The following is a 53,086-nucleotide window of genomic DNA, read 5'->3' as shown; positions in this document are numbered from 1 at the left end:
AGAGGCAGAGGAAATATATGCATGATTCAAAGGCCCCACTAGTAGAGGTTAAAGAAGTTCAGTTACTTAATCTGTCATGATGTGCACTGCTGAGTTCAAAATCTGAGGACAGATTGCAAGAGCATTACAGAATTACAGTTACTGTTGTTCCTGGTGATACTCTGTCACTAGGATAATTAGTGTCAACAATGGTAACTGTGTAGGACAATATCTTTTATGCCATCCCACTGGAATTTGAATGGCGATTTCCAGGATTAGACAAGGAAGTGTGATGAGCACCTCAGAAAAGACCTGAGTGATCAGTAGCCACTGTGTGAGTCAGTGTGGACCTATCCAGCCCTCTCTATTCCACTTCTGTATTTGTTCTGCCCACAAGTCTCTGCAGAAGGAATTCCGGGTAAGGTAATGCTGGGGCTTGAGGTATCTAGGAAATCTTTATTAGAAGTTAGGGTATCCTCTGGTATTGTCAGCTTATTTCCCCATTTCTTTAGTCAAAGGGTGATATTTGGACAGTTTGTGAACAAAGTTGCCAGAAATGGCAGAAAAAAAAGTCACTTGAGGGCCACAAATCAAAATGCGAAATTATTAGGAAAGTTGCCTAAGAGAGGAAGGGGCGTGAATCAGGTGATGGAAAAATTTACACTGTGGAGACTTACAGAGAAAGATGGAAACCAAGAAGGAAGGAGATGGGGAAGAGTATGGATATCTAAGTAAAAGAGAAATATGTGGATGTTTTGACTGGGTTGGAGTGACTGGAGGGAGCATGGGGAAGGTTGGGCTCTTAATTCACAAGAGGCGAGTTTGAAATGGCAATGTGAGGGGGATGACCAGATAGATAATCCCAGACTGCATTAATTTGGAGAGAGAAAATGTGACCTCTTTCTTAGTGGTCAAATTATATTTTAAAGAATACATTGAATTCTGAGTTATTTGCTTTAAAAAGTAAGTAGATAATCTGGAATGTATAAAGATCTAAGGAAATGTTCAGGAGGAAAAACATAAAGAGGGATGGCTGGGGATCAATTTGGACTATTATTCTGCTGAGTTGAGCTTTCCCATGGAGACCAAACTATCATTCTGGTCAGTATTCACATAAAAATTAGATAAAGGGCTGATTGGGAAATCTGGATGATAAAATTTCATAATCCTAGTTTTATCAGCCCGATTTGAAGGCTCTCAGTTCTACCCAGAACATATCTTTTTTTGTGTTCAGGTACATAAATATGGTGGCTTTGTTATGTGTTCACTTGGCACCTATACACAACTCTTTAAACTATACTTAACTTCCCAATAAAGACAATACCAAGTTACCCTTCCACCTAACATGATACAACTATCCCATGTATAATGAAAAAACATGTTATCCTTTTCCCAAGAGGAGAATATAAAACACATCAAGCATTTCCCCATAAGAGGATACAAAATCCTCTTTTGGTCTTTAGCTAAAATTCATTATACTCCTATCTGATTATACTCCTGCTTTTATGTCCTATAGCTTAAATGCTGAGATATTTAATATTTAACTATATTAATATAGTTAAATTCATACTGAGATATGAAATTAATTATATTAATATATCTTTTGTTAGAAAAAGGGATGGCCAAGGGGAAGAAGACAAAAATATTTGGGTAATATACATGTACAAAATGTTCATATTAAAATAAGGAAGAAATGCCTATGACTATTACACTTGTGGTTTCTACAGCTGGTCACATGGTCATGGCTGGTGTTTATAACCATTTCTTTCACTACCCATTCCATATTTCCTTTTTACACAGGGTCATTTTTCCTTGCCTGTGGAGTGACCCAAACCTTCATTCTTGAAGGATCTGGGCCATTAGCAGTCCTGTCTGAATTGGGTTGTTGTAGTTTTCCACTGACTGTTATCACAGGACATTTGAGTATAGAGAGACACCATAGAAAATATCCTACATCCCTGATGTGCTCCTTCTTATCCCCATGGTATAGTAGCAACTCAGTTTTTCCTTGCTAGTCAGGATCAATCACACCAAGCCAGTAGAGTAACCTCCTTTGCTTGTTGATTCAATGATATGAGGATCCCAAAGTGGCAGGGTGACAGTCTCAACTCTGAGTAAATGGAATCATTGTTGTGTCACCTGGTGGAAGAATTCTTCCCCTTGGAACTAAGACCTCTAAACCAGCAAAGTCTAAAAGTGCAAGGACAGGAAGCAAGCATTTTGCTGGGGGACAACAGTTACAGACATTATAGTGAGAGGACTCACTCCCATTTCTACCTCTTGATTCCTGGTCCAGTGAACCCTTGCAATAGGAGAAACAGCACTCTAAGCTGGATGCAGACTTAGAGCACATACCACATTCTGGAGGACATCGCTCCATTGTGTTGTTACTGAGTTTTCAAAAGGCTGTTGTTCTACCATTCTATCAAGCCAGTTGTTTGAGGATGGTGGAAACTGTGGTAAGTCCAGTAAATTCCATGAGCATGGCCCCAATCCCACACTTCATTTATTGTGAAATGAATTTCTTATTCAGAAGCCATGCTTCTTGGAATACCATCATGTTGAATAAAGTATTCTATAAGTCTGCAGGTGGTAGTTGTGCCGGTAGCACTATAGGCAAGAAAGGTGAAACCATATCCAGAGTAAGTGTCTATTCCAGTAAGAACACAGTATTGTCCCTTCCGCATTGGAAGCAGTCCAACATAATCAGTGTGCCACCAGGTAGCTGGCTGATTCCTTTGGTGAATGCTGCCTTATCAGAGACTCCGTGTTGGTCTCTGCTGTTGGCCGACTGGGCACCCAGCAGTGGTTGTAGCTAGACCAGCTTCGGTGAGTAGAGGTCCATGTTGCTGAGCCCATGCATAACCACCATCCCTGTTGCCATGGCTACTTTGCTTGTGAGTCCATTGACATGAACAGGAGTGACTGAAAGTGCTAACTGTGGTCCACAGAATGCATTGGTGCTTGGATAGGATGACTTATTTTGTGGACGATAGTAATGGGTATTTCTTCCATATTTTTATACAAATATTTTGCACATTTTTAGTTGTATGCAGGATAGTTATGTTAGGAAGAAGAATGACTTTGTTGTGTTCATTGGCTTTAAGGAAATGTGTATGAATGTCCAGCCAACAGAGGGTGGGCTCTGGTGGTTTTGTAATATGTCCTCTTTGCTAGGGTGAATTATACTTCCCAGAATTCCCATTTTTGTGCTTTTCTGGTGAAGATGGGCCATAGGAGAGATTCTAAGGGAGATTTAGAGGGCATAAAGGAAGTAGCCATTTTGTAGTTTACATATGTGGTTGCTGATCTGCTGACTTAACCTCATTGGTGTGAAAGCAGCTGTTGGGCCCGCGATTGCTCTATGTTTCCCTGGATCCTCCTAACTTATCCTCTCTGATTTCTGGGCCAGGTGTGCATGTTTAGCCTCATTAGGAAGAGCCCCTGCTTCTTCCAAATAACCACATCCCCCAATTCCAGAGGCAACAAGAACTGACATGGGTTTCAGTCTGCCCTTGTGCGGTTGTAGCTCAGGCTTGTATATTCCAGTCTGCCCTTGATCTACCACCCTTTACATCCATTTTCCCTTCCTTACCACTTGCCCTACAGACCTCAAGTTCCACGATCAGACACAAAGGTGACAACCTTATATACACAGCTTAACCAGCTTTCACAACTGTGTAAGGCCAAATTTTTGTACAATCCACTAAATGTATATGTTTATATTTATACTTATAAAAAAGTACACATGCTCATAAGTATCTATATAAAGTATATAAAATTTAGTGCACATAAAGTATATATACACATATAAAAGCATATGTGTGTAAAGATATCCACATATATAATGTGTATAAAAATACACGTATATGAGGTATATAAAATATATAAAATATACATCATATATGTGTATAAAAATATATGTGTATATACACATGTATGTGTATATATATATATTTCTTCCTTATGTGTATACACACACACACACACACACACACACACACACACACACACACACTTCTTCCTTAATGAGGAGAGACTCTGTTTTGAAGAATGGCACTTAACAGAATGTAGATATTCTGGATTTTCAGAGTTAATCACGTTTGTGAAGAGAGATTTGAGTTCTTTTTCTAAAAGTTTATTTCAATAATTAGAGCTGTTGAATAATCAGAAATAGAAAAAAATTCTCTTCTCAAATTCTTTGCTAGATTAAAAGGTGCTTACTGTCAGGTGTGCTGAACCCCGGTATTTCTGATATCACTCATCTCTTTCCTCTTTCCCCAGGATTGAGAAAGGGGACATGTGGCAGAGGAATCAGACCTCTCTGGCAGACTTCATCCTTGAAGGGCTCTTTGATGACTCTCTCACCCATCTTTTCCTTTTCTCTTTAACCATAGTGGTCTTCCTTATTGCGGTGAGTGGCAACATGCTCACTATTCTCCTCATCTGTGCTGATGCTCGGCTTCATACACCCATGTACTTCCTGCTCAGCCAGCTCTCCCTCATGGATCTGATGCATGTCTCCACAACCATCCCCAAGATGGCTACCAACTACCTATCTGGCAAGAAGACCATCTCCTTTGTGGGCTGTGCAACCCAGCACTTCCTGTATTTGTCTCTGGGTGGTGCTGAGTGTCTTCTCTTAGCTCTCATGTCTTATGACCGCTATGTTGCCATCTGTCATCCACTTCGCTATACTGTTCTCATGAACAGAAAGGTGGGACTGATGATGGTGGTCATGTCGTGGTTGGGAGCATCCATAAACTCTCTAATTCACACAGTGATCTTGATGCACTTACCTTTCTGTGGGTCTCGAAAAATCCACCACTTCTATTGCGAGTTTCCAGCTATTTTGAAGTTGGTGTGTGGAGACATCACTGTATATGAGACCATAGTGTACATCATCAGCATTGTACTTCTCCTCCTCCCCACCCTCTTCATTTCTACATCGTATGCCTTCATTCTCCACAGTGTCATTCAGATGCGTTCAGCTGGGAGTAAGAGAAATGCTTTTGCCACTTGTAGCTCTCACCTCATTGTGGTTTCCTTTTGGTTTGGTGCCTGCATCTTCTCATATATGAGGCCCAGGTCCCAGAGAACTCCACTGCAAGACAAAGTTGGTTCTGTGTTCTATAGCATCATTACTCCTACCCTGAATCCTTTGATTTATACTCTCCGGAATAAGGATGTAGCCAAGGCTCTGAGAGGAGTGATGGGGAGGGAGATTCTCACTCAGAGATGGCAATTGCAGTTATCCTGAGTATAAGAGTGGAATGGGGGGTGCTGGGCGGCTCAGTCAGTTAAGCCTCTGACTCTTGATTTCAGTTCAGGTCATGAACTCACGGTTCATGAGATTGAGCCCTGTGTTGGGGCAGAGAGCACAGACCCTGCTTGGGATTCTTTCTATCCTTTTCCCTTCTTGCTCTTTCTCACACTTTCTCTCAAAATAAATAAATAAGCTTTAAAATATAAATAAAATGTTAAAAAAAAAAAAAGAGTGGAATGGGATAAACTCCTTAGCCGATCTGTGTAAACCTCTAAGACTTTTCAAGGCTCCAGATACCTGATGACTATTGCCAAAATCAAGTGGTTAGCATATAATTCCAGTATTCTTGTGGTCTCAGGCACCTAAGCACTGTAGAGCACTATCTTGGCCCATTTGGGCTGCTATAACAAAAATACCATACACTAGGCAGCTTAGACAACAAGCATTTTATTTTCTCATTGTTCTGGAGGCTAAGAAATCCAAGATCAACTCTTGAAATTACTAGACGCTCCCTCATTTCCTTTTGATTTCTTTAAAAATGTAGCCTTGCCAAAATGTGCTTCCCTGACTACCATATCTAAAACAGCAGTCTGCATCCTCTGTCCCCTGCTTCAACTTTATAATACTATTTTGCATAATTTTGCACATTATATTATATTATACTTATTGTTTGTCTTACTAGAACATGAGAAACCGAGGGCAAGGACTTTACTTTGTTTACTATTGTCTCAGTAGAGCCAAGAAAAGAGCCTGACATGAAGTAAGTGTGCAACAGCTATTTGTTGCATAAATTAATAAATGAAAAGAATGTAGATTGTTTTAACTATCTCACATGACATTAATGATATTTAACTCAGAAAGGGGAAGAGATTATAAAAATGAATAATACAGTAGATGGCTTGGCAAGACTCATTTGTTTCAGACAGCCAGATGTTAATCCCATGCAAATGCAAAGAGATCTGACATCTCAGTGAATTTTTCTGAGATCTAATGATCTGAGGGATTCCAAAGTGAGGAAAATTTCTATATCTTACTTCCTTATTAGTTGAAAAAAGTCGTGAAGCCCTGGGACCATCTTCAAGAAGAATAACACTTTGAGAGCAAAGTTATGCCTTTTTTTCACAAGAAAGTATTTTCCTTTTCAGAAACAGCTTTTTGGCATTCTATAAGATGAGCCACCAGTTGGGTGCCTTCTTATCCATCTAGCCCTAAGACTGGATTTACCTTGTAACATTCCAGTATCAAGTGGAAATGATTTTTTTAAGTTTATTTATTTATTTTGAGAGAAAGAAAGAGCAGGGAAGAGGCAGAGAGAGAGAGAGAGAGAGAGAGAGAGAGAGAGAGAGAGGATCTCAAACAGTTTCTGTACTGTCAGTGCAGAGCCTGACATGGGGCTCAAACTCACGATCCATGAGATCATGACCTGAGCTGAAACCAAGAGTTGGATGCTTAACCGACTGAGCCACCCAGGCACCCCAAATGGAATTGATTTTTATAGAAACTGTGCCTGGGTTGTTTCTGAAGGCTCAAGTGTTTTGCACAAACAGTGAGTTCACAATCCCAATTAGATAGAGGTGGTTGTTCTGCTACCTCTCTTTCTACACATACAACTATGGCCTTGTCAGGGATGCTATAAGATTATTTGGGAATGAAACAATTTAGGCCAACTCTATGGAGGGTATTCATGCAATGCTAGCACCTGTCAAAAGTAAATAACATAGTTTTATATAGGCTCCCCTTGAGAAGAGATTTAACACTACATTATTATCATCACCTTATATATTCCAGATATTAACCCCTTTTCAGATATGTGGCTTATAAATATTTTCTCTCATTCCATAGGTTGCATTTTCACTCTGTTAATTGTGTCCTTTGATGAACAGAAGTTTTAAATTTTGAGGTATTCCAACTTACCTATTTTTACCTTTGTTGCATGTGCTTTGTGTGTCATATCCAAGAAATTATTGGCAAATATCATGAAGCTTTCCCCTTATGTTTATTGTCTTAAGTCTTACATTAGAATTTTGATACATTTTCAGTTAAATTTTGTATATGGTGTAAGGTAAAGGTTCAACTTCATTCTTTTGCATGTGAATATCCAGTTTTCCTGGCATCATTTATTGAAAAGACTGTCTTTTCACTATTGAAGGATCTTGGCATCCTTGTTGAAAATCATTTGGCCATGTATCTGAGGGTTGCTTCCTGTGCTCTGTATTCTGTCCCATTGGTCTATATGTCTATCTTTATGCCAGTATCACACTTTTGTGATAACTATAACTTTGTAGTAACTTTTGAAATCAGGAAGTGTGATTTCTCCAGTTTTATTCCTTTTCAGGATTGTTTTGGCTATTTGGAGTCCCTTGATTCCATATGAATTTTAGGATAGATTTTTTCTATTTCTGAAAAAAAATGTCATTAGGATTTTGATAGCGATGGCATTGACTCTGTAGATCACTTTGGGTAGTATGGATGTCTTAAAATATCAAGTCTTCAAATTCATGAACACAAGGTATCTTTTTATTTATTTGTCTTTTTAATTTCTTTCAGGAGTGGTTTATATTTTTCAGTGTACAAATCTTTCATTTTCTTGTTTAAGTCCATTCTGAAGTATTATTTTTGATTGCTATTGTAATCAGAATGAAGTTGGACCTTTAAGTTACACCATATAGAAAAATTAACTAAAAATGTATCAAAAACCTAATCTAAGAGTTAAAATTATAAAACTCGTAGAATAGACATAGGGGGAAAGCTTCATGGCATTGGATTTACCAATGATATTTTGGATATGACACAAGAAGCACAAACAACAAAAGTAAACATAGGTAAATGGGACTACACCAAAATTTAAAACTTCTATTCACCTAAGGACACAATCAACAGAGTGAAAAGTCAACCTATGAAATAAGAGAAAATATTTATAAACCATACATCTGAAGGGAGTTAATATTCAGAATGTATAAAGAATGACTACAACTCAACAACAACAACAACAACAACAACAACAACAACAACAAAATAACCAGATTAAAAAACGAGTAAAGGACTTGGATAGACATTTCTCCAAGCAAGTTATGCAAATAGACAATAAGCACATGAAAAGATCCTCAACATCACTAATCATTAGGGATATGATTAGGAAAAAAATCAACACAAATTGGATTAAAGACTTGGAAGTCAGACCTGAAACCATAAAACTATTAGAAGAAAACATAGGGGGTGGTCTCCTTGACATCAGTTTTGGTAATGGGTTTTTGGATTTGGTAACAAAGTAAAGGCAACAGAAGCAAAACAAACAAGTGGGACTATATTAAATCAGAAAACTTCTGCACAGCAAGGAAAATTATCAACAAAATGAAAAGGCAACCTACAGAGTGGGAGGAAATATTTGGAAATCATATATCTGATAAGAGGTTAACATCCAAAATTTGTAAGGAACTCATATAAGTCAATAGCAAGAAAACAAACAATCTGATTTAAAAATGGGCAGAGGAGGGTTGTGGGAGGGGGGATGGGCTAAATGGGTACGGGGCATTAGTGAATCTACTCCTGAAATCATTGTTGCACTATATGCTAACTAACTTGGATGTAAGTTAAAAAAATAAATAAAAATAAAAATGGGCAGAAGAACTAAACAGTTTCCAAAGAAGATATATGAATGACCAACAGGTACATGAAAAGGTGCTCAACATCCTTAAGCATCAGGTAAACACAAATCAAAACCACAATGAGATACTCTCTCATACTGTTACAATGGCTGTTACCAAAAAGACAAGAGATAAGTGCTGGTGAGGATGTGGAGAAAATGAGAAAAGGGAACACTTGTGCACTGTTGGTGGGAACGTAAAGTGGTATAGCTACAATTGAAAACAGTATGGAGGTTCCTAAAAAACTTAAAAATAGAACTACAATATAATCCAGCAATTCCACTTCTGGGTATATATCCAAAGGAAGTGAAATCACTATCACAAAAAGATATCTGTATCCCCATGTTCATTGCAGATTATTTATAATAGCCAAGACATAGAAAAAACCTAAAAGTCCATCTATGGATTAATGGATCAAGAAAATGTACACACACACACACACACACACACACACACAATGGAATAGTATTCAGCCATAAAAAGAAGGAAACCCTGCCATTTGCAGCAACATGGTTGGACCTGGCCGGCATTATGTCCATTAATTATGGAGATACATTGCACACAATATGAAAATACTTAACACCATTGAACTGAACATTTAAAAATGGTTAAGGTAGTAAATTCTGTTATGTGCATTTCCATATAATTTTTAAAAATTATGTAAAAAATTAGGTTAGGTTGAATACAGAGCACTTTCATCATTAATGAAATATTTATTTGGATTTTAAAAAGTATGATTCTAAAACCTACCACAATGTAAATTTTAATCTAAAAAAATCAGAAACATTCCCACTAAAGCCAAGAACAATACAAAGCCCATAACTGCTACTACTATTAAGCATTATATAATCTTGCCAATATAATAAGAAATAATAAAACGAGCAGAAACATTTTATTATATTAATTTTCATACCACAGACATCCAAGAGAATCAACTTACAATTAATTGGAACCAACAAGTAAGCTCAAGAAATGTACAAAAAACAATACATTACTTAGCTCAAAGAACAAGTCAAAAAATATAACAAAACATTAATAAATAAAATGAAAATGAAAATGGAGATAAAGCACATTCCTACGTGGGAAACTTTATTGCAAAGGGGTCAGTTCTTTACAAAGTAATCTTTAAATTAAAAATTATTATAATCTAAATTTCTTAGTATGCATTGTGAAATTTGGCAAGACAAATCAAAAAGTTAGGTCAAAGAGAAAATCTGCAAGAATAAGCACAAAATAACTAAAAAAGAGCAACAATGAAGAGCAGGTGCTATCAGCTGTCAGAACATGCTATGAAATCCAGAAATTAGTGTGGTATTCATTCAGGGAAAGAATCAATGAAAGAATAGTGAACCCAAAACACACAGATTTATATACAGAAATTTAGTTTGTAACAACCACAGTGTCTCAAATCAGGGGAAAATGATGTTAGAACATTTATGTATCCATGGCAAGGTGTGGGGAGAGGACTGTATAGTGTTGCTTAATTTTCGACCTTTCTAAATGTTTTATGAAATCCATGAAGTAGAGCCTTAGAAAATTTGTGTTCCCCTAGAGTTTGTTTTTACCCCTTAATTCTGGCAAGGTATTCCTATCTAGTTTTAGAAGAATATTATGGCATTTTGGGGCAAAGATGCATCCTAGTAACCCAGCAATGGGAGCCAAGATAGAAAAGATCTCCACGGCTGCCATCACCTTCCCTTTGGTGCTATTATACACAGGGCGGAATGTGATCCATACACTACAGAACACCAACATGCTGAATGTCAGGAAGTTGGCTTCATTGAAAATGTCAGGCAGCCTCCTGGCCAGGAAAATCAAGGTGAAGCTTGCAAGGGCCAAGGAACCCAAATAACCTAAGGAAAAGTAGAACATAATGATAGAGCCCTAGTGCACACCATAGGGAAGGTAGGCTTCGACGTGCACCTAGGTCAACGAAAGGGGGAGAGGTTCCCAACCAGACTACACAGAAAGTCACTTGAATCACCAAGCAGATGGGGGTGATAGAATCAGGTGCCCCAGATAGTAACTACTGCCTCACATTTCTCCCTGGTGTTGTGATCTTGAAAGCCAGAACTACAGTGATGGTTTACCAAAATGGTGGAAATAGCCACAGTGAATTTGACTCCAAATGTCATCTGTTGGAGGATGCAGCTGGCTGTGTTGGGATGGCCAATGAAGAGTAAGGAGCAGAGAAGCACAAGATGAGGGAGATGAATAGGATGTAGCTAAGAGCTCAGTTACTAGCTTTGACTATGAGAGTTTCTCTAGATTTCATAAAAATCCCAGGAACCACAGCTGTAAGGACAGACAAAGGGCTGCACAGGCAAGTATCATCTCCATAAGATCTTCATAGCACAAGAAAGTCACAATCTCTGAGAGGCAATGATCTCGACCACTATTTGGGTATTGATTGTTTGGACACTATATATTGCTTCATATCTGCCAATAAAAACAACGTGCCATAATCTTGGATTCAGTGAATCTCATGAGCTTCCCACATATTCGTATTTGGCCAAACTGTTACAATTATACACCAAATAAAGGAATGCTTCAGAAAGAAAAACTCCAGGTTAACGATGTCTATTTTTTCTTGGTATATCAAGGACCAAGCAGCCCTAAATCTCCTCTTTTGTTCATCTCCCATATGCAAGGAAACAAGTTTTTTTCTTACAAAGAAAAATCACACCCAACTATATCACTTAAATATAGGTAGAGTAGGACATATCCTGGATTCAGTCACTCAGAAACAAAGCATTTATTGATAACCTACAGTGACACAGTTAATATCCCAAGTTCTGTAGATATAGAGATGACAAGACAAAAATTCTCACTTATGAAGCTTCAAATTTACATTATTTCTGCTATCCAAGTAATTGAAAACCTACCTCCCATTATCACTTCCACTAATTTGAATAGTTTCTATTTTAACAAAACAACTCCCTGATGAGTCTCCCTATCTTGTCTTAACTATTTCTCATCTCTCATCCATTCAATCAACACCTACTGATGTTTCTTTCATATTACTTTCTTGCTTAAAAATCCCACAATCATTCCCATGTTCAGCTAGAGCAGCAACTCTCAAACATTAATGAGTATTAGAATCATCTGGAGGGCTTGTTAAAGCAGTTTGCTGGATCCTACCACAGGAGTTTCTGATTCAGAAACTCGGAATTTACAGTTCTATTAGTAAATCCCAAAATGATGCTGATGCTGTTGCTATAGGTTTGAGAACCACTGTTCTAGAGAGAGTCTAAACTCCTAACAATGCATAACAGGTTCATTGTTATTTGGGTTCTACCTGCTTCCCCTGTAACACCATTTTTGAGATGGTAAGGTGGAGAGGATAAAGAAACTAAATTGGACGTGCACCTGTAATATTCCAGGCAGTCTGCTTGATATATCATATATCTCACTTAATTCTCACACAGTATTGTGAGGTAGGTAGATAGTATCAAACCCATTTTGCAGAACAAAATAATTGAGGCTTGAAGAGCTCAAGTAACTCACCTAAGATCGTGGAGGTAGTGAAGGCAGGGCTAAGATCCAGGGGGTCTGACCAGGGTAAAGCAAAAGAGACGCCAGAGGGGCAAGATTTAAGGAAGTACTCACTTTCAGGTGCCACTTGTGCCCTTGCAGGACCTGGAGAGTGAGTGCCTACTTAAATTTTGTACCCCAGGCACCTCACCTTGCCCTAGTCCTGGCCCTACTCAGGACTGTCCTACTCCAAAGCCTGGGATTTTTCATTACACATCTTTTGCGAATTTTAATATTCACTACAGCCTTTTCTCTGACAAAGCTGTGATTCTTAGAATTATAGGACTTAGAGAAGTCTCTGTATTTTTTTTCTGAAGAGGAATTTCTCAAGATTTAATATCATAAATTTATCATTAAAAAGAAAACTGCAGGCCAACCTCACTTATAAAATGCTAATAAGTTAATTTTAAATATTAGAAAATATCATCAAGTATATTAAAGAAACAGCACACCACAGTCAACTGGGAGTTTTTCAATGTTTTCAAACGCAAGAACTTGAAAGAACATTTAACTTAGAGTCAGGAAGAAGTGAGTTCAAAGTAGTTCAAATATTGGCATCGGTTTTATTATTTATTTATTTATTTATTTAGAAAATGGAGGGTTTTTAAAAATGAAGTTTATTTTTTGTTAGTACTTTCTACACCTAACGTGGAGTTCGAACTCACGACTCCAAGATCAAGAGTCACATGCTCTTCAGACTGAGCCAGCCAGGTACCCTGGCATCAATTTTATATTGAATTATAATAAATAAAAACAACAAAATTCCTGAACCTTTCTTTCTCTTTAATTTTACGGTAGAGTTCAAATTGAGTGAAACTTACCAGTTTCCTGGAGGCTTGATAGAATTCCCATGTAAACCTGCCTGGAACTTCTGCATTTTGGGGGTGGGTAGCCCTTTGATATCTTTAGTTTTTATTAAGTTTTTAAAATTTTGATTCCAGTATAGTTAACATACAGTGTTATATTACTTTCAGGTTTACAATACAGTGATTCAACACTTCTGTACATTATTCAGTGCTCATCACAACAAATGCACTCCTTAATCCCCATCACCTATTTTTACCCATCCTCCCACTCCCTTCCCTCTGGTAACCATCAGTTTGCTCTCTATAGTTAAGAGTCTGTTTCTTTCAACATTATATCAAAATCTTCAAAGAAATCTATCTTTAAATCTCAAAATGCTCCATTATCCTCATACCTGGGTGTATAACACATACTTTCTCCTCTTCTTGGGACACCATTTCTTCCCTTCTATACCTGACTGACTAATTATAAACACCTGTCTCTAACTGAGCTTGAATTATTTCACCTGAGAAGCATGCCTTGCCCATTTAAGGATTATATACTACATATTTCCCCAAAACATCCTATTTATATTTCTATAATTACTTTTTACACTCTATTACACTTTTTCTTTACGTGCCTGCTTATATCACTAGGCTGGAAATGTTCAATGGCAGTGTGGCTTATTTAGAAGAGAACCAGATTTGGATTTAGAACAATATTCAAATTCAGGCTTGTCTATTTACTAGGAGTTTGATCTTACTAATTAATTTTGTTAATAAAAAATGATTCAAAACGTGGAAATAACCTAAAGGGATGGCTGAATGCCATCAATGACATATTGACATATGACATTCAATGACATATTGCAGCATTGTTTAACAAGACAACACATGGCTTATTTATTTATCTAACAGAATGTATCTGTTTGACTTTGCAAGTTACTATTGATTAGAACTCACTGTGAAGTTACCTGTTAGCCTGATTTCTGTCTGGGAGAAAGACAAACCCAAAGATTATGGTTTTATTGTCCTGTAGGACATTTTTCTATCTGACTTAGAAATCTTATTCTAACATTCTTTCATTGATGTTGTGTTGTCAAAAATGCTTTTACTGATTAATTATATAAACCTGTTTTACAAAAGCTCTTGGAAGTCATTTTCTCTCATTGATCCCACATTAATTAATTAGCTGAATAAAATCTTTGATGTGTTTACTCTATATTTTTGAGTCATGGGTTTAACTTTTAAAAACTTATACTCACAGTAAACTCTAAGTAATGGTAATGATGATAACACTAACCCCCGTAGGGTTTTTTTTTTTTAATGAAAAAAAAGAATGAGTATGAAAGCATTTGGAACTGTGCCTAGCACCTAATAAATAGGATACAAATGTTTGATATTATTAGTCATTTTGCCTATTGATTTGTTATTAGACATAATTCTCAACTATATGTTCTGTTCCATATATAAATGTGTATTTTTGTGTAGTATCTCATTTCTTTATTGTTAAAGTTTAAAAATACATTTTTTTTTATTTAAAAAAATGTTTATTATGATTTGAAGGTTTACTTTAAATTCCAGTTAGTTAACATACAGTGTAATCTTAGTTTCAGGTGTACAATATAGCGATTCAGAACTTCAGTACAACACCCGGTGCTCATCACCAAAGTGCACGAAGGAGAATTTCACAGAGTACGACATTTTTAGGTTGGTGGGGTTTTTTTCTCCCAACACTTAATATTTCAGTCACTCTCTTCTTGCTTTCATGGTTTATGAAAAGTTGGCTGTAACCCAAAACTACACGTAGATATATTGTATTCAAACTTCAGAAAATCAATGATAAAAGAAAAAATGTTGAAATTAGCCAAAGGCAGGCGGGTCGGGGCGGGGGGGGGGACCTTATCTATAGAGGGGCAAAGGTAAGAGTTAAAAATACATTTTAATATCTGGCAATAAAAGTCTCCCATCTGTTAAAATTATCTTTCAATATTTTCTCTAAATTATTCTGTATGTCAACCTTATATTATGTAAAGGTCTTCATTTTCAATGAAGTTTCTTTTTTTTAATGTTTATTTATTTATTTATTACAGAGAGAGAGAGAGAGAGAGAGAGAGAGAGCACATAAGCAGGGGAGGGCAGAGAGAGAGAGGAAGACGTGGAATGTGAATAGACTCCAGGCTCTGAGCTGTCAGCACAGAGCCCAACGTGGGGCTTGAACCCAAGAACTGTGAGATCATGACCTGAGCCAAAGTTGGATGCTTAACTGACTGAGCCACCCAGGAGCCCCTCAATGAAATTTCAATGTGAAATGTATTCAACTTACAAATTAACTTAGTTAGTTTTGGTATCTTTCCATTTCTGAGTTTTCTTATCAGTAAATAATGTAAGACCTTTGTTTATTCAAAAACTATTTTATATTCATAATTAAATCAGAATTTTTCTTTATATTAGACTTGCACACTTCTTGTGGGTTATTAATAAATATTTTAAATGTGTTGTTATGTTATTAGAATATTTTTAATGCTATATATTTAATATGGTTATTACTTATGCATTGAAAAACTATTTCATATACTTATTTGGAGATTGACCTTACCAAATTGTGGCAAAATGATCATTTTTGTCTTGTTCTTGTTTTTATTATTATTTTTTTATTTTATTAAAAATGTTTATTTTTGAGAGAGAGAGAAAGAGAGAGAGAGCATGAATGGGGGAGGGGCAGAGAGAGAGGGGGCAGAAGATTCAAAGTGGGCTCTACACTGATGTCAGTGAGCCTGATGTGGGGCTCAAACTCATGAACTGCAATATCATGACCCAAGCCAAAGTCAGATGCTCAATTGACTGAGCCACCAAGGTGCCCCCTCCTTGTTTTTAAATAAGAGTGTTAGAAGGGCACCTGGGTGGCTCAGTTGGTTGGGCATCTGACCAGCTCAGGTCACGATCTCAAGGTTTTTGGGTTCGAGCCCCACTTTGGGCTCTGTGCTGACAGCTCAGAGCCTGGAGGCTGCTTTGGATTCTGTGGCTTCCTCTCTCTCTGCCCCTTCCTATTCGTGCTCTGCCTCTCTCTCAAAAATAAATAAACATTAAAAAAAATTTAAACAAGAGTCCTAGAGGAGGATGGGCCAAGATGGCAGAGCAGCATGGAAGTTCTCTCTTCTCTCATCCCTGGAGTGCAGCTAGATCAGCATCAGACCATTTTGAACATGTAGAAAATTGATCTGAGGGTTAACACAACAGACTGCATAACTTGAGACACAAACTTGACAGGTACAGGGAGCAGAGAGTGAACTGGGGGAGAGAGAAGCTGCAGAGGGTAGGGAGCTGTATTTGTGTAGAGAGGACAGAGAAAGGGGGGAGAGTACAGGAAAAACACTCCCCCTGAAAGTAGCTGGAGAGAAAGAGAGAGTGGAAACACCCACAAGTGACTTTAATAAGAAAGGGAGAATGGAGAAAGGAGAGGGTTTCAATACCATTAGGACTCTATAAACAGGGGAGAGCAGCGTCGGAAATTTCACAGCTCATTACCTGGTAGTGCTCTGGTGGGAAGGGCAAATCTCCAGGAGCAGGCAGCAAGATCCAAGAGGTCCATGGGCCACACGGGGAGAAGCAGTTCCCCTGTTATCAGGGCGTGTGGTAGAGGCCATATGGCCTTCCCACAGGCAAAGGTCCCAGCGGACCCTATAGAACATGATTGCTTGTATTGGAACAAAGATGCCCCTATAGAACATGATTGCTGGTATTGGAACAAAGACGCCAGGGTGCGGTGAAACCTGGTGCTGGTTGTGTGTTGTGATTTACCTTAACCGCTACTGCTAGACGATCACATGAACTTATTCTGGAGCAAGCTGACACCCAGCCACAACTTCTGAACCTCTGCAGCAGCATGATCTCAGGAACATTCCTGGGGTAAGTTGGCACCCAGCCATTGGTCTATGAGACTGTGCCCCAGAGGGCCAAGAGCATGTTCCAGGCACAGGGCCCTCAGAAGTGAGGGGTTTGGAAACACAGCCCCATCTGAGATAAAATTCAGAAGGGAGGTGCTGCCTGGCAGGTTGATGGCTAGGATGCAAACAGTGAGGAAGCTAGGAGTGGGTGGAAGGCACGGAAAAAGGAGGGGTGCTTGATTGTCAGTAGGTGAGAGCACAGAGTTCTGGAGCCAGAGACTGGGAAGCTGAGTGATGCCATTTTCAGCTTTCCCATTCATGTGCACACGTGACCACGCAGGCCACACAGATCCACTCCAGTAAGGTAAGCAGCACCACCTATTGGAGAATGGATCCATTACACCAAGCGCTGTCCAACTTTACCAATGAAGCCTTACAGGACCACTACAAGGCTCTTCATCTGGTTAGTGTATGGATTATAAAGTACTTCATAGTTTGACTTCTAGGGGAAACTGGATGTAATTTCATCCAGATTTCATACTGTTCTCTGGTCCATCTATTTGTTTCTTTGTTTGTTTCTTTTCTTATTTTTGGATATAGAAAGAGAAGACATTTATTTTTTATTTTCTGATTTTATATACATTAAAATTTTTTAACTATATTTTTTACTTTTTTGTGAACTGATTTTTTATTCTATTTTACCTTCTTCAATTCATTTTATTCTATTTCACTGTATACATTAAATTTTTTTTAATGCTTTCTTACTTTTTTTTCCTTTTCTCTTCTTTCCTTTTTCCCCCTCTATTCAATCAAGCTTCTTTCAACAACCAGACCAAAACATACCTAGGATCTAGCTTACTTTATTTGATTTTTTGGTGTTGTTTTTAATCTTTTTAATTTTAATTTTTAATTTTATTAATGCATTTTCTTCCTCTAAAATGACAAAATGAAGGAATTCACCCCAAAAGAAAGAACAGGAATGACAGTCAGGAACTTAATCAACACAGATATAAGCAAAATGTCTGAACCAGAATTTAGGATCACAGTAATAGGAATAGTAACTGGGGTTTAAAAAAGCATAGAATCCCTTTCTGCAGAGAAACAAGAAGTAAAATCTAGTCAGAATGAAATTAAAAACGCTATAACAGAGATGCAATCTTAAATGGATACCACAGTGGCAAGGATAGATGAAGCAGAGAAGGGAATCAGTGATACAGAAGACAGAATTATGGAGAATAGTGAAGCAGAAAAAAAGAGGGAAACTAAGGCAAAAGAACAAAATATAAGAATCAGAGAACTCAGTGACTCACTACAAAGGAATAACATCCAAATCATAGGAGTCCCAGAGGAAGAAGAAGAGAGAAAAAGGGGTAGAAGTTTTATGTGAGCAAATCACAGTGGAAAACTTTCCTAACCTGGGGAAAGACACAGACATCAAAATCTAAGAAGCACAGAGAACTCCCATTATATTCAACAAAAACCATCAACAAGGCATATAATAGTCAAATTCAGAAAATACACAGACAAGGAAAGAATTATGAAAGCAGCAAGGGAAAAAAAAGTCCTTAACCTATAAGGGAAGACAAATCAGGTTCTTAGCAGACCTATTCACAGAAACTTGGCAGGCCAAAAAGAGAGGCAGGATATATTCAACATGCTGAATCAGAAAAATATGCAGCCAAGAATTCTTTATCCATCAAGACTGTCATTCAAAATAGGAAGAGAGATAAAGAATTTCCCAAAAAACAAAAACTAAAGGAGTTCGTGACCACTAAACCAGTCCTGCAAGAAATTTTAACGGGGCTCTCTGAGGGGAGAAAAGATGAAACAAAACAAAAAAAGACCAAAAGCAGCAAAGACTAGAAAGGACTAAAGAACACCAGAAACTCCAACTCTACAGGCAACACAATGGCAATAATTAATATCTTTCAGTACTTGCTCTAAATGTCAATGAACTAAACGCTCCAATCAAAAGACATAGGGTAACAGAATGGATAAGAAAACAAAATCTATCTACGTATGCTGTTTACAAGAACCCATTTTAGACCTAAAGACACCTTCAGATCAAAAGTAAGGGGATGGAGAACCATCTATCATGCTAATGGTCACCAAAAGAAAGCCAGAGAAGCTATACTTATATCAAACAATCTAGATTTAATTTTTTTGATGTTTATTTATTTTTGAGAGACAGAGAGAGACAGAGCATGAGTGGAGGATGGGTAGAGAGAGTGGGAGACACAGAATCCAAAGCAGGCTCCAGGCTCTGAGCTGTCAACAAAGAGCCCGATGAGGGGCTTGAGCCCATGAACTGTGAGATCATGACCTGAGCTGAAATTGGACAATGAAATGGCTGAGCCACGCAGGTACCCAAGACAATCTAGATTTTAAAATAAAAACTGTAGCAAGAGATGAATAAGGGCATTATATTATAATTAAGGGGTCTATCCACTAAGAAGATCTAATAATTGTAAACATTTATGGCCCCACATGGAAGACCCCCAAATATATAAATCAATTAATCACAAATGTAAAGAAACTCATTGATAATAATACTATAATAGTAGGGGACTTCAACAACTCACTTACAGCAATGGACATCTAAACAGAAAATCAACAAGGAAACAATGGCTTTGAATGACACACTGGACCCGATGGACCTAACAGATATATTCAGAACATTTTTATCCTAAAGCAGCAGAATACACATTCTTCTCAGGGCACATGGAACATTTTCCAGAATAGATCACATATTGGTACACAAATCAGCCCTCAACAAGTTCAAAATGATCGAGATCATACTGTACATATTTTCAGACCACAACACTATGAAACTCAAAATCAACCACAAGAAAAAAATATGGAAAGATAACAAATACTTGGATACTAAAGAACATCCTACTAAAGAATAAATGGGCTAACCAAGAAGTTAAAAAGGAAATTAAAAAGTACATGGAAGCCAATGAAAATGATAACACCACAGCCCCAAACCTCTGGGTCACAGTAAAGGCGGTCATAAGAGGGAAGTATATAGCAATCCAGGCCTTTCTAAAGAAGGAAGAAAGTTCTCAGATATGCAACCTACACCTTAAACCTTACACCTTACAACCTTACACCTAACCTTACACCTTAAAAAGCTGGAAAAAGACAGCAAATAAAACCCAAAACCAACAGAAGATGGGAAATAATAAAGATTAGAGCAGAAATCAATGTTATCAAAAGAAAACAAAACAAAACAAAACAAAACAAAAATCAGAACAGATCAATGAAACCAGAAGCTGGTTCTTTGAAAGAATTAACAAAATTGATAACCCCATAGCCAGTTTGATCAAAAAGAAAAAGGAAAAGACCCAAACAAAATCAGGAATGAAAGAGGAGAGATCACAACCAACACAGCAGAAATACAAACAATAATAAGACAATATTATGAACAGTTATGCACCAATAAAATGGGCATTCTGGAAGAAATGGACAAATTCCTAGAAACATATAAACTATCAAAACTGAAACAAGAAGAAATAGAAAAGTTTAACAGACCCATAACCGGTAAAGGAATTGAATTAGTAATAAAAAATCTCCAAAAAACAAGAGTCCAGGACCAGATGGCTTTGTAGGGGAATTCTACCAAATATTTAAAAAACAGTTAACACCTACTTTTGAAGCTGTTCCAAAAAACAGAAACGGAAGGAAAACTTCCAAACTCATTCTGTGAAGCCAGCATTACCTTGATTCCAAAACCAGACAAAGACCCCACTAAAAAGGAGAACTATATACCAATTTCCTTGATGAACATGGATGCAAAAATCCTCAACAAGATACTAGCCAATGGGATCCAACAATACATTAAAGGAATTATTCACCATGACCAAGTGGGATTTATACCTGGGATTCAGGGTTGGTTTAAGATCCAGAAAACAATCAGTGTGATACATCACATCAATAAAAGAAAGGACAAGAACCATATGATCCTCTCAATAGATGCAGAGAAAGCATTTGACAAAATACAGCTGCCTTTCTTGATAAAAACCCTCAAGAAGATAGGGATAGTAGGATCATACTTCAAGATCATAAAAGCCATATATGAAAAATCCAATGTTAATACTATCCTTAATGGGGAAAAACTGAAAGCTTTCCCTCTAAGATCAGGGACAGGGCAGGGATATTAACTCTTGCCACTGTTATTCAAGATAGTATTGGAAGTTTTATCCTCAAAAATCAGACAACACAAAGGAATCAAAGGCATCCACATAGTCCAGGAGGAAGTAAAAATTTCACTTTTCACATATGACATGATACTGTATATGGAAAACCCAAAAGATCCCACAAAAAAACTTCTAGAACTGATCCATGAATTCAGCAAAGTTGTAGGATATAAAATCAATGCACAGAAATTGGTTGCATTCCTATACACCAATAAATGAAGCAACAGAAAGATAAATCAAGGAATTTATCCCATTTACAATTGCATCAAAACCCATAAAATACCTAGGAATAAATCTAACCAAAGAGCTGAAAAATCTATACACTGAAAACTATAGAAAGCTTATGAAAGAAATTGAAGAAGACAAACACAAAAAAGAAACACATTCCATGCTCCTGGATAGGAAGAACAAATATTGTTAAAATGTCAACACTACCCAAAGCAATCTATCTATTCAATGCAATCTCTATCAGAATAACACCAGAATTCTTCACAGAGCTAGAACAAACAATCCTAAAATTTGTATGGAACCAGAAAAGACCCCAAATAGCCAAAGCAATCTTGAAAAAGAAAACCAAAGCAGGAGGCATCACAATCCCAGACTTCAAGCTATACTACAAAGCTGTAATCATGAAGACAGTAGGGTACTGGCAAAAGAACAGACACTCAGATCAATGGAACAGTGTAGAAAACCCAGAAATGGACCCACAAATGTATGGCCAACTCATTTTTGACAAAGCAGGAAAGAATATCCAATGGAATAAAGACAGTCTCTTCAGCAAATGGTGCTGGGAAAACTGGACAGTGACATGAATAAGAATGAACCTGGACCACTTTCTTACACTGTACACAAAAATAAACTCAAAATGGATGAAATACTTAAATGTAGGACAGGAAGCCATCAAAATCCTCCAGGAGAAAGCAGGCAAAAACCTATTCGTCCTCAGTCACAGCAACTTTTTACTCAACACGTCTCCGGAGGCAAGGGAAACAAAAGCAAAAATGAACTATTTGGGACCTCATCAAAATAAAAAGCTTCTGTGTGGTGAAGGAAACAATCAGCAAAACCAAAAAGCAACTGATGGAATGGGAGAAGATATTTGCAAATGACATATCAGATAAAGGGTTAGTATCCAAAATCTATAAAGAACTTATCAAACTCAACACCCAAAAAACAAATAATCCAGTGAAGAAATAGACAGAAGACATGAATAGACCCTTCTCCAAAGAAGACATCCAGATGGCCAACTGGCACATGAAAAAATGCTCAACATCACTCATCATCAGGGAAATACAATCAAAACCACAATGAAATACCACCTCACACCTGTCAGAGTGGCTAACATTGGCAAGTCAGGCATCAACAGATGTTGGCAAGGATGCAGAGAAAGAGGATCTCTTTTGCATTGTTGGTGGGAATGCAAACTGGTTCAGCCACTCTGGAAAACAGTGTGATGGTTCCTCAAAAAATTAAAAAGTAGAACTACCCTATGACTCAGCAATTATACTACTAGGTATTTATCCAAGGGATACAGGTGTGCTGTTTTGAAGGGGCACATGCACCCCAATGTTTATAGCAACGCTAGTGACAATAGCCAAAGTATGGAAAGAGCCCAAATGTCCATTGACAGATGGATCAGTAAAGAAGATGTTGTTTATATATACAATGGAATACTACTTGGCAATGGGAAAGAATGAAATCATGCCATTTATAGCAACATGGATGGAACTGGAAGGTATTAGGCTGAGTGAAACAAGTCAGAGAAAGACAGATGTCATATGTTTTCATTCATATGTGGATCTTGAGAAACTTAACAGAAGGCCATGGGGGAAGGGAAGGGGGACAAATAATTACAGAGAGGGAGGGAGGCAAACCATAAGAGACTCTTAAATACAGAGAACAAACAGGGTGGATAGGGGGTTGGGGGAGAGGGGAAAATGGGTGATGAGCATTGAGGAGGGCACTTGTTGGGATGAGCACTGGGTGTTGTATATAAGCGATGAATGACGGGAATCTACTCCCAAAATGGAGAGCACATTGTACACACTGTATGTTAGCCAACTTGACAATAAATTATATTTGAGAAAAAGAAGATGTGGTATATATACACAAAGGAGTATTACTTAGCAATCAAAAAGAATGAGATCTTGCTATTTGCATCTATGTGGATGCAACTAGAGGGTATCATGCTAAGTGAAATTAGAGAAAGACAAATATTATATGACTTCACTCATATGAGCAATTTAAGATACAAAACAGATGAAAATAAGGGAAGGGATGCAAAAATAATATAAAAACATGGAGGGGGAGAAAACATAAGAGACTGTTAAATATAGAGAACAGAGGGTTGTTGGAGGGGTTGAGGGAGGGGGGATAAGTTAAATTGGTAAGGGGCATTAAGGAACCTACTCTTGAAATCATTGTTGCACTATATGCTAACTAACTTGGATATAAATTTTAAAAAAATTAAACAAAAAACAACTACACAGCCATAAAGGACCAGAAAACAAAAATCAGAGAGATCATTACAAAAACATCTCCATAAATTACAACTGAAATCCTAAGTCTGTGTTGAGGGAAAAGGCAGAGCTGGGAGGAAGTCAGCATCCTTGGACCTCTGCCTAGGAAAATAAAGCTGATGGTAAGCTTTCCATTTCTTGAGGAAATACAGTGAACTCAATGTCTTGGGTCCATATCTAAGGCCAGGGAAAACATGGCGGCACAAAGTATATATAGACATTTCTAGGAGACACCTTCGGTGGCCTTGTTGTGAATTAGAGAGACATCGAGTCTCTCTCAGCCCCTTAGGATTTGGGGACCATCTGTATCCTGAGGCTGCACATCTGAGCCTCTGTGCTCATGTGAAAAATGCCAGGAAAAAAAATATGTTTGTATGTCACCCATTTCAGCCTTAGGCCCTATGATTTCATCAAAGGCCCTGGAGAACATCACAGGGACCATCCCCTTCTGAAGTAGCTGTGTCAATATGCCAAGCCCACACAAGATTGGAAGAGCTCTAATTTCAGTGTTGGGGATCATCTAAGTTAGTCCCAACATCATGCTCCCCAAAACTCAAGGTAGAAGGACCTTTCCAGGGCTTGTAATCCTCATACGTCCAGGGCCCACAGCAGTCATGACTGTGCCCTGTAAGGCCTCCAAAGGGTACCTAATGTTCCATATACTTTACAATCACCAGCAAGACCATGTACCCCTACTTGAGAAAATGGCAGTCAGGTGAATATTATTCAGCCTGACAAAGGAAGGGGATTCTGACACATGTTGCAAAATAGATAAACCTTGAGGATATTACGCTAAGAGAAATAAGCTAGTCACAAAAGGACCAATAGTATATGACTCTAGTTCTATGAGGTACTTAGAGTATTCAAATTTATAGAGACGAAAGCAGAATGGTGGTTGCAGATGTGGAACCTGAGGCACTACATACTAAGGTATGGAGGTGTTAAGTAACATGTTCAAGCCATACTTGTAAGCGTCTGTGGTGAAGGATGGCATCAGATGGGTATCACTGGGCCACACACTCATCTCCCAGTTTCTGACAGTATTGTCTGCTATGAGCTCACAGCTACTCCATTTCTCTGAAGAATTGCCCTTGGCCAAACTAAAGCTACTTACCTAGTAGTTTATGCATCCTGGTGTGGGAGCACAGTCTATGACCAACTGATGGGTTACAAATGGCTGACCCCTGCCTCAAAGTGGAATAAACTCTGTAATACAACTATGTAATTCTGGCTCCAGAATTCATTCTAGTTTTCTCCCTTTCCATCACTGTGAAACCTGACTTCCATTATCCTTATTATATTTATTATTCGATCAATCCCCCTTTATGTAACTAATCCCCACTCCATTCCTTAACCCTCACAGATACCCCCTTCATATTATGTGGGTTGTTCACACCATATTTAGGCTCTGGCTTCTGACTAGGCCACCCCTCTGTGTGGATACCCTTCTCACCTAGCTTGTACTCCCACACCCATGCCAGGATGTTCTCCACGTGGACACCATCACCACTCTGCCTCCTTTCTCTGTCCCTGGAGCCCATGTGGGGCTGCCAACCTGGCTGTGCCTCACCTACTGGCTTTAGGACTGAGTTATCCAGGGAGGAAAGGCAATGGAAGAGAAGAAAGGAGAAGGGAAAGAAGGGGCAGGGAGGGAAGAGGAGGAAAATGACAAATTCTGTACAGCTCCTGATACTAACTGAAATGGAAAAGCTTTTAGCTTTTTTTGCCCAATTTACTGACCAGTCATCTCTTATTCGATGTTCATGGTGTCAGGACAATGGTGAGCTGAGACTGGAACACAAAGAGAAAGCATGTTCCCTACCTATCTGAACGTCAGGGCAGATGAGATGAAAATATTAAATCAAAACTAGTAATACTAGTAATCAATACTAGTAATCAAAACTCGATAATTGCCCTATCGAGTGTTATAAAAAAATGTGGTCCCAAATCAGTAGAATTAAACTATGAATATATTTTCTGAACAATGGGCAAAGTCACTGTGGATTAACTCTCACCTATTTTATCACTGTTGGAGTTCTGAACAAGCCCCACCCACTCAGTGACTGTGATAGTCAGAAACATTCAGTCGCTGCCTCTCACTCATCATTTCTCATTTCTACAGAGTCTCCCTTAATATGAATGAAGCCAATCAGTTAATACTAAATAAATAAATAAATAAATAAATAAATAAATAAATAAAACAAGAGAAATAGCAAGTGAGCAGGGGAGGGTCAGAGAGAGAGAGGGAGAGAGAGAATCCCAAGGAGGATCTGCACTGTCAGCAGGGAGTCCAACATGGGGCTCAATCTCATGAACTATGAGATTGTGACCTGAGCTGAAATCAAGAGTCAGTCACCTAACCCACTGAAAAATCCAGGTACCCCAATTAGTTAATATTTTTCTAAAGGGATGTTGACTGACTCACTCAGTGTAATATTTAATACATAATATTCAAAATAAGACACGTGATATGTTATTACCATGGTCACTACAATAATTCTTATTTTCATTAAAGTTTGTTGATAAAATTGTTGAGAAATTTTTATTCTTGATAAGTGCTCAGGGGAGTAGATGGTACTACTGGGGATAGTCATGTGAATGATATAGGCTGAGTCTACATGTCTGGCATTTATTAGTCACCTTCTTTACTCTCCACATTATATAATGCTCCACAGAGATAATGCAAAAGCTACGGAATCCCTGGTCATCCATCACAGACAATACACGAAGCCCGTCTTCATTTCTGGGTTGTACTCACAAAGTAAATTGAAGTCTCTGGTGTTCTGGGACACAGCTTCTTGAAGAACAAAGGGGAAGTTCTTAGGGAAAGTCAGGCTCCACTCACGCTCCCATCTCTCAGCTCAAGCTTGAGAACAATGGGTTTTTCTCATTGAATTAACCCTTGACTGCTATATTTCAGGGGGATCTGCAAAAGTTAAATGTGCAAAGAGAACCAATAAAGGAAGCCCTGCTAACAACAGAAGCAAAATAGACAAGATACACAATGGACACGAATGTTTTACAAACATATGAATACTACTTTCAGCATCGTATGTCTGTGATTCTTTTTCTTTTTTTTTTTTTATTTATTTTTGGGACAGAGAGAGACAGAGCATGAACGGGGGAGGGGCAGAGAGAGAGGGAGACACAGAATCGGAAACAGGCTCCAGGCTCCGAGCCATCAGCCCAGAGCCTGACGCAGGGCTCGAACTCACGGACCGCGAGATCGTGACCTGGCTGAAGTCGGACGCTCAACCGACTGCGCCACCCAGGCGCCCCTGTGATTCTTTTTCTTAACTACCAGTTAACATCTTTAATAGAAGCAGGAACAGTCATGTTATCTCTTTTCCCTTGAGCAAATTTTAATAGCATGTGTCTTTCAGAGAAGTGGTCTATTTAATTTCACTCAAAAATATATAAAGTTTTGAGCGGAGGGAGGGAAGATGGCGGCGTAGGAGGACGCTGGGCTCACTGCGTACTGCTGATCACTTAGATTCCACCTACACCTGCCTAAATAACCCAGAAAACTGCCAGAGGATTAGCAGAATGGAGTCTCCGGAGCCAAGCGCAGATGAGAGGCCCACGGAAGAGGGTAGGAAGGGTGGCGAGGTGGTGCACGGTGCACGGACTGGCAGGAGGGAGGCAGGGCGGAGGGGCAGCCCGCTGGCCAAGCAGAGCCCCCGAGTCTGGCTTGCAAAAGCGGAGGGGCCGGGTGGAGTGTGTTCCAACAGCAAGCGCGACTTAGCATCTGGGAGGTCATAAGTTAACAGCTCTGCTCGGAAAGCGGGAAGGCTGGAGGACAAAGGGAGGGAGAGTTGCTGAGCCCCCGGATGACAGAGCTCAGTTTGGTGGGAAACAAAGGCGCTCAGCAGCGCCATCTCCTTCGCCCATCCCCCGCCAAAATCCCAAAGGGAACCAGTTCCTGCCAGGGAACTTGCTCGCTCCGCACAAACACCCAAAGCTGTGCTTCTGCGGGGCCAAACCTCCGGCAGTGGATCTGACTCCCTCCCGCTGCCACAGGGCCTCTCCTGAAGTGGATCACCTAAGGAGAAGCGAGCCAAGCCAGCCCCTCCTGCCCCCGTGCACCTTGCCTACCCACCCCAGCTAATACGCCAGATCCCCAGCACCACAAGCCTGGCAGTGTGCAAGTAGCCCAGATGGGCCACGCCACCCCACAGTGAATCCCGCCCCTAGGAGAGAGGAAGAGAAGGCACACACCAGTCTGACTGTGGCCCCAGCGGTGGGCTGGGGCAGACATCAGGTCTGACTGCGGCCCCGCCCACCAACTCCAGTTATACACCACAGCACAGGGGAAGTGCCCTGCAGGTCCTCACCACTCCAGGGACTATCCAAAATGACCAAACGGAAGAATTCCCCTCAGAAGACTCTCCAGGAAATAACAACAGCTAATGAACTGATCAAAAAGGATTTAAATAATATAACAGAAAGTGAATTTAGAATAATAGTCATAAAATTAATCACTGGGCTTGAACACAGTATAGAGGACAGCAGAGAATCTCTTGCTACAGAGATCACGGGACTAAGGAGCAGTCAGGAGGAGCTGAAAAACGCTTTAAACGAAATGCAAAACAAAATGGAAACAATGACGGCTCGGATTGAAGAGGCAGAGGAGAGAATAGGTGAACTAGAAGATAAAGTTATGGAAAAAGAGGAAGCTGAGAAAAAGATAAAAAAATCCAGGAGTATGAGGGGAAAATTAGAGAACTAAGTGATACACTAAAGAGAAATAATATACGCATAATTGGTATCCCAGAGGAGGAAGAGAGAGGGAAAGAGGCTGAAGGTGTACTTAAAGAAGTAATAGCTCAGAACTTCGCTGAACTGGGGAAGGAAAAAGGCATTGAAATCCAAGAGGCACAGAGAACTCCCTTCAGATGTAACTTGAATTGATCTTCTGCATAACATATCATAGTGAAACTGGCAAAATACAAGGATAAAGAGAAAATTCTGAAAGCAGCGAGGGATAAACGTGCCCTAACATATAAAGGGAGAACTATAACACTCCTGACTGATCTCTCTTTTGAAACTTGGCAGGCCAGAAAGGATTGGCACGAGATCTTCAGTGTGCTGAACAGAAAAAATATGCAGCCGAGAATTCTTTATCCAGCAAGTCTGTCATTTAGAATAGAAGGAGAGATAAAGGTCTTCCCAAACAAACAAAAACTGAAGGAATTTGTCACCACTAAACCAGCCCTACAAGAGATCCTAATGGGGATCCTGTGAGACAAAGTACCAGAGACATCACTACAAGCATGAAACCTACAGACATCACAATGACTCTAAACCTGTATCTTTCTATAATAACACTGAATGTAAATGGATTAAATGCTCCAACCAAAAGACATAGGGTATCAGAATGGATAAAAAAACAAGACCCATCTATTTGCTGTCTACAAGAGACTCATTTTAGATCTGAGGACACTTTTAGATTGAGAGTGAGGGGGATGGAGAACTATTTATCATGCTACTGGAAGCCAAAAGAAAGCTGGAGTAGCCATACTTATATCAGACAAACTAGACTTTAAATTAAAGGCTGTAACAAGAGGCGAAGAAGGGCATTATATAATAATTACAGGGTCTATCCATCAGGAAGAGCTAACAATTATAAATGTCTATGCGCCGAATGCCAGAGCCCCCAAATATATAAAACAATTACTCATAAACATAAGCAACCTTATTGATAAGAATGTGGTAATTGCAGGGGACTTTAACACTCCACTTACAGAAATGGATAGATCATCTAGACACACGGTCAACAAAGAAACAAGGGCCCTGAATGATACATTGGATCAGATGGACTTGACAGATATATTTAGAACTCTGCATCCCAAAGCAACAGAATATACTTTCTTCTCGAGTGCACATGGAACATTCTCCAAGATAGATCATATACTGGGTCACAAAACAGCCCTTCATAAGTATATAAGAATTGAAATTATACCATGCATACTTTCAGACCACAATGCTATGAAGCTTGAAATCAACCACAGGAAAAAGTCTGGAAAACCTCCAAAAGCATGGAGGTTAAAGAACACCCTACTAAAGAATGAGTGGGTCAACCAGGCAATTAGAGAAGACATTAAAAAATATATGGAAACAAACGAAAATGAAAATACAACAATCCAAACTCTTTGGGATGCAGTGAAGGCAGTCCTGAGAGGAAAATACATCGCAATCCAGGCCTATCTCAAGAAACAAGAAAAATCCCAAAAACAAAATCTAACAGCACACCTAAAGGAAATAGAAGCAGAACAGCAAAGGCAGCCTAAACCCAGCAGAAGAAGAGAAATAATAAAGATCAGAGCAGAAATAAACAATATAGAATCTAAAAAAACAGTAGAGCAGATCAACGAAACCAAGAGTTGGTTTTTTGAAAAAATAAACAAAATTGATAAACCTCTAGCCATGCTTCTCAAAAAGAAAAGGGAGATGACTCAAATAGATAAAATCATGAATGAAAATGGAATTATTACAACCAATCCCTCAGAGATACAAACAATTATCAGGGAATACTATGAAAAATTATATGCCAACAAATTCGACAACCTGGAAGAAATGGACAAATTCCTAAACACCCACACGCTTCCAAAACTCAATCAGGAGGAAATAGAAAGCTTGAACAGACCCATAACCAGCGAAGAAATTGAATCAGTTATCAAAAATCTCCCAAAAAATAAGAGTCCAGGACCAGATGGCTTCCCAGGGGAGTTCTACCAGACGTTTAAAGCAGAGATAATACCTATCCTTCTCAAGCTATTCCAAGAAATAGAAAGGGAAGGAAAACTCCCAGACTCATTCTATGAAGCCAGTATTACTTTGATTCCTAAACCAGACAGAGGCCCAGTAAAAAAAGAGAACTACAGGCCAATATCCCTGATGAATATGGAGGCAAAAATTCTCAATAAGATACTAGCAAATCGAATTCAACAGCATATAAAAAGAATTATTCACCATGATCAAGTGGGATTCATTCCTGGGATGCAGGGCTGGTTCAACATTCGCAAATCAATCAACGTGATACATCACATTAATAAAGGAAAAGATAAGAACCATATGATCCTGTCAATCAATGCAGAAAAGGCATTTGACAAAATTCAGCACCCTTTCTTAATAAAAACCCTTGAGAAAGTCGGGATAGAAGGAACATACTTACACATCATAAAAGCCATTTATGAAAAGCCCACAGCTAACATCATCCTCAATGGGGAAAAACTGAGAGCTTTTTCCCTGAGATCAGGAACACGACAGGGATGCCCACTCTCACCGCTGTTGTTTAATATAGTGCTGGAAGTTCTAGCATCAGCAATCAGACAACAAAAGGAAATCAAAGGCACCAAAATTGGCAAAGATGAAGTCAAGCTTTCGCTTTTTGCAGATGACATGATACTATACATGGAAAATCCAATAGACTCCACCAAAAGTCTGCTAGAACTGATACATGAATTCAGCAAAGTTGCAGGATACAAAATCAATGTACAGAAATCAGTTGCATTCTTATACACTAACAATGAAGCAACAGAAAGACAAATAAAGAAACTGATCCCATTCACAATTGCACCAAGAAGCATAAAATACCTAGGAATAAATCTAACCAAAGATGTAAAAGATCTGTATGCTGAAAACTATAGAAAGCTTATGCAGGTAATTGAAGAAGATATAAAGAAATGGAAAAACATTCCGTGCTCATGGATTGGAAGAATAAATATTGTCAAAATGTCAATACTACCCAAAGCTATCTACACATTCAATGCAATCCCAATCAAAATTGCACCAGCATTCTTCTCAAAACTAGAACAAGCAATTCTAAAATTCATATGGAACCACAAAAGTCCCTGAATAGCCAAAGTAATTTTGAAGAAGAAGACCAAAGCAGGAGGCATCACAATCCCAGACTTTAGCCTCTACTACAAAACTGTAATCATCAAGACAGCATGGTATTGGCACAAAACCAGACACATAGACCAATGGAATAGAATAGAAACCCCAGAACTAGACCCACAAACGTATGACCAACTCATCTTTGACAAAGCAGGAAAGAACATCCAATGGAAAAGAGACAGTCTCTTTAACAAATGGTGCTGGGAGAACTGGACAGCAACATGCAGAAGGTTGAAACTAGACCACTTTCTCACACCATTCACAAAAATAAACTCAAAATGGATAAATGACCTGAATGTGAGACGAAACCATCAAAACCCTAGAGGAGAAAGCAGGAAAAGACCTCTCTGACCTCAGCCGTCGCAATCTCTTACTCGACACATCCCCAAAGGCAAGGGAATTAAAAGCAAAAATGAACTACTGGGATCTTATGAAGATAAAAAGCTTCTGCACAGCAAAGGAAACAACCAACAAAACTAAAAGGCAACCAACGGAATGGGAAAAGATATTTGCAAATGACATATCGGACAAAGGGCTAGTATCCAAAATCTATAAAGAGCTCACCAAACTCCACACTCGAAAAACAAATAACCCAGTGAAGAAATGGGCAGAAAACATGAATAGACACTTCTCTAAAGAAGACATCCGGATGGCCAACAGGCACATGAAAAGATGCTCAACGTCGCTCCTCATCAGGGAAATACAAATCAAAACCACACTCAGATATCACCTCACGCCAGTCAGAGTGGCCAAATGAACAAATCAGGAGACTATAGATGCTGGAGAGGATGTGGAGAAACAGGAACCCTCTTGCACTGTTGGTGGGAATGTAAATTGGTGCAGCCTCTCTGGAAAGCAGTGTGGAGGTTCCTCAGAAAATTAAAAATAGACCTACCCTATGACCCAGCAATAGCACTGCTAGGAATTTACCCAAGGGATACAGGAGTACTGATGCATAGGGGCCCTTGTACCCCAATGTTTATAGCAGCACTTTCAACAATAGCCAAATTATGGAAAGAGCCTAAATGTCCATCAACTGATGAATGGATAAAGAAATTGTGGTTTATATACACAATGAGGTACTACATGGCAATGAGATAGAACGAAATATGGCCCTTTGTAGCAACGTGGATGGAACTGGAGAGTGTGATGCTAAGTGATATAAGCCATACAGAGAAAGACAGATACCATATGTTTTCACTTTTGTGTGGATCCTGAGAAACTTAACAGAAACCCATGGGGGAGGGGAAGGAAAAAAAAAAAGAGAGAGGTTAGAGTGGGAGAGAGCCAAAGCATAGGAGACTGTTCAAAACTGAGAACAAACTGAGGGTTGATGGGGGGTGGGAGGGAGGTGGGGGTTGGTGATGGGTATTGAGGAGGACACCTTTTGGGATGAGCACTGGGTGTTGTATGGAAACCAATCTGACAATAAATTTCATATATTGAAAAAATAAATAAATAAAATAAATCGTCACTTTACTTTAAAAAAAAGAAAATATATATATAAAATTTTTTTGTGACGTTTCCTTATTATCCTTTTTCTAAGTTATTTTTTTCCAGTTTTAGTGGGACATATAATTGACACACAACAGTATATAAATTTGAGGTATACAGCATAATGATTTGACTTACATATATCATGGAATTATTACCACAATAAGTTTAGTTACCTAAAAAATATTTTGTCTTGTGATGAGAATGCTTAGCATCCACTCTCTTAACATCTTTCAACTACAACTGAAATTTGTACTTTTTGACCATCTTCCTCCAATCCCACCACCCTTTGGATTCTTTACTCTTACTCTGTAAGCTGTCAAGACTGGAGCATGGAAGTATTTATCCATCACTCATTCAGCAGAATATCTATTGAGCACCTACTCTGTACCAGGCTGGACCAAATCATGTTGGCTTGTGTCTTTTTTGATTTAAATTTTAGGTAAAATTGACGAGTGTTTAAAATTTAAAACAGATTCTTAGTCATCAAATCATACCACTTGAAAAGTGATACACAGTTAATTTTGTATATGTTGGAGCTTGTGGGGTCATCATGAGTGGGTATTACACATTTTATTGTATGGCCAACCTCACTGCTAAAGATCCTGTTACCTCTCTCAGTAGAACCATTCATTCATGGTGGCAGGAAGTCTTCATGAAGCATGATGCCTGTTCTCTAGCATCTTCTGGTTCACAAGTGTAGTGCAAATGGTGAGTTTCTCAAGATCAATATTATTATTTTTAAATTTTTTTAATGTTTATTCACTTTTGAGAGACAGAGAGAGACAGAGTATGAGCAGGGGAGGGTCAGAGAGAGGGAGACACAGAATCTGAAGCAGGTTCCAGGCTCTGAGCTGTCAGCACAGAGCCCAACGCGGGGCTGGAACTCACAAACTGAGAGATCATTACCTGAGCTGAAGTCGGAAGCTCAACCGACTAAGCCACCCAGATACCCCGAAGAGCAATACTATTTTGACTGAACTTTTAGCCCCATTCTCATCCAGTGACTCCTAAAATTTGGGGGAGCCACCAGCAGAGTCACCTTTTAATCTCAGTTGACTGAAGGGCAAGCAAATTGTTCGGGAAGGTGAGAAGTGCCAGCCTGTGAGGGCCAGGAGCTTTCAGGAAGTGTCTGTCCCAGCCAGACCCCTGCTTTCTCTCAGGGAGAGTCGCTGTTTTTACACACTTACAGGTCTGCTACACAGGTGCCCTAAAGCCACAAATAAGATGGAGACCATCTCTATCCTCCTCTTCTTCCCTCAGAAAGCCTACTTAAAGACAGGGGCTGTATATTAAATGCAGGAGTCCTAGAATTAAGCCTTATTGTACAGCCTTGCTGGCTATGAATCAGTGGCACCTGTTCTTTTTTTTTTTTTAATTATTTTTTACGTTTATTTATTTTTGAGACAGAGTGAGACAGAGAATGAACGGGGGAGGGTCAGAGAGAGAGGGGGACACAGAATCTGAACCAGGCTCCAGGCTCCGAGCTGTCAGCACAGTGCCCAATGCGGGGCTTGAACTCACAGACCGCGAGATCATTACCTGAGCCGAAATCGGACGCTTAACTGACTGAGCCACCCAGGCGCCCCCAGTGGCAACTATTCTTTATGCTCTTCAGAGGAGATTCCAGATCCTTGTTATTTTTTAAATTTTACGTGGCATGTATATATATATCTCCTGCAGAAACACACACACACACACACACACACACACACACACACACACCAAACAGGTACACAATTGTTACTTGCAAAGTTTTTAAAATTAAAATTGTTTACAATTTGCATCCCAGAGCTCTAAATCAACTGCAAATCACTTGTTAACTTTCCTGGATGACTGCAAGTGACAAGTGGGAGTTTAAAAAAGGAATAAAATGAAGCGCTAAAGACACCCTTGGGTACAAAGAAAACATAGAACTGACTGGATGAATTAATGACAAAGTGTTCAGTTCAGTGCCACAACCCTTGACAGCAGCCTGTAGTAACTGACAACATAACAGAGGAGGGAATGGGCTCTGGTGCATGGGGAGGTATCAGGGAGGAGTCTGGGGACTGACTAGGACTGGAAGGATGAGAATAGATGAGAGGAGAGTGGGCAGAGCACTGACAGAGCTCAGACTGGGATGAAAAGGGAGCACAGCCTGACTTGAGTGGGGCTCATGGAAGGTGGAGCCAAGTAGGCAGGATGGCTTGGACTATGGGAGTCCTTCACATCTGGCAGACATGCTTCACACCAGTGATTCTCAACCTTGCTTGTACATGAGAATCAATGGGGGCACTTTTAAAGCCACACTCTGGGTGAATTGTGTTAGAGTGTCTGAGGTGGCCTGGGCATCAGGATTTTTAAAAGAATGCCACTGATGTCAATATACAACCAGGGGTTGAGAACCACAGTCATGTGAGTGTAAGTTGTGGAGAAGAGCATTGCTCAAAATTCCTGTGGTAATCACTGTACCTCATGACTGTGCACAACATTTTCCCATCCCTTCAGTGGACTTGAAAGAAATTTAAAATATTGCTCAAGTTCAAAGGTCTGTGCATAATCATGTGATGCTAACTGGACTGACTCTAGGTAACCCTTATGGTTGGTTGTTCATAAGCCACAGTGTGGCACTCAAGTCTGAAGGACCCTTAGGTTGCAGTTCCAAATAGAATCTCTGCCCAAAGGAACACGTTATTAAGGGTAAGTGAACCTCCACACCCACACCCATTCCATATCCCTTAATTTAAAAAAACACCAGAAAAACATTCTTTATGCAGAAAGTTATTTCTCTGACCTGTGTTTCTTTAAAAGGCTTGAAGGAGAAGTTCTGCAGGACTCTGATGAGGGCAAGTTTCATGTTCATGATCGTGAACCTCATGCTAATGCAACTTTTGGGTCCAGTTCCAAAAGGTAGGTATATATAAGGATTTATGCTGTCCTTGATCTTCTTGCTGAACCTGGTTCCATAAAAGAAGTTGTAAACAAGTTAGTGAAACATAAAAACCACAAGAGCTACATGTTTGGGGTTTTCAACCAGGACTACACAGAACACTCGGGGGGGCTGATCCCTGAAATCCTTCCATGCTTGTTCTGCAGTGACAACTGTAAGTTACAGATCCTCTGCATTACCCTTACCCTGTGGGAGCAGTCAGTCTTGTTGAGGAGATGAGATGAATGTTGTTAAAAGGAAGGGTTATCTTAAACACTAGAATTACAGTCAGGATGGGGAGATGTTCACACTCTGAAAGGCAAGCAGGCAATGAGCCCGACTGAAGGAAAGGTAGGTTCCTGCCTCCACTGACTTACATTGGTCATGTGCCCATGGAAGAAGGAAGCAGGAGAAATGCCTCCCATGATTTAGATTGTAATTTTTCCCTTCTCTTCCCTCCCTCCCACCTTGAATCCCCCCAACCACTTTGACAGAGCCACCTGTCAGAATATTTATATGGACACATGATGCTGCTTCACTGTAGTCATACTCACTGATGTGTATAATCAGTATAATCACTGAATTCTTGGCCACCTGTTTCATGAGGCTAAAAGTCCCTGAAGGTTAGCCCTATGTTTTATTCAAAACTGATTCTACAATATTTGATTATATTAAGGGAAAATGTGGATTTGGGGAAAGTGATAATGACATTGTGGTGAGGTATTTTTATAAAGTCCTTATATTACAGACAACATTCTGGATGATTACAGATGATGTACTTAAGGTAATATGGAAATCAGATGAATTACCATGGTGTGTGGATGGGGCAGCTGACAGGTTAGTGGTTGTTAAGCAGATGATGGGCACATATAGATACATTAAAGGTATTTCATAGGGGTGCCTGGGTGTCTCAGTAGGTTAAGTGTCCAACTCTTGATTTCAGCTCAGGTCATGATCTCATGGTTCGTGGGTTCAAGCCCCAGGTTGGCTCTTCACTGATAGTGTGGATCCTGCTTAAGATTCTCTCTCCCTCTTTCTCTGCCCCTGCCCTGCTCACACTGTTTCTCTCTCTCTCAAAATAAATATAAGAACTTAAAAAATTGTTTTAAAAAAGTATTTCATAGTCATGTGCCTATAGGATATGCTTGTGCATGTATCAAAAATTCTCTATAATGTACATTTTTAACATGTGGATTTCTCACTTCCTTGCCCCATCCCTGACACACGTAGGTAAACACTTCATGTCATGACTGAATGAATCACAGAGAAGTACCAGGAATCTCTGGTTTCTGTTTGAGAAGCTACAGGAGCAGGGACGGCTGAGCTTGTGAGAACCACCAGGTCTTCTGGTCCAGAAAACAGGTGACTTGGTCAATTCTGATTTCTTTTAGCAAGTACTATATGTAGGCACGATGCTAGCACTAGGTGCACCATGCAACAAGACAAGGGCCCTGCCATCAGGGAGCTTAGAGTCAGGGCTAAAAGTCTGGATCCCTACAAAGTTCACTCCAAATTTTTCTCACCAATACAATAAACAGGAAAGTACCAACTGTTTGCAGAATTCAAGCTGTGCCCAAAGCCAGACTCTGCTCTGGATTCCCAGAGAGAAAGCTCAAGGCCCCTCCTCCAAGGAGGATGTCTCAGATGGCTAGAGAGCAGATGACTTTGCTTTGGACTAACCCCAGATACCAAGAGAGGTGGGAGATGGCACAGGACTGCAGCCACAGACAGCACAGGACCTGTGTGTGCCCCCATCTCATGAGGTTTCTCCACCTGCCAGGGAAGATGACTCTCAGTTCCACAGTCTCTGCTCTCCCACTAGGGCTAGTGGAAAGGGTGGCCGAAGTTTACAACATGGAATTGTAGGGGAGTAGGGAGATAATTCAGAGAACTATAGAGGACAGAAACACTTAAAGGAAGGCCTATTTCTTTAAATGAAATAGTGGGTAAGTAAGTTATGATATATGCATATAATCAGACACACACAATTGTAGTATGCTGTTATTGTTTGCTGTTACAGTAAGTAAGTTGTTCATAAAAATATGCCATCCTTATTTGCCTAGATAAATGTCCACAAGGACACACATGACATATTAATAATTTTGACATATTGGGACTGAGGATGAGTCTAGTTTCTTTTGTCTAGTCTACAGTTTATAAATACAGACAACAAAGAATGATCATTGAATAATAAAAAAAAAACTAAGAGCAAAAAAATGTACAAATAAATAACTGTACAGTCACACATTTGTCATCTATACTGAGATATCAGAATCTCCTCCAATATGAGGGTGGGTTCCCTTTTCCAGGGTTCCTTGTACCTTGTAGGATGGAACTCCTCAGGCTCTGACCAGAGTTCCAGGTCTCAGTGAAGAATAAAGGTTGGCACCACCACCACTGTCCCTTGGAGAATGAACACGCCATTGATTTCCACATCTCTCTTACAGATCCTCTCAAGTCTACCAGAAAGTGGGTATAATCTGAGCGTTTCATTCAGCACTCCATCTGTACAAGGGCATCATAAGTGGGAGGTGCCTGGAAGAAAAGAAACAGATTTTGATAAACTGAAATTTGGGATCAACGTTCAACTCAGTGTACACAGTACTACTGAAGTGTTAGGAACCCCTAAGAATCATTTGTTTTGGTAAAGGGCATTTATGAGCATTTTAATGTCTACCATGTTTTTTTGACCTGCTCAATGCCCCCCTGACAAGTGTCCAATAGTAACGACTAGGGGAGACAGCTGGGACATTTCCCTAAAAAGAACCTGAAATCCTTTCCACAACCATGTAGTGGTTTTTCTGCTTCATGTGAGCAAATGTGACTAATACACAATGACCCTTACTCTTTTTTTAAGAGTACATTATTTATTTAAATAAAAGGTAGTTAACATAAAGTGTAGCATTGGTTTCAGGAGTAGAACCCAGTGATTCATCACTTACATACAATATCCAGTGTTCCTCCCAACAAATGCTCTCCTTAATGCCCATCATCCATTTAGCCCATCCCCCACCCACTTTACTCAAGTGAAATATGTCAAAGTCACTGTTTCTTTTCAAAAGAGAGGCCACACACCTGTACCATTAAAAGGAGAATGTGCAACAGAAAAATATTCCCTACCCATATAAACTCTTAGTGGAAATATCCTGCTTTGTAGCTCTTCAATTATATATACAATATTAGGAGAGAAACACTATATTATATAAAAACTGTAAATAAGTTGGGGAGACACTAGTTCCTTTCAAACCAAATAAAGCAAAAGAAGGGAAGATTGGATGCTTCTAATTGTGGGCACACAAGTTCAGTTCTAGGAGACATTGTAAAGGGAATTGTAATCCTACTCTCAGCCCAACCCTCTGTTGCTGGAAGGGTCTCCTAGTTGTTGCTTCGGGGTTTCATTGTCAAATAAGCCACTCCAGCCCCACAGGCCAAGTCTCTTCATAAGGAAGAATTCCAGTTTGGGAAGAGATCTAAAACAGTATGGACAATATGTGCATACATCTTGGTATTATATTTAATAGCCAACATTGTAGTGGTGAAGAGTTCAATCAGGACCCAGGCACCCTGGCTCCTAGCCTGGCTTCTTTAGCACTAGTTATGTGATAATATAAGAAAGTTATGTTGTCTCTCTGTAGCTCAGATTCTTGCCTCATTATATTGAGATAATTAGAGTTGACACTTCATAGGTGTATGGTAGAGACACTCACTACTTATCAATATCCATGTAGACCCCCATATTTCCCATCCCACATGAACTTTTGGGAAACAACCTTGCAAGTGGGCTGTGAAGTGAGGAGATGTATGTCAGGTTAGGGCTAAACATTTGAAAAGCAAGTGAGCAACACCCTAGTTCTTTATTCCTCAGGCAACATGGAGTCCTCAAGTTCCAGATAATGCATGTATAAAAAAGTGGAACCTCTTGCCCTGTATCCCAAAGTAAATATATGCAGCAGACTCACTCCCACCCTCCACTAACATCCATGTTGGACATGTAAATGTGAGTTAGAAGTAAAACTTTGTTATGAAAACCCACTAGATTTGAGAGCTAATCTGTTACTGAGGCATAAACTGAACCTATCCTCACTCCCTCCACAGGTGTGACCTGCTCACCCTATTGGGGAAAGTCGCATCAATCTTCTCCTGCAGTTTCTGCTGGACATCAGGGTGAGTAGCCAATTCATACACAAGGAAGGAAAGAGATGTGCTTGTGTTCTCACAGGCAGCAAAAATAAAGGTAATAGATTGAGCCATAAGTTCCAGATCAGACAGAGCTAAAAGGAGAGGAAAGACATTTTAGCCAAAACTGGTGAGTGTAAAACATCAGTTTAGATGATGAGAAATCCATTTGAAATGCCAAAATCCCTTAGGGAATAAATGTAAAAGCAACTGGGAATCAAACCGGGAGTGGTTTGTACTCTGATGTCTATCTTACAGAGTTAGAAAGAGGCAAAAGTTGTCTTGATCTGGTAATTCCCAAGGCCTATACTATTCTTGGCCAACTGTTTCTGGTTATGCCACCATCCCCACCAACAAAGTGGGTAATTTCAGGAGATGGCATTTCTGTCTAACGTGCATAGTGTTATCAGTCTGTTCCCAGAGAGTCTAAAATTACTTTACCCCTTAGTAGCACTATCCCTGAGGAATAATTTTACATTCTTCTACCTAACATACAGTTTGATTTTTTTGAGAGAGTTTACAATGATAAGGCTTAATTGTCCTGAAAATAAATGATCTTTCACCTAAACATATCTTCAAGAACTTAAGCCCAATATTGGGGTAAGATAAACTCTTACTACTCAAAGTGTGGCCCATGGACCAGCAGCATCTATTACATCCGGGAGTTTGTTAGAAATGCAGAATCTCAAACCTCACCCTAGAACTATTAGAAAAATATGTGCTTTACAATATCTGATGATCTGTGTGCACAATCTAGCTTGAGAAGCACAGATTATACCTTCCAGAGGTCTCAGCTAATAGAAGACCTGAGGCACAACTCTTCCAACAGGTGATCTCAGATATGTACAGAAACTACAACACAGACAAAAAGCTAGAAGAGTAGTGTCTGGTGCTAGTCTAATCAACCACATTAAAACAGTAAGAGAAACAATGATCAATAGAAGGACATTGGCCAGCATGAAATATAGACAAACAGAATACAGTGAGTGGAATTAGCAATGCTTATTCAAACATGGCCTGAATGTCACCTTCCTTAGCGAATGGTCCCGCTCTGAATACGAGTTGGCCTCCCTTTGGATATCTCCTGGCAGTAAGCATGGTTAGGCTCTAATCTATTTGATCAGAACTGTATTATATTAGGACCTTTAGATATTTAGAGCACTGACATTAACATGGCATCTGCCAAAGACATGAAATTCACAACTAAAAATAATACAAAAGGAGGGTAAGAAAGGTCTACAGAGTTCTGATTTCCCAGGCATACTTTCTGTGATACTGCTGTGGATAGATTCAACTATTAGATTCTTTCCCCTGATTGCCATGAACTCCATGATAATCGAATTTTATAGTTCTGCTGTACAGTATGTTAGCCACTTGCCAGATGTGCCTATTTATTTATTTTTTTTTAAATTTTTTTTTCAACGTTTTTTATTTATTTTTGGGACAGAGAGAGACAGAGCATGAACGGGGAGGGGCAGAGAGAGAGGGAGACACAGAATCAGAAACAGGCTCCAGGCTCCGAGCCATCAGCCCAGAGCTTGACGCGGGGCTCGAACTCACAGACCGCGAGATCGTGACCTGGCTGAAGTCGGACGCTTAACTGACTGCGCCACCCAGGCGCCCCAAGATGTGCCTATTTATATTTAAACTTTAATTACTTAAATTAAATATAAGATTTGGTTCTTCAGTGACAGAAAGTGGTAGAATGAAACAGATAGATATATAGTGGTGTGATGGAGTAAGCCCATCCTTTAACCATAAAGGTATTATTTCTGTCGTAGAAACAAACTACATCCAGGCTCTTTTTTTTTCTTTCAGACACAGAGACCATAATTACATTACTGGTTATGGATAGAATGAAATGATTACATTTATCAGTCCTGTGTAAATATACTTGATGTTCTTATCTTGGTCCACTGAGAGGAAACAGAGGCAAAGAAACCCTCTGGTTACTAGGAGTGGCAAGGAGCACTCCTAGACCCCAGATTTTGGTTTCTAAATACCATTCTCACTAAAAGGAAACAGGGCTTCTTGGAGAAATGGCTGATTCCAGGGCTTCATTAGGGGAAACAGAGGAGAAACCTGGAATGTCTCATACCAGAATGCAAGAAAATGTTCACAAAATGATATGGGAAAAGGATACAGAATACTCTATGTACTGTAATGGTGGATAGACATTATACGTATTTGAAAACCCATAAACTGTATGACACCAAGGGTGAACTGTAATGTAAACTATGGATTTTGGGCAGTAATACTGTGTCATTTTAGGTATATTTATTGTAACAAATGTACCATATGGTGAGGGATTTTGATAATGGGGGATGCTGACTGTAGGTGGAAGCAGGGAGAATATGGGATCTCTTTGTATTTCACTCAGTTTTGCAGTGAACCCCAAACTTCTATAAAAAAAAAGTCTATTAAAAGCCTAAATAAAGAAGAAGAAAGAAAAAAAAGAACACAGAGTAGCCCACTAGAAAGGGCTTCCAGAGGACAAACTGAGAGAATTGAGGATCTCAATAAAAAACAATGTAAGAGACTAAGTTAGTAATATATGAGATCATACTGACATGTGTAAATAAATAAAATAATAATTAAGAATGCAGAGCTCACCCTAATAATGGAACATTAACTCGTAAACATAGAAGAAATGACGGATTTGGAAAGTCACTATTTTGAAGCCATCATACTAATAATGGTTTCAGTCAAGTACCATCCATGGACGATATAAGTAGTAAGTAAAAGTTTGAAGAAAAACACAGTATTTATATAGTCACAAAGGTGGCCAGCACCAGTTACTTCTTATTTACAAAAGGAATAAAAAACTTTACAGTACCCAAGGCTAGTTATCACAACTTTAATCAGGTGTTCCAAGTGCAGGTCACCAACATGGGCACCATGTGCCTACTGGTGTGATGAAGACTTGATGTGAATTTCCAGACAGAGGTTCTGATTCAGTGGATCTGGAGTAGGCCAGAGGATTCACATTGGAAACAAGCTCCCTTGTGGGAGACCACTGACAGCTTAGGCATCTATCGATGCCTTTCAAGCTTTGAACAAACCTGAGGCTGTGGGCTTCCGGAGAGTGCTTCTGCTACCACTTGTATCTGAACATGTGTCTTTCTTCCATGTGCAGAAATTCCATCCATTGGAAATCTTTCTGCACATTTCAAAACCACTGCATGTCGAACATTCATGAAGCGGGAGTTCCGGAAGATGGCGGCGTAGGAGGACGCTGGGCTCACCGCGCGTCCTGCTGATCACTTAGATTCCACCTATACCTGCCTAAATAACCCAGAAAACCGCCAGAGGATTAGCAGAACGGAGTCTCCGGAGCCAAGCGCAGACGAGAGGCCCACGGAAGAGGGTAGGAAGGGCGGCGAGGCGGTGCGCGCTCCACGGACTGGCGGGAGGGAGCCGGGGCGGAGGGGCGGCTCGCCGGCCAAGCAGAGCCCCCGAGTCGGGCTGGCAAAAGCGGAGGGGCCGGACGGACTGTGTTCCGACAGCAAGCTCGACTTAGAGTCTGGGAGGTCATAAGTTAACAGCTCTGCTCAGAAAGCGGGAAGGCTGGAGGACAAAGGGAGGGAGAGCTGCTGAGCCCCCGGACGGCAGAGCTCAGCTTGGCGGGGAACAAAGGCGCTCGCCAGCACCATCTCCCCCGCCCATCCCCCAGCCAAAATCCCAAAGAGAACCAGTTCCTGCCAGGGAACTTGCTCGCTCCGCGCAAACACCCAACTCTGTGCTTCTGCGGAGCCAAACCTCCGGCAGTGGATCTGACTCCCTCCCGCTGCCACAGGGCCCCTCCTGAAGTGGATCACCTAAGGAGAAGCGAGCTAAGCCTGCCCCTCCCGCCCCCGTGCACCTTGCCTACCCACCCCAGCTAATACGCCAGCTCCCCAGCACCACAAGCCTGGCAGTGTGCAAGTAGACCAGACGGGCCACACCACCCCACAGTGAATCCCGCCCCTAGGAGAGGGGAAGAGAAGGCACACACCAGTCTGACTGTGGCCCCAGCGGTGGGCTGGGGGCAGACATCAGGTCGGACTGCGGCCCCGCCCACCAACTCCAGTTATACACCACAGCACGGGGGAAGTGCCCTGCAGGTCCTCACCGCCCCAGGGACTATCCAAAATGACCAAACGGAAGAATTCCCCTCAGAAGAATCTCCAGGAAATAACAACAGCTAATGAACTGATCAAAAAGGATTTAAATAATATAACAGAAAGTGAATTTAGAATAATAGTCATAAAATTAATCGCTGGGCTTGAAAACAGTATACAGGACAGCAGAGAATCTCTTGCTACAGAGATCAAGGGACTAAGGCACAGTCACGAGGAGCTGAAAAACGCTTTAAACGAAATGCAAAACAAAATGGAAACCACGACGGCTCGGATTGAAGAGGCAGAGGAGAGAATAGGTGAACTAGAAGATAAAGTTATGGAGAAAGAGGAAGCTGAAAGAAAGAGAGATAAAAAAATCCAGGAGTATGAGGGGAAAATTAGAGAACTAAGTGATACACTAAAAAGAAATAATATACGCATAATTGGTATCCCAGAGGAGGAAGAGAGAGGGAAAGGTGCTGAAGGGGTACTTGAAGAAATTATAGCTGAGAACTTCCCTGAACTGGGGAAGGAAAAAGGCATTGAAATCCAAGAGGCACAGAGAACTCCCTTCAGACGTAACTTGAATCGATCTTCTGCACGACATATCATAGTGAAACTGGCAAAATACAAGGATAAAGAGAAAATTCTGAAAGCAGCAAGGGATAAACGTGCCCTCACATATAAAGGGAGACCTATAAGACTCGTGACTGATCTCTCCTTTGAAACTTGGCAGGCCAGAAAGGCTTGGCACGAGATCTTCAGTGTGCTAAACAGAAAAAATATGCAGCCGAGAATCCTTTATCCAGCAAGTCTGTCATTTAGAATAGAAGGAGAGATAAAGGTCTTCCCAAACAAACAAAAACTGAAGGAATTTGTCACCACGAAACCAGCCCTACAAGAGATCCTAAGGGGGATCCTGTGAGACAAAGTACCAGAGACATCACTACAAGCATAAAACATACAGACATCACAATGACTCTAAACCCGTATCTTTCTATAATAACACTGAATGTAAATGGATTAAATGCACCAACCAAAAGACATAGGGTATCAGAATGGATAAAAAAACAAGACCCATCTATTTGCTGTCTACAAGAGACTCATTTGAGATCTGAGGACACCTTTAGATTGAGAGTGAGGGGATGGAGAACTATTTATCATGCTACTGGAAGCCAAAAGAAAGCTGGAGTAGCCATACTTATATCAGACAAACTAGACTTTAAATTAAAGGCTGTAACAAGAGATGAAGAAGGGCATTATATAATAATTACAGGGTCTATCCATCAGGAAGAGCTAACAATTATAAATGTCTATGCGCCAAATACCGGAGCCCCCAGATATATAAAACAGTTACTCATAAACATAAGCAACCTTATTGATAAGAATGTGGTCATTGCAGGGGACTTTAACACCCCACTTACAGAAATGGATAGATCATCTAGACACACAGTCAATAAAGAAACAAGGGCCCTGAATGATACATTGGATCAGATGGACTTGACAGATATATTTAGAACTCTGCATCCCAAAGCAACAGAATATACTTTCTTCTCGAGTGCACATGGAACATTCTCCAAGATAGATCATATACTGGGTCACAAAACAGCCCTTCATAAGTTTACAAGAATTGAAATTATACCATGCATACTTTCAGACCACAATGCTATGAAGCTTGAAATCAACCACAGGAAAAAGTCTGGAAAACCTCCAAAAGCATGGAGGTTAAAGAACACCCTACTCACGAATGAGTGGGTCAACCAGGCAATTAGAGAAGAAATTAAAAAATATATGGAAACAAACGAAAATGAAAATACAACAATCCAAACGCTTTGGGATGCAGCGAAGGCAGTCCTGAGAGGAAAATACATTGCGATCCAGGCCTATCTCAAGAAACAAGAAAAATCCCAAATACAAAATCTAACAGCACACCTAAAGGAAATAGAAGCAGAACAGCAAAGGCAGCCTAAACCCAGCAGAAGAAGAGAAATCATAAAGATCAGAGCAGAAATAAATAATATAGAATCTAAAAAAACTGTAGAGCAGATCAACGAAACCAAGAGTTGGTTTTTTGAAAAAATAAACAAAATTGACAAACCTCTAGCCAGGCTTCTCAAAAAGAAAAGGGAGATGACCCAAATAGATAAAATCATGAATGAAAATGGAAATATTACAACCAATCCCTCAGAGATACAAACAATTATCAGGGAATACTATGAAAAATTATATGCCAACAAATTGGACAACCTTGAAGAAATGGACAAATTCCTAAACACCCACACTCTTCCAAAACTCAATCAGGAGGAAATAGAAAGCTTGAACAGACCCATAACCAGCGAAGAAATTGAATCGGTTATCAAAAATCTCCCAACAAATAAGAGTCCAGGACCAGATGGCTTCCCAGGGGAGTTCTACCAGACATTTAAAGCAGAGATAATACCTATCCTTCTCAAGCTATTCCAAGAAATAGAAAGGGAAGGAAAACTTCCAGACTCATTCTATGAAGCCAGTATTACTTTGATTCCTAAACCAGACAGAGACCCAGTAAAAAAAGAGAACTACAGGCCAATATCCCTGATGAATATGGATGCAAAAATTCTCAATAAGATACTAGCAAATCGAATTCAACAGCATATAAAAAGGATTATTCACCATGATCAAGTGGGATTCATTCCTGGGATGCAGGGCTGGTTCAACATTCGCAAATCGATCAACGTGATACATCACATTAACAAAAAAAAAGAGAAGAACCATATGATCCTGTCAATCGATGCAGAAAAGGCCTTTGACAAAATCCAGCACCCTTTCTTAATAAAAACCCTTGAGAAAGTCGGGATAGAAGGAACATACTTAAAGATCATAAAAGCCATTTATGAAAAGCCCACAGCTAACATCATCCTCAATGGGGAAAAACTGAGAGCTTTTTCCCTGAGATCAGGAACACGACAGGGATGCCCACTCTCACCGCTGTTGTTTAATATAGTGCTGGAAGTTCTAGCATCAGCAATCAGACAACAAAAGGAAATCACAGGCATCAAAATTGGCAAAGATGAAGTCAAGCTTTCGCTTTTTGCAGATGACATGATATTATACATGGAAAATCCGATAGACTCCACCAAAAGTCTGCTAGAACTGATACATGAATTCAGCAAAGTTGCAGGATACAAAATCAATGTACAGAAATCAGTTGCATTCTTATACACTAACAATGAAGCCACAGAAAGACAAATAAAGAAACTAATCCCATTCACAATTGCACCAAGAAGCATAAAATACCTAGGAATAAATCTAACCAAAGATGTAAAAGATCTGTATGCTGAAAACTATAGAAAGCTTATGCAGGTAATTGAAGAAGATATAAAGAAATGGAAAGACATTCCCTGCTCATGGATTGGAAGAACAAATATTGTCAAAATGTCAATACTACCCAAAGCTATCTACACATTCAATGCAATCCCAATCAAAATTGCACCAGCATTCTTCTTGAAACTAGAACAAGCCATCCTAAAATTCATATGGAACCACAAAAGGCCCCGAATAGCCAAAGTAATTTTGAAGAAGAAGACCAAAGCAGGAGGCATCACAATCCCAGACTTTAGCCTCTACTACAAAGCTGTCATCATCAAGACAGCATGGTATTGGCATAAAAACAGACACATAGACCAATGGAATCGAATAGAAACCCCAGAACTAGACCCACAAACGTATGGCCAACTCATTTTTGACAAAGCAGGAAAGAACATCCAATGGAAAAAAGACAGTCTCTTTAACAAATGGTGCTGGGAGAACTGGACAGCAACATGCAGAAGGTTGAAACTAGACCACTTTCTCACACCATTCACAAAAATAAACTCAAAATGGATAAAGGACCTGAATGTGAGACAGGAAACCATCAAAACCTTAGAGGAGAAAGCAGGAAAAGACCTCTCTGACCTCAGCCGTAGCAATCTCTTACTCGGCACATCCCCAAAGGCAAGGGAATTAAAAGCAAAAGTGAATTACTGGGACCTTATGAAGATAAAAAGCTTCTGCACAGCAAAGGAAACAACCAACAAAACTAAAAGGCAACCAACGGAATGGGAAAAGATATTTGCAAATGACACATCGGACAAAGGGCTAGTATCCAAAATCTATAAAGAGCTCATCAAACTCCACACCCGAAAAACAAATAACCCAGTGAAGAAATGGGCAGAAAACATGAATAGACACTTCTCTAAAGAAGACATCCGGATGGCCAACAGGCACATGAAAAGATGTTCAACGTCGCTCCTCATCAGGGAAATACAAATCAAAACCACACTCAGATACCACCTCACGCCAGTCAGAGTGGCCAAAATGAAGAAATCAGGAGACTATAGATGCTGGAGAGGATGTGGAGAAATGGGAACCCTCTTGCACTGTTGGTGGGAATGCAAATTGGTGCAGCCGCTCTGGAAAGCAGTGTGGAGGTTCCTCAGAAAATTAAAAATAGACCTACCCTATGACCCAGCAATAGCACTGCTAGGAATTTACCCAAGGGATACAGGAGTACTGATGCATAGGGGCACTTGTACCCCAATGTTTATAGCAGCACTCTCGACAATAGCCAAATTATGGAAAGAGCCTAAATGTCCATCAACTGATGAATGGATAAAGAAATTGTGGTTTATATACACAATGGAATACTACGTGGCAATGAGAAAAAATGAAATATGGCCTTTTGTAGCAACGTGGATGGAACTGGAGAGTGTGATGCTAAGTGAAATAAGCCATACAGAGAAAGACAGATACCATATGGTTTCACTCTTATGTGGATCCTGAGAAACGTAACAGAAACCCATGGGGGAGGGGAAGGGAAAAAAAAAAAAAAAAGAGGTTAGAGTAGGAGAGAGCCAAAGCATAAGAGACTGTTAAAAACTGAGAACAAACTGAGGGTTGATGGGGGGTGGGAGGGAGGGCAGGGTGGGTGATGGGTATTGAGGAGGGCACCTTTTGGGATGAGCACTGGGTGTTGTATGGAAACCAATTTGACAGTAAATTTCATATATTAAAAAAAAAAAAAAAAAAAAAAAAAAAAAAAAAAAAAAAAAAAAAAAAAACCACTGCATGTCTTTGAGCTTCCCCATCACTGGCCCTCTGAGGATCTCCTTGCTTACCTTTATGGGTGTCCATTTCTTTGGAATTCCGGAAGTTAATCATGAGCTGAAGCAAATCCACTTGGTGCTGGAAGTAGAAAGAGAAATTTCAATGACAAAACACCACTTGTGAAGTCAGAAATATATCAGGGGTACAGCACATAACTTCTTTTTTGAGAATATGGCTCTTTTACATCCAGAAGTCTGACTAGTGTTGTCTCAGTCATCAGTGAACAAAAACACCCAGCTACAAATGTGGGAGAACAGGATGTTTCACTGACAGGAATTCAGCCATAATGTTAAACTGATTTTTGGTTCTTGCCCACTCTGATCCTCAGGTTCTCTGGCTTTTCAACACAGCTTCCTGGGCAAAAAATTGCCTTCTCGCTCTTGTGTCATGCCTCCTAGCTCAGGAGAAAGTTCCTGACTTTAGTCCTTTTAACTCAGCCTTAATTCTTTTTTTTTTTAATTTATTTTTTTTAAAAAAATTATTGTTTAATTTACATTCAAGTTAGTTAGCATATGGTGCAACAATGATTTCAGGAGTAGATTCCTTAATGCCCCTTACCCATTTAGACTATCCCACCTCCCACAACCCTTCCAGCAACCCTGTTTGTTCGCTATATTTGAGAGTCTCTTATGTTTTGCCCCTTTCCTGTTTTTATATTATTTTTGCTTCTTGTCTCTTATGTTCATCTGTTTTGTATCTTAAATTCCTTATATGAGTGAAGTAATATGATATTTGTCTTTCTCTGATTAATTTTGCTTAGCATAATATTCTCTAGTTGCATCCACACAAATGCAAATAGCAAGATTTCATTCTTTTTGATTGCCGAGTAATACTCCATTGTATATATAGACCACATCTTCTTTATCCATTCATCTGTTGATGGACATTTGGGCTCTTTCCATACTATGGCCATTGTCAATAGTGTTGCTGTAAACATTGGCATGCATGTGGCCCTTTGAAACAAACCACCTGTATCTCTTGGATAAATACCTAGTAGTGTAATTACTGTGTCATAGGGTAGTTCTATTTTTAATTTTTCAAGGAACCTCCATACTGTTTTCCAGAGTGGTTGCACCAGTTTGAATTCCCACCAGCAGTGCAAAAGAAATCCTCCTTCTCCATATCCTCAGCAACAACTTTTGTTGCCTGAGATGTCAACGTTAGCCATTCTGACAGGTGTGAGGTAGTATCTCATTGTGGTTTTGATTTGTATTTCCCTGATGATAAGTGATGTTGAGCATTTTTTCAAGTGTCAATTGGCCATCTGGATATCTCCTTTGGAGAGGTGCCTATTCATGTCTTTTGCCCATTACTTCACTGGGTTATTTGTTTTTTGGGGTGTTGAGTTTGATAAGTTCTTTACAGATTTTGGAACTGACCCTATATCTGATATGTCGTCTGCAAATATCTTCTCCCATTCCGTTGGTTGACTTTTAGTTTTGCTGATTGTTTCCTTCACCATGAGGAAGCGTTTTATTTTGATGAGGTCCCAATAGTTGATTTTTGCTTTTGTTTCCTTTGCCTCCAGACACGTATTGAGTAAGAAGTTGCTGCGGCTGAGGTCAAAGAGGTTTTTGCCTGCTTTCTCCTCTAGGACTTTGATGGTTTCCTGTCTTACGTTTAGGTCTTTCATCCATTTTGAGTTTACCTTTGTGTAAGAAAGTGGTCCGTTTTTGTGTAAGAAAGCAGTACAGGTTCATTCTTCTGCATGTCGCTGTCCATTTTCCTAGCACCATTTGCTGAAGAGATTGTCTTTATTCCATTGGATATTCTTTCCTGCTTTGTCAAAGATGAGTGGGCCATACGTTTGTGGGTCCATTTCTGGGTTCTCTATTCTGTTCCATTGATCTGAGTGTCCGTTTTTGTGCTAGTACCATACTGTTTTGATGATTACAGCTTTGTAATATAGCTTGAAGTCTAGGATTGTGATGCCTCCTGTTTTGGTTTTCTTTTTCAAGATTGCTTTGGCTATTCAGGGTCTTTTCTGGTTCCATACAAATTTTAGGATTGTTTTATCTAGCTCTGGGAAGAATGGTAGCATTATTTTGATAGGGATTGCATTGACTATGTAGATTGCTTTGGGTAGTATTGACATTTTAACAATATTTGTTCTTCCTATCCAGGGGCATGGAATATTTTTCCATTTTTTGGTGTCTTCTTCAATTTCTTTCATAAGCTTTCTATAGTTTTCAGTGTATAGATTCTTCACCTCTTTGGTTAGATTTATTTCTAGGTATTTTATGGTTTTTGGTGCAACTATAAATGGGATCAATTCCTTGATTTCTCTTTCTGTTGCTTCATTGTTGGTGTATAGGAATGCAACTGATTTCTGTGCATTGATTTTATATCCTGCAACTTTGCTGAATTCATGAATAAATTCTAGCAGGTTTTTTTGTGTGGAATCTTTAGGGTTATCCATATAGAGTATCATGTCATCTGGGAAGAGTGAAAGTTTGACTTCCTCCTGGCCAATTTGGATGCCTTTTATCCTTTTGTGTAGTCTTACTGCTGAGGCTAAGATTTCCAATACTATGTTGAATAACAGTGGTGAGAGTAGACATCCCTGTCTTGTTCCTGACTTTAGGGGGAAAGCTCTCAGTTTTTCCCCATTGAGGATGATATTAGAGGTGTGTCTTTCATATACGGCTTTTATGATCTTGAGGTATGATCCTTCCATCCCTACTTTCTGAGGGTTTTTATCAAGAAAGTTGCTATATTTTGTCAAGTGCTTTCTCTGCATCTGTTGAGAGGATCATGTGGTTCTCCTTTCTTTTATTGATATGATTAATCACATTGATTGTTTTGTGAATATTGAGCCAGCCCTGCATCCCAGGTATAAATCCCATTTGGTCGTGGTGAATTAGTCTGTTAATATATTGTTGGATCCACTTGGCTAGTAACTTGTTGAGGATTTTTGCATCCATGTTCATCAGGGAAATTGGTCTGTAGTTCTCCTTTTTAGTGGGGTCTTTGTCTAGTTTTGAAATCATGGTAATGCTGGCTTCATAGAAAGAGTTTGGAAGTTTTCCTTCCACTTATATTTTTTGAATCAGCTTCAAGATAATACATGTCAACTCTTCTTTACATGTTTGGTAGATGGGAATGCAAGCTGGTACAGCCACTCTGGAAAACAGTATGGAGGTTCATCAAAAAACTGAAAGTAGAACTACCCTACAACCCAGCAATTGCACTACTAGGCATTTATCCAAGGGATACAGGTGTGTTGATTCGAAGGAACACATGCGCCCCCATGTTTATAGCAGCACTATCAACAATAGCCAAAGGATGGAAAGAGCCCAAATGTCCACTGATGGATGAATGGGTAAAGAAGATGTGGTATATATACACAACGGAGTATTACTTGGCAATCAAAAAGAATGAAATCTTGCCATTTGCAACTACGTGGATGGAAATGGAGGGTATTATGCTAAATGAAATTAGTCGGTCAGAGAAAGACAAATATCATATGACATCACTCATATGAGAACATTAAGAGACAAAACAGATGAACATAAGGGAAGGGAAAAAATAATATAAAAACAGGGAGGGGGACAAAACAGAAGAGACTCATA

General features: G+C 39.6%; 1 protein-coding gene and 1 pseudogene across 1 annotated transcript; one reads left to right on the top strand and one right to left on the bottom strand.

Moving 5' to 3' along the window:
- Positions 1-4,279: 4,279 nt before the first annotated feature.
- On the top strand, positions 4,280-5,239 carry LOC131500903 (olfactory receptor 2AE1). The gene has a single exon (XM_058710487.1). The coding sequence runs from the start codon at positions 4,280-4,282 to the stop codon at positions 5,237-5,239; it is 960 nt and encodes a 319-aa protein (XP_058566470.1).
- A 21,275-nt stretch (positions 5,240-26,514) lies between these two features.
- On the bottom strand, positions 26,515-52,766 carry LOC131501572 (cytochrome P450 3A12-like; annotated as a pseudogene).
- Positions 52,767-53,086: the final 320 nt, after the last annotated feature.

This window comes from Neofelis nebulosa, chromosome 18 (genome assembly GCF_028018385.1).
Source record: "Neofelis nebulosa isolate mNeoNeb1 chromosome 18, mNeoNeb1.pri, whole genome shotgun sequence".
NCBI lineage: Eukaryota > Metazoa > Chordata > Mammalia > Carnivora > Felidae > Neofelis > Neofelis nebulosa.
The sequence above is the reverse complement of the archived record's forward strand: the minus strand, read 5'-3'. Positions and strand labels throughout refer to the sequence as shown.

Coding starts and splice junctions, on each gene's coding strand:
- LOC131500903 (XM_058710487.1), top strand. CDS start 4,280: ATGTGGCAGAGGAATCAGACCTCTCTGGCAGACTTCATCCTTGAAGGG.